The 72,089-nt window shown below is 46.4% G+C and overlaps 1 long non-coding RNA gene across 2 annotated transcripts; it reads right to left on the bottom strand.

Moving 5' to 3' along the window:
- Positions 1-42,097: 42,097 nt before the first annotated feature.
- LOC143819190 (uncharacterized) lies at positions 42,098-65,837 on the bottom strand. Of its 2 annotated transcripts, none has more exons than XR_013224853.1 (3): positions 65,559-65,837; positions 63,126-63,447; positions 42,098-42,327 (listed from the first exon to the last, which is right to left on the bottom strand). It is a non-coding gene; the product is annotated as an uncharacterized LOC143819190 (long non-coding RNA). The 2 variants fall into 2 exon arrangements; XR_013224854.1 differs by lacking the exon at positions 42,098-42,327 and adding an exon at positions 55,169-55,890.
- Positions 65,838-72,089: the final 6,252 nt, after the last annotated feature.

The following is a 72,089-nucleotide window of genomic DNA, read 5'->3' as shown; positions in this document are numbered from 1 at the left end:
CTAATGAACATCACAGAGTGTCCCTTGCAGGATTTAATCTTGGTGGGGATAGCGGTTCAAGCAGTTAGCGGATGAAGTTTCGTTCACACAAAATCAGCAAAGGAGGAGAAACACGACTTGGAAATTATGCGTTCTCTTAAGGAGTTTTTTTGGGGGGGGGAATCTCTTGGCTATTTTCTGAGAGTCCTCATGGCTTATTGTACGAGTTCTGCTGCAATGCACCTAAGAGCACTGCCCCCCAGCTAGCAATAGACCCTGGCATGAACCAGGACAGACAGATGCACGGATATTCATCCCCCCCCCCCAAAAAAAAACATTGACAGTTTCATATTTGGTTTGCTGAATTCATATTTGCATGAAACTCTCCATCGAAAGGGCCCAAATATAGAAGACATTTGACACGCGGGAGGTTTGCATGAGCGTACAGCACTTTGAGCAATGCAGAAAAGCAGGATAGAAATAAAATAAATACAGAGATGACTCACTTGGAGCATCTGGCCTCCTGAACTCTGGTTGTGTGTGGAGAATTTCCGTGTACTTTCCAAACGGGAGAAGAAGTTCTGTGGGGTTCCCCCAAGGAGCAGGAACCAGACAGAGGTTTATTGGATCCCAGGGAATCTCACTGTTTTGCAACAGGACTTCGCCAAATGAAGGGAGGCATTCGTTCAACCTGAAGCGCGTGGCAAGTCCGGTTCAAGGGTTCTTGTACTGTTTTGACATTTGCCCCACTTCTAAATTGATTTTGCTTTTCAGCACTCTTGCACTGTGATTCCTCTCTGCTATCTTCACCCAAAGGAATCTCCCTTTGATTAACACTGGAAGAAGTTCACATTTTCTATTTCGTATTTAGGATTTAGGAGTATAACACAGTTACTCAGAAACAGGTTGTATTTCCAGATCATTTCACATATTATGCAGAGTTAAAATCTTCCTGCCTCATGACTTACCGCTTTTGGGTCACTCCACACAGTTTTAGAAACATCTGTTGTGTATTTGCTGTTGGAATATGCGAGATCTGCAGTGTGCATGATTGAACAGAATATGGAGAATGTCCTGCAGGGGGCATTGTAGGAGATGTATATTTAGCATAGTTAGACTGGCAACTTTCTGATATTTTCAAATAATCCCCTCCACTGTCCTTGATTGGATCAATTGGAAACTTCTTGTTCCTTTCAGCATATTTCTTCTCTGCTTGCCTTCAGAACTGAATGAACAGAACCGATAGTTAAGACTCTCTTCTTTCCTCTTTCTGTACATAGTTGTTTCTCTTCTTAATAAAGCTAGTTTATTCTTTGAAGCAGCCTGGTTTTTCGCTCCTCTTTACATATCTAAACTCTGCCAACATTTGCCATGCTTGCCTTTTTTGGTGGAGACCAAATAGACATTTTTGCAAAATGGCAACCCCACATAAGACTCCCAGAACCAGAGAGAAAATCCTGCACCCCAAGTTGTTTCACCTACATATTAATTAGCCATTCAGGAATAACCAGTATTCTTTTGTCACAGCCCAGCCCAGCCCAGCCCCACACCCCAATATCTTGGAGTTCCATTTGATTGATGGGCAGGGGTGGGAAGAAGCGCAGAAAAATCTCGCTTCCTTTGTTGCAATTCCAGCGAGCCCGGAAACCTGTGGGGAATGAATACAACGCTACTGGGACTTCAATATTCCACTAAAATTAAAGGTATGCGGAATGACGAAATTCCACTATTTAATATAGCGTTTCTGCATTCTGAAAACATTTGGCAACATTGGTCCTTGTGCGGAAAGGCCCTAAAATTTACTCCCAATAAGGCAACAAATTTTTCTTTGTTTCAGCAGGAGAAACTGCTGGGGGGCAGTGCTCTTACTGGAGAGCCAGTTGGTGTAGTGGTTAGGAGTGCGGACTTCTAATCTGGCATGCCGGGTTCGATTCTGCGCTCCCCCACATGCAACCAGCTGGGTGACCTTGGGCTCGCCACGGCACTGATAAAAACTGTTCTGACCGGGCAGTGATATCAGGGCTCTCTCAGCCTCACCCACCCCACAGGGTGTCTGTTGTGGGGAGAGGAATGGGAAGGCGACTGTAAGCCGCTTTGAGCCTCCTTCGGGTAGGGAAAAGCGGCATATAAGAACCAACTCTTCTTCTTCTTCTTAGGTGTGGAAGAAAAAACAACTTGGGGGCAAGAGGATCTGCCAGTCTCCAAGCATCGGGTTGTTGTTTTTTTAATTTACAGGGATAATCAGAAAACAAAGCATACAATCTGGAAATGGTGTGACTTAACATATATATGTGCATGCACACACACACACGCACCCCAAAAGAAAACATTTGACTAATTGGAAGTAAAGCAACTTGTATCAGCCGGATAATGTTTTCTGATCGGTAGGACTTGGAAACAGCACTTGAAAAACCACAGTGTTTCCTTTCACCATCAGGGAATGCTATTTGCCTGAGTTCTCCACTAGCCACTTCAATACGATCTCCCCTCCCCTTGCATTCAGTGAAGAACTAGCAATGCACAAGTTCACTTGCTAAAAAGGGCACCTCGTTGCTTAAGAAAAGCAGTAAAATCGATCGCGTTATACCGACAGGGTGGATGTGAGGGTGATCTGGCTGCGACATCTGTCACCGCATTGATCGCCAGGATGGATTCGGCTGATCCGACTGGCGGGTGTCCCCTCCCTCCCTCCCACTCCATGTGCGTCCCTCCTGAAGCTGCACGCTCGGTGGAAGAGGACGACCATTCCAGATAGAAGGAGTGTGTCGTTCTTTGGTCAAGGGTATACAATAATTGCGTTCCCCTGCTAGAACCTCCATACAAGCCCAAGGTCCACTTGAAAACAACAACAACAACAACCACAACAAGGACAGAGTATAGAGTGTGCCTGAAAGACACTGATCAGAGCACATTGTTTTTATCCCCTCGTATGAAACAGAAGTGTGTTCACTTGGCCCTGAGTCTTTCCAATCATCATCCTTGGGTACAGATTCAGGTGGGTAGCCAGGCCGGCCTGAAGGAGCAGAAGCAAGTTTGAGCCTCATAGCACCTTTAAGAGCTGCGAAGTTTAATTCGTGGGCACATACATTTTGTCAGATAATTCATCAGATATCTGGCGATGTGTGCGTGCGCACAAAAGCTTATACCCCAAATTAAACTTTGTAGGTCTTTAAGGTGCCACGGGACTCACACTTTGTCCGATCCTTGGTTATATTTGTAATATAGGAATGTGTCCTACTGTCCTGTTATGCGAAGTCTCTTTTTAGGCTTTGGTGTGTCCTGGAAAATAGTAGACAGCCCTGGACATGCTGGAGCAGGGGTCGGCAAACGGTGGCCCTCCAGATGTCCATGGACTACAATTCCCATGAGCATTTGCTGGCAGGGGCTCATGGGAATTGTAGTCCATGGACATCTGGAGGGCCACAGTTTGCCGACCCCTGTGCTGGAGGGTTCTGAAAACCTGGATACTCCTTTTCCAAGGTCATTGTTGAACTCTATGACAAAGTCTATATAAAGGGATTGGAAGCTGGGGCTGGTTCATAGAATCATAGAGTCAGAAGGGACCTCCAGGGTCATCTAGTCCAACCCCCTGCATAATGCAGGAACTCATGACTACCTGCCTACCTGCCCACCCATAGTGACCCGAATTCCGTGCCCAAGTGATTCCCTCTCCCACCAAAAATCTCCAGAATCCAGCTGCAGAGAGGCCATTTTCAGTTTTAGCTGGAAAGCAACATTTTCCCCCCCGTATGGTAGGGTTATCAACTCTTGGTTGGAAAATACCTGGAGGTTTTGGAGCTGCAGTCAGGAGTGGGTAGGATTTGATTTGGGGTAGTGAAGGATCTCAATGCAGTATAATGTTATAGTGGCCATCCACCAAAGCTGCTGTTTTCTCTAGGGGAACTGATCTATTTAGTCTGGAGATGAGCTGTAAATCCAGGGGGATCCCCAGGTCCCACCTGGGGATTGGCATCCCCAGCTTATGGTGTTGAATTGATGTGGTTGCTTTAGGCCTGCCGGGGTGCTTGCTGCTTCAGGCGGTAATGTCTGTTTGGCTGCATAGCCAAATAAGAATAAGATGCATTCAGGGCTGTTTTTGGCGTCTTAGAGATTTTATTCTAGCATAAACGTGCAGAGAATGGAGTCTACTTTGTCGGATGCACAAGGCATCCCAAGACTCCTGTAATGGAACCAACAGATGGAAACAGGAAATTAAATATTACTCTGATCTCTGTCGTCTTGCGAGTTCTGCCAAGTTCCTCTGTTCTTTATTGCACGTGCTCACTAATTTTGGAGAAATCTGCTTTTTTGTAAGACCACCTAAAGACAATGGGAAGAGGGGACAGCTCCTGTGCTGCATGTAGAAGGATGCAAGTAATACAGAATGATCCACTGACAAGGATCTCAAGTAGCAGGTGTTGTGAAAGATTCTTCTGGAGCCTCTGGGGGAGCTGGGGCCAGTCGACGTAAATAGAACCGTGTGAGATGGGCAGATAATTTAGTGTGACTTAATCTGTTGAAGGGAAGCACAGCTTTGGGCTAGAAAGTCTTGTGTGTGCCCTGCCAAGGTGTTCCAGCGAACGGCAGCCAGACATTCTCCCTGGAAGGTGCTTGACTAGAAACACAGCGCAGCCTCTAATGTGTGCCCTTAAAATAGTCCCTCCAGCTCAGAGGACCAGGTGCCACAGCGGAAGATCCATTTCTTCAAGTCAGTGGCCAGCAAACAGCTGTCAAAGGAAAGGGTCCAGGAGGCAAGCAGCAGGCTTCTGGCCTTATGGGTGACATTGTAGACCACTTGTCTCCCTGCCAGGGGCTCCACAGCAGGTTACGCTGTTGATTACAATGCTGATTAAAACCATAAAACAGTATAACAACACTCAGGAACTTCACAATGCAACAATAAATAAAGACAGACCATAAACTAAACTGCCTATAAATTCTTTAAAAAAGCAAACAAACACAAAATCCCCATCTAAAGAGTCTCGTCCTGCAGAGCCTCTGAAAAAAAACACTAATAAAAGTGCAGGCCTTCCTAACAGACGCAGAATAGGGGTTATTTCTGAAAACTCATTAGTGGGGAAGTAACAGTTTGTACTTGCCTGCAAGATGGCACAGCAGAGCTGGGGAACGTCCAGAGGAGTACAACCGAGATGATTAGGAGTCGGAGCACCTTTCCTAGGACGTAAGACTGGAAAGTCTGAATTGGCAGAGTTTACATATGCAAAGAAGTGTAAAGCACCAAGCTGCTTAAAATAATATAAGGAAAGAAAGGAAAGAAACAGACTGGTTGCTGTGGGTTTCCCAGGTGGTGTAGCCATGGTCTGTTAGTTTTAGCCCCTGACATTTCAACGAATTGTGACTGGAATCTTTAGAGGGAGGACATGGCAAGATGGGAATCTCCATGCCAAAGTGTGGAGTGTATGAATGGTTGTTGGGCACTTTATTTACCCCCCTCCTCTGTGTGTGTGTGCGCGTGTGTAAAGCATCACATTCCTGTCTTGTCTGAGATCATCCCAGGGGATGAACTAGGAAGTATTTTCTGGTGTCTGGGTGTAGTTTATCAGCAAGTCCATTGAGAAGTGTTTTTCCTGATCCTGGCTGGAGTTCATTAGAACATCCATTTTTCACTATCTTGCCTATTTTATCTGCTGAACTGTTGCAAGATGTTTTTAGAGTCCCTTTTTAATTATTATTCTGGTGTTTTTTTTAAATAGCTGGTAGCCCAGGTTTTATTGATGTTCAGACTCTCTGCTTTTTTTGATGAAACTGTATTGGTGCTTGTGAATTTCAGTAGTTTTCAGTAGTTTTCAGTAGTTCAGTAGTTTTCAGTAGCCAGCGGCAGGGGCTCCTGGGAATTGTAGTCCATGGACATCTGGAGGGCCGCAGTTTGACTACCCCTGCTCTAGACAGACAAACGCTCTATCTCTATCAACCCCACAAAGCTGTTGTGTGGATGATGCCCCTTGGTCAAGCTGCTTGCCCTGCCGCGACCCCTGTGAAAGGATCATTTGACCCCCAAAGGGGTCCTGACCCCAAGGTTGAGAACCACTGGTCTATCTGCTCACAGAAGTCGTTATCTCATTGAAAGTAGCTTGTAGATAGGTAATGTTGCAACAGAGCTGTGAAGTCTTCCAGAAAAATCTAGTTAATGAGTGAGAGGGTATCTTTCACTGGAACCTTGGTGACTAGGGAGACCATTTCAATGCAGATAAGTTTGTCATTGGGGTTCAGTTTTAGGGTTCTGGTTTTGTTGATGAAATATGCTGAATCTTTACTATAGGATGTAGTATGACTTATGTGGGTCTGTAGGCACACTTTGTAGAGCAAGAGAGGAGAGGGAGAGTCCTAGTAACCCTGTCTAACTGTTCTGTTTTCTTCTTTCAGTTTGTTCAGGAGGCAAGCAGAGAGGAAGTGTGCTCAAAGGAGCAGGAAGTCTCCTTGGTGAGGAGATGTAGCTGCCTGGCAAATAGCTAGACAGAGGCTGCTCCAAAGTCTGGGGGCCACCACAGAAAAAGTCCTCCTGCTCATCAGCACCCCTTGCACCTCTGAGAGAGGCAGATTTGCAAGAAGGCTCGAAGGCCCTCTCCTTGAGATCTTAGATGCTGACAGTATGTTTTCTGTGCAACTTCTAGAGAGTTTCAGCATTGTTAAAAAGGTAAAGGTATCCCCTGTGCAAGCACCGGGTCATGTCTGACCCTTGGGGTGATGCCCTCTAGCGTTTTCATGGCAGACTCAATACGGGGTGGTTTGCCAGTGCCTTCAGCATTGTTACCCTACTGTAAAATGTGTGGGTTCAATAAACAATAACTTTTTAAATCATGATAGTACATGATACAAAAAGCACCAAGACTTCACTATGGAAACCCCCCCTAAGATCCCAACATATCTACATGCAGACAACAATGGGGCTGGCCATGGCGGGGAGCCTTTGTCCCAGTCCCCTTGATTAATTTAAACTGATTGGCTGTCATGGTGGCCACAAGAGTTAGAGTCCAGGGCCTATTCTGCACACAATAGATAATACACTTTCAATGCACTTTAGAAGTAGATTTTCCTGTTCTGCACAGGAAAATCCAGCTGCCAAAGCACATTGAAAGTGCATTAGCCTATGTGTGCGGAATGGGCCCAGGTCTATCCGATCCTAGCACAGACCATGAGTTCAGCCCTCTGTAGGATTGCCCACATGTCCACATACACAACACAAGAGCAGCATTTTGTTTGTTTGTATCTTAGAACAGCTTAGCTGAATTAGGTCCCCCCACACACGCAATGGTTGACTTTAAATCTGAGTGTATTTAAATGATTGAACAGATATTAATGAGCAGGGAGCTAGGCCAGCAATGTTTTAAATGAGGAAAGTTGTTTGCCTCCGGGGTTTTTCCATCAGTGCAGATGTGGCAGACAGCAATACAGAATTCTGGTGCTTGTCAAAATATTATTTGCTCCATAAGTGCAAAAGCTACATGGCAGCGTTACAGAAAGTAAATAAGACACAACTGGCATTTGAGAGGCCAATCAGCAGTGGAACAGGCTTCCTCGGGAGGTGGTGGGTTCTCCTTCTTTGGAAGGAGGCTAGATAGTCATCTAACATCAAAAAGGCAACAAAAATCTTCAAGCAGCCATTAAAATCTACAATGCCAAAATAATTCCTCAGATAGTTTATGGAATCCCAATATGGACGGATGCATTTAATAATAAATTAGAGAACATCCAATCTTTCTTTTTCAGAAATCTGCTAGGAGTCCCAAACTGTGTGGCCAATCATACACTTGTTGCAGAACTTGGCCAACAGAGTCTAGAAGCCCGGGCTTGGTTTCAGTCCTTTAAATACTGGTTAAAAATTCATCTCCATGCTCAAACCTTGTTAATTAACCTTTTGAGAGACCCTTATTCTTTCAGCTGGCTGGGCAAAATGTCAAAAAAACTTCCAATTATGGGTCTGGACATCTCATCCCTTAGCATGCAAGACGAAAGGATGATACTAAAGCTAATATCACAGAGACTAGAACAGGGGTAGTCAAACTGCGGCCCTCCAGATGTCCATGGACTACAATTCCCAGAAGCCCCTGCCAGCATTTGCTGGCAGGGGCTTCTGGGAATTGTAGTCCATGGACATCTGGAGGGCCGCAGTTTGACTACCCCTGGACTAGAAGATCAGGATACCCAGATTCTGGGCTCCTCTAACAACAGTGTATGTTCTCCCCGCTTCTGGGATATTCCCTTATCTTACAAATCCATGCCCATGTATCTCCAAATTTTGGAGACACACCAGTTAAGAAGAGCATTTCTAGTAGCTCGCTTAAACATCTTTCCCTCTAATGTCACCCGAGGTAGATTTTTGAAGATCCCTCCTCAGGAGAGATACTGTTTACATGGATGTAGTGTCCCTGACACGTTGTACCATATAGTTCTGGTGTGTCCTAAGTTTGAAGTATTCCGTCGCCTGTTAGCTAATTATCTGAAGAAATTGAAATTCAGCTGTGTTAATGAGAAACACTGGATTAAAATGATACTAAATGTGAGGGACACAGCAACTATTATAAAAGTAGCAAAGTTTTTACTGACAATTTTAAATGAACATCTGAAACTGTTTGAAATTTTCATTTTATGCTTTGCAATTTTATGCCAATAAAGATACTCTGAATCTGAATCAGTCATCTAACAGAAATGCTGATTTTATGAACTTAGGCAGATTGTGAGTGGGTGGGTAGGAAGGAATGTGCCGGTGTTTGTCGCTTGTGGCCCTTCCCTTGCATACCCGGGAACCATTTCCGCACAAAGGGCTAAAAAGTGCATGGTCTCCTTGTTGCAAACACAGGATTATAAATTTCACGTTTGCAGCCCTTCATAAGGGAGATCCCTCCTGCCTTTCTCTGCTGCCTTGTTGCTCCTTTCCCCCTCCATACGAGGCTGAAGGGAGAGCAACGAAAACTTTACTTCCCGCTCCTCTGCCTGTCAATCATTGGATGCAATCAATCCCCTCTCAGCAGTGGTTTGGGGGACTCAAATTTCCCCCGAATACTGATATTAATTTTTAAGTAGATTTGCGCTTTGCTATGCATTAACAGCACAAAATTGAAGCACTGATTTGGTGTATGATAGGGATTCACTTTCTCTTGTCATTTTGGTGCTCGTTGTTTGGGTCAATGCACATCCATGCCCTGAACACCCCCCCCCCATGTGACCTCTATAAGCAACACACCTTTCTACCATTTTCCCTTGATCTTTGTGAGTGGCCATTCCGTGAGTCTGTTGAGAATGGAGAATCTGATTGTTAGGGCCATGCTGGCTTGGGTGGCAGCCGTCATCCAACTCATCCCTGCCATACTCACTTGCATCAGGGAGGACATGGCTTATTTTTATAGGAGGATGATCCATCAAATGTGCCATGGAACCCCGTGCCAACCTATCTTCAGGTGTGCCTACCATTGTCAGCACATTAGGATCTCCCTAAGGTCAAAGAGAGCTGCCTGGTACATGTAGTTTGCTATCACAAAGGTGTGCTTCCCAAAACAGGTATGGGCGGACAGGAGAAACGACTGGTAGGATAACTTCATCCTGGCCATAATGAGTGATGACAAATAGGTCCTGAACTTCAGGATGACCAGAGTAACCTTTGTGGAGCTTGTCTCCACACTCAGAGGGAAGCTGCAGCAGCAGACTACCAACATGTGCCTGCCCATCATGGCGGAGAAGAGGATGGCCATGGCTCTATGGCACCTGGACAACAACACCTGCTCCAGACTGGCCTCCTAGCAGTTTGGGCTGGGCACATCTGGCGGTCTGCATTGCCATGGAGGCAGAGCTCTAGAGTAAGGTGGTCTGCCTGGGAGAAGACATTGGGATGGTAGGTAGGCTGGGGTCATGGCGTGCTTGCAAATTTCCTTCTTTTTTTTTTACAAAAAGCCACACAGCAATGCAGATGCGCTGCTCCATTGGTCATCTGTGGGAAAGATGGTGGGATTCAGGGTGGATTCAGGGTGAGAGGCTGCTTTTGGCTCAAGGGTATATTCTGTGTCTTTGTCTCTCGCAGAATGTGGATGAGTTTGGCTGCTTGGAATTCCCCAACTGCATTGGCATTGTGGACGGTCGCCACATCCCAATACACGTCCCAAACAGGAGCATATGGGAGTATGGCTCTAAAACCCGCCAACAACCAGAGGCTGTCCAGGGGCAGATTCTTCTTGCAGAAACAGTCATGGAATTGCTGATCACCACTGTGGGATGGTAGATGAATTTCCTCCAGGCCAGGCTGCATTCTGGAGATTTTTGGTGCGAGCATGAAATTGGGGTCACTGTGGTGGGCAGGTAGTCATGAGTTCCTGCATTGTGCAGGGGGGGGGGTGGACTAGATGACTCTGAAGATACCTTCCAACTCTATGATTCTAGGTTTGGTTAGTACATAAGTACAATATTTAAGCCTCATCTGTTGAATTTCTGTCTGCCTTGTAGCAGAAGCTTTACATCTTGGGGGGAGGGGAGAGAAAGATCAAGGAAGAAATTCAACAACCTTATCCTGTGAATAAACTGTAGTTTGAAAGGGAAGAAATGTTTCTTGCAACACTATTCACAAATAACTAAGAGGAGGGAGGCTTAATTGCTCTTCTGCAGTGAATGTATTTCAGAAATGTGGGCTTGCTACCAAGGAATCTCAGGGAGCTGCATGAGTCCTTCTGTGGCTGAGGCACAGCACAACTGTTCAAGAGCTGGCCTTGAAGAACTGCTTTGGCCAGCGGCTGTTCTTTCTCTAGATACTCTTGGGGTTGTGTGGGAACATTAAGATGTTAATGAGCAGCAGGAAGCTGAAGAACTGACTCAGTAGTTGAGATCAGCCCCACCACTTCCCAACCTCCTTAACCTCCCCCCCTCCAGAGACTGCAGAGCCACAGCAGAAGTCACTACCAGAAGGACCGCCCCCTCCCCCAGGCAGCCTAGACTGTGGACTGAACTGCCTTGATTTCCTTCAGCCCGCAAACGCTGGCAGGGACTCATGGGAATTGTAGTCCATGGGCATCTGGAAGGCCGCAGTTTGACTACCCCTGCACTAAGACTTCTAGAGATCCCCAAAAGGACCCTTATATGTTTCCACAATCCACTGTTGCCTTGAGACTCCACTGTTTGAGTTACTTTCCCCCTGCCCTTTTAAGCATCCTGTCTCTAGGCCAGTGTCTCTGGTGCTCCACTTCCCTACTCTACCTACCTCCTCCTAGATTCAGGCGGGTAGCCACGCCAGTCTGACAAAGTGAGTTTGCACATGAAAGCTTGCACCTCGAATAACACTTTGTTGGTCCTAAAGGTGCCACGGGAAACTTTGTTCTACCTCACCCTAAATACTGTCAAGTTTCCTCTGGCTTCTAGTTCTTCTTCCCCTCTCCTCTGTTGCCTGATTGCTACTTCTTCTCCATATCACTGAATAGTCTCTCGTCTTCCTTGACTCCTGGCACACAAAGCGTCTCACTGTTCCTCTGGCTTCCCTTTCTCCTGCAGATGCTAGACTGCAGACGTCCCAAGTTCTCTGAGCAGCTGGGGACCTCAGCTCAGCCTGTCGCTATTAGAGGCTTCACAGGCACAGGCAATCATTAATGGCAGGGAAGAGCAAAGGGAATGTTCTGCTGGGCGACCTGCATTGCAAGCTGTCACCCTGGACTGTCTGGCTTTGTGCTCCTGTTGATTCACATTTACCTTAAAAGTTTCGAGATAGATCTGTCTTTGTCTCTGTTTATTTGTATAAATGGAACTCAGGGACTAGAATGTTCAGGGGGGAGAGGCATACATAAGCATCGCTCTGTTTTAAGAATATGGCTCTTCAAATGCAGCATTGCTGGGGAGGCTTTCAGACTTGGCTGGGTCCTTTCAGAGAAACAGTGCTGCAGAGCAACAGAGCATTTTGAAAGAATGCAGTTATTAGTTGCTTTTGTGGATGAGGCACAGATCCAGACTCACCGCACTTTGAGGTTTAAAAGAGAGAAATCTTTCCTGCATGGTTATTTACAGAAATTAGATCAGATTCATCTCCTTCGGTCTCCTTACTGAAGCAGAGTACAAAAGCTTAAAAGATAGCTACAAAGAAAACACGTTGCAGGCCTCTTGTGGCTAGGCTGCCAGAAGACTGCATCTCACACATCAGTAGATGGAGACAAAGCTAAGCCTAATGGCTGCTTTCTTTCTTCTGCAAAGCACACATGATGATCTTCTTCCTGAAGAAAGAGGAAGTGGGGAGGAGCCCACCTTAAAAAAAGCAATCCCCAGGACATGTTCTTGGGCTTCTTCCATTGCAACCTCACCAGTGACCACTTGCTGCACTTGTGAGCACACAGGTACAGGTCAGCTGCTTAAACAACTTAACAACAGCCCTTCAAGGCTGACTTCATGAAATTACTTGCTGATTGCAATTCCAACAGAATCTAAGTTTTTAAAACAGAACTGGGGGGGGGGGAAGACTCCTGTCCCTGGTGAAGTTCAGCAGCATGTTCTTCCACCAGACCTATAGTTGAAATGAGGATAAAACAAGAACAACTATGAGCCTCCCTCTGCCTTCTTCCTCTCCTATTGCACCTTCTCCAAGTACAACTGGATGATTCCCCATATGGAAAGATCTCCCAACATAGGCCTGGAAAAGCTGATATCAAATGCCAGAGGAGCTATGGGAAGGGACTAGCAATAGATGCTTTCAATGGATTTTACTTATCTCATTATTAAAATTTTACTGTAAGCCGCCTCAAACTTACTCGCAGGGAGGGGTGGCCTATAAATTGAAATATAATAATGATGATGATGATGATACATTGTTGTTGTTGTTAGATGTGAAGTCGTGTCCAACCCATCGCGACCCCATGGACAATGATCCTCCAGGCCTTCCTGTCCTCTACCATTCCCCAGAGTCCATTTAAGCTCACACTGACTGCTTCAGTGACTCCATCCAGCCACCTCATTCTCTGTCATCCCCTTCTTCTTCTGCCCTCGATGGCTCTCAGCATTAAGCTCTTCTTCAGGGAGTCCTTCCTTCTCATGAGGTGGCCAAAGTATTTGAGTTTCATCTTCAGGATCTTGCCTTCTAAAGTGCTGTCAGGGCTGATCTCCTCTAGGACTGACCGGTTTGTTCGCCTTGCAGTCCAAGGGACTCGCAAGAGTCTTCTCCAGCACCAGAGTTCAAAAGCCTCAATTCTTTGACGCTTGGCCTTCCTTACAGTCCAACTTTCACAGCCATACATTGCAACTGGGAAGACCATAGCCTTGACTAGACACACTTTTGTTGGCAGGGCGATGTCTCTGCTTTTTAGGATGCTGTCTAGATTTGCCATAGCTTTCCTCCCCAAGAGCAAGCGTCTTTTAATTTCTTTGCTGCAGTCCCCGTTTGCAGTGATCTTGGAGCCCATGAAAATCAAATCTATCACTACCTCCATTTCTTCCCCATCTATTTGCTAGGAATTGAGAGGGCCGGATGCCATGATCTTTGTTTTCTTGATGTTTAATTTCAAGCCAACTTTTGCACTCTCCTCCTTCACCCGCATCAACAGGCTCTTTAGTTCCTCTTCACTTTCTGCCATTAGAGTGGTATCATCTGCATATCTGAGGTTTTTGATATTTCTCCCTGCAATGTTGATCCCAATTTGTGACTCATCTAACCCTGCCTTTCTCATGATGTGCTCCGCATACAAGTTAAATAGGCAAGGCGACAGTATACAGCCTTGCCGAACTCCTTTCTCAATTTTGAACCAATCAGTGATTCCATGTACAGTTCTCAATGTTGCTTCTTGACCTGCATATAAGTTTCTCAAGAGAGAAATAAGATGCTCTGGTATTCCCATCTCTTTAAGAACTTGCCACAATTCATTGTGTTCCACACAATCAAAGGCTTTAGCATAGTCAATGAAGCAGAAGTAGATGTTTTTCTGAAACTCCCTAGCTTTCTCCATGATCCAGCATATATTGGCAATTTGATCTCTAGTTCTGCCCCTTCGAAATCCTGCCTGTACTTCTGGAAGTTCTCGGTCCACATATTCCTGGAGCTTAGCTGGTAGGATTTTGAGCATAACTTTGCTAGCATGAGAAATGAGTGCAATGGTGCGGTAGTTTGAACATTCTTTGGCATTGCCAAAATATAGGGGTGGTCAAACTGTGGCTCTCCAAAGGTCCATGGACTGAAATTTCCATGAGCTAACCTCAAATTCCTCCTCTCAATATTCTTCCAAGAAATCTCAACATGGGGGTTGGGAGAACAGTGTCTCCTCGCTCAAAACTTGAAATGTTTTGGATAGTTCCTCCCATTTTATTCCATCTGGGCCTGTGCTACAGAGAAAGGTCACCTAATTAACTGTAGCAAGCTGGTGCCTGAGCATTGATCAAAGAACCTATTATTTCAGGTGTGTCAAAGTCTCTGGCCCTGTCTTAGTGCTAAGTGTGCCAATGTCTCACTTTGGCCAGTTTTGCTAAGGAACCTGGTAATGGTGAGACAGCAGGCAGGAAGGTTTATCCCCCGAGATGCTCTTGGTGTGACTCACCCACATGGAAAGAAGGTATCTTCTCTTTTCTTCCTGCTTGAGGGCTTTCTTAATAAAAGGACACACTCTACATGCTGAAAATAAAATAAAAAAATGGAGGAGAGGAGAAATTGCTGGAAAAGCTGCATTGATTCAGTTCTGGGCTAATTTCATGTATTTTTAATATGTTTCAGCCTTGTTTACAGGACCTTTAAGACTATAATCAAAGATAAAGCAATAAAATTAACTAAAAGCTCATAGAAATTAAACCTTCCCAAATAATGCAGCCACTAACCGCAAACAGAGCAACATCTGGAACCAGCCACAGTCCTAAACAGAAGCATGTAAAGTGGCTACAAGTGGTCAGTTTCCACCCAAGCCAAAAGGACTCTGAAATAATAGCGTCTCTTGACCAGGCAGGCATCAAAAAGCAAGCTGGAAGACAGCTAATTAGACCTCCTTTGGCAAAAGAGTCCCAAAGTGTCACTACGCCAACAAGGTGGAGGGGAAAAAATGTCCTGTCCCTTTTACCAAGGCTTAATGGCGTGTTGGCGGTCTCCAGGCTGTGAAATGCTTCCACTGCCCTCTTCCAGACATTAAGCTTTGGTTAAAGAGACAGGACATGTTTTCCTCCAGTTTGTGTCTCGCTTGTCATTTCCTTGTTCCTGTTGCTCTGTGGAAGGGGGTCGGCGTGGGAACAGCCAGCCACCCATCTCCCTTAACAGCTCAAAGCCAAACTGCTTAGTATATTGATGACCCAATCAAATCTCCCAGGGTGTATTTTGATTTTTAAAAGAAAAGAAAAGCTGGGAGATGCTTAAGAATTGGGGAAGGAAGGGATCAACTCTGGCCTGTGTCAGTTTTCTTCGTAAAAATCCTCTTTGCCCGTGCAAATATTATTTATTTTATTTGCTCCTTATAGGGAAAGCGCCTTGCTCTCTTTTCCCGCATTTCCGGCAGCGAGTGAGGCGTGCAAGAAGTGCGAAAGGCATCCAGAAACATTCGAGACAGCTCGAGAGGTGTGGAGTGCCGGTGAGTCGAGTTTATTTCTTGCACATTGCCATCCAGCAGGCTTCACACAATAATGCCCAATGTGCAGAGGAGCCCTGATGCTTTTATTATTTATGTTCACAGACGACAAACTGGACTGTGCGGTCAGTCCCAGTTTAAACCGACTGGATCCAGCAGATGGGATCTAGCCGCACACTGGTCAATTACACTGTAAACTGCGATCCTGCCTTGCTTCTCAAGCTCAGCAGGTCTAAAGACACAACAATTTACTTATTTTTATTTATTATTACATTTATTAACCTCCGCTCTCGTGCCTGATGGCTTGCAGTGGTTTACAACAAATAAAATATAGTACAATTAAAAAGACTAACACAATAGTCCAATAAAATAAAATTTCTCGCAACAAAAACCCACTCTCCAAAATTTCTGCCCCCGCAGTCCATCTCGACCTAATGCCCCAAGAGAGGTGCTTGGAGGAGGGGCCCAGTAAGATCTTCCCACCCTGGCCTCAACCACACACCAGGTAGAAGAGCTCTGTCTTGCAGGCCCTGCGGAACCCAGAGAGCTCCAACAGGGCCCTCAGCTCTTCTGGGTGCTCATTCCACCAGGTAGGGTTCAGGACCAAAAAGGCCCTGGCCCTGGTCAAGGCCAGGCATATCTCACGTGGGCCAGGGATCACTGACCTATCAGAATTCACAGATCAGAGAGCTTCCCTTTCTATGGAGGCCCAGGCCACGGGAGTAGCACACAAGATGTTTTTCCACCTCTGCCAAGCAAAGCTACTAGTGCCCTACCTGTCGTCAGATTGCTTGGCCACAGCCACCTCCAGACTGGACTTCTGTAACTCCCTCTACTCTGGCCTGCCCTTGTCCTTGACCTGGAAATTGCAGCTGGTTCAAAACGCAGCTGCTAGAGTCCTCACAGGAACATCTTGGAGGGCCCACATCCATCTGGTGCTGAGGCAGCTGCATTGGTTGCTGGTTGTGGCTTGGATCAGGTTCAAAGTTTTGGAGCCATTCCACACAAGGACCAATGTTGCCAATTGGTTCCAGAAAGCGGAAACGCTGGGCCATTCCGCACCGGGATCCATGTAGCAAATTGTTTGCTGAACGAAAAATCGCCATTTTAAATAGTGGAATTCGGCGTAACGCATACCTGCCTTTGTAGTGGAATCCAGTTGCGTTTCTATCATTTCCCACAGGGTTCCGGTCTCGGCAAAAATTGCTAGCCAGGAAGCGCTATTGTTAAGCTGTGTCCCGCCCCTGGCCATCAAGCAGCCAATGGGCGGCCGCTATCATGCTCCCAAACAGCCCCTTTCCCTTTAAGGAAGGTTTAAAAAAAAAACACACACACCCGTTGCAACAAATATGCATTGATTCGTTGCAATGGAGAGACCCATCCAGCTAGCAGGTGGTGTTTGAGCTGCCGTTTCATCATTGCCACGCTCCCCCGAGTGAAAAAAAAAATCCCCCCCCCTCACGGGCGCGATTTTCGGCCGAAAACAGTGTGAAAAATAAAGTGAAAATAAACCAGCAAACGGGCCTCTGCGATGCTTGTGCTTGGTGACTTTAAACAGAGGGACTGCAGCCGGGGAAGCCTCGCTGGGTAAACGAAGGCTCGCTGGTGCGTTGATCTCCGCTCGCTTGGAGAAAAAAAATGGCGATCGCTTAGCCGGAAGATCAGAGCAGAGAGCCAGGGGGAGGGACTTTGCAGAAACCGCAACAATGGTAATGCACAGAACTTTCCCGCTAGTGTTGCAGATTGGTTGCAGGAGTGTAGCGCTTTCCGGAGGGTGAATCCAATTTTGGAATTTCCCTGAAAGCGCTACAACGAAGCACTTTTTGCAGATCGGTTTCAGGAGTGTTGCAGATTGTCAACGACATTGTGCATAATGGCAAAACTGTAGCGATTTCAGTTAGTAACCATTGTGCTATTTTGGACGAATGCGGAACGGCCTGCTATGTTTAAAAGTGCAATCTCGGCATTATGCATACCTGCCTTTGTAGTGGAATCCAGTAGCGTTTCATTCGTTCCCCACAGGTTTCCAGTCTCGCAAAAATCGCTAGAAAGGAAGCGATTTTTTCTGTGCTTTGTCCTGCCCCTGGCCGTCAATCAAACGAACAGCCAATGGGCGGTTGTTATCATGCTCCCGAAAAGCCCCTTTTCCTTTAAGAACAGGGTTTTTTTTAAAAAAAGAAAAACACACGTTGCAACGAATATGCCTTGATTCCGCCTAACGTAGAAACCCATCTAGCTGGCATGTGAGCTGGTGAGTCATTGTTATCACGCTCCCCCGAGTGAAAAGAAAAATCCACCCCTACCCCGAACGGGTGCAATTTTCAGCCGAAAATAAAGGGAAAATAAAGGGAACCAGCCCCCTGCTCCCCCCCCCCCCCGGCCACCCTTTATGGTCCAGAGATGCCTTCTGGTATGAATGTGTAATCCAGTCGACAAAGTGCAGCTAGTTAAACTGCATCTCTACACTCGATGCTGGATTTACAGTGTACTAATGCAGGGGTAGTCAACCTGTGGTCCTCCAGATGTCCATGGACTACAATTCCCATGAGCCCCTGCCAGCAAACACTGTCCATGGACATCTGGAGGACCACAGATTGACTACCCCTGTACTAATGTAATCGTCTTAACGTGCTTGCAGATTTCCCTAGCCTACAGAAACCTTGGAAATCTCATCTGATAGCAGGAGGAAGATTGCTGTAAACTTCAAATCTTATTACTCATCCTCTAACTCTCTGTAACATCTATCTGTGGGTGAGCCATTTGTTAGTTCCGCTTGTCTTTGAAAGCTTGCCATGCTACTCTTTCCTCTCTCTCTCTCTCTCTCTCTCTCTCTCTCTTTCTCTCTCTCTGTTGCTCCTTCCCGTCTTTCTAAGCAGAGAGGTGGGCAAGGCTCCATGCAAGCAATGTAGGTCCCTAGCGGTGCATCTTGTACTTCTCGTAAAGTTCTCTCCAACAAAAGCTTGCTACTTTTTGGCTCCCCAAGAGGGGCTCTGCGCTTTCTAACAAGCTTCTCACCAGGCATACATCCAAAATCTGCACTGCCCAAAGAGCCGGCGATGGAGCCGCTGAATCGGTTGCATTTCAGCCTTTGGCGCAACAGTGAAAGGCACGGAGGGACGGGGGAGCTGAGCCTGAAGCCTCTTACTCCACTTATGCCAGCCCATGCTTAAAAAAAACAGACCTGATCTTCTACTGTGGGCCTTTCTGCAAGGAGATATTGCTCCAGCTTGGCTCATTAAATGATAAATTGGCTTTCCCTTTCAACTACACTCAGCCTTGGCTGCCTCTCATCGCTGTGCCAGTTTCAAACCAGATGTGTGTGTTGGTGTGTTTTCTCAGACCACCTTTGCACTGAGGTTTTAGCGACGTCTGGGCAGTTAGCTTCATTACCTAAAGTCGTGCCCATTAAGCGCCATCCTTTCTGCTGGCTGCCCTCCCTTGTTCTCTCGTCTCCTGGGCATGCCCTGCTCTCCCTCCATTTTTAAACAACAGCTGGGCATGTTTATGTGTGCCTCTTCTGCCCCCCCCCCCATTACATCATTCCCCACATTTGGAGGATGCTGCCTGCGTGGATGCTTTCACCATTCAAGCCCACACGTGTCTTTGCAAAGGGGGTTGTGTCGATCTGGTTTTTACATGCATCCCTTTTAAATTTGGCAGCTGGGAGACAGAGCAAGGTACCATCCTGTGGGCCGGAGTTCTGTGTGTGTGAGTGTGTGCAGGGGAGGTGCCATCATCATTAGAAATCATAAAAGAAGAAGAAGAAGAAGAAGAAGAAGAAGAAGAAGAAGAAGAAGAAGAAGAAGAAGAAGAAGAAGAAGAAGAAGAAAGAATTGTTCTTATATTCTGCTTTTCTCTACTCAAAGTGTCTCAAAGCGACTGACAATCACCTTCCCTTGGTGTAGTGGACAAGAGCAAGCTTGATGTGGTTAAGAGCAGTGGCTTCTAATCTGGCAAATGGGGTTTAATTCCTCACTCCTCAACATGCAGCCGGGTGGGTGACCTTTGGCTAGTCACAGCCCTGGTAGTGCAGTTCTCATACAGCAGTCCTGTCAAAGCTCTCTCAGCCTCACCTATTTCACAGGGTATCTGTTGTGGGGAGAGGAAGGGAAGGCAACTGTAAGCTGCTTTGAGACTCCCTTGGGCAGTGAAAAACGGTATAAAAACAGCCCCATTTCAAGGTAGGTGGGGCTGAGAGTTTTGAAATAACTGTGATTGGCCCAAGGTCCCTGAGCTGGCTGCATGTGGAGAAGGAGTGGGGAATCAAACAAAGAGATGGGAGGAGGGGAATGCAGAGAAGTCCTGGTAGGGGGGGATGTTTGTGCGGGGTGGGAAATTGGTGGTGTGTTATGAGAAGTGTGGGTTTCTGGAGCGCAATCATTTTAAAACAGGGAGGGAAGCCTTGCAACGGGGAACCAGGAAGTCTTTGAACTGATGCCCTGGCCAATCAGGGAAGACTGCTTTGCTAGCTCAGCGTTGCAGGCAAGGAGCAGAAAGTTAATTTGCAAAAAGCAAAAATCTACACTTATACTGGTGACTTTCAAAGGCAATTTTTCAAATATGGTGACTTATATCCGGTCCTGGATATCGCGGGGGAAAGGTAGGGTCACCACGGATCAATCATGCATGTTTCAGAGGGAAAATTTAAAGCACTCAAAATCAAAATGGAAATCATATTCAGTGCAGAGGGAAAGAGTTTATTCGGGCTGGGAGAGGATATAAAGCCCCATGCAAACTCGACCCAAGTTTTAAATGGTGTGAAGAAAAGAAACAGACAATTCCATGGAATCTGCAAAAGGAAAAGATTATTCATTGGTGGTCTCTGGCCATGATTCCTTTCGCAAAATGCTTCATCCCAGCATATACATCTTTCCAGGGAGTTGATAAACTATTGTTTCTCTTTGAAACATTCTTTTCTGAGACTTTATTCTACCTATTTTAGGGTTTGTTGATTGGAGACTGCAGCAAAAGGAGGCTGTTTCAGTATGCTGTCATAAACAGCTTGTCAGAGTTTGAGTCCAGTGGCACCTTTAGGAACTTGGTTGCTCTGATGGGTGCCATCGGACTCCGACTTTGTCCTGCTCCTTAAAACCAACACAGCACCCCACCAGATTTAAACTTGGTTGGTCTGAAAGGTGCCACTGAGTCAGACTTTGTTCTGCTACTTCAAAACAATATAAGTACCCACTTGAATCTATCCACAGTTTATGAGCAGGTAAAATAACTGCTGGACTACAGACTGTGAGGTTTTCCATGCAGGCCTGGCCTTCTGTGGTTCCCCTGTAGCTGCTGTGGCCGTCAATACACCCCACTGGCAATGGGGCTTCCCTATGGTGGTTTCCCCCACAGTTTTCCTCTCCCAGGCCCACATCAGCACCCACTCCCATGCACCACAAGGGATTTTCCAGGGTTTCTTTTAATCAGCAGTTTATTAATGTGATATTGTTATAAAGGTAAAGGTATCCCCTGTGCAAGCACTGGGTCATGTCTGACCCTTGGGGTGACGCCCTCTAGCATTTTCATGGCAGACTCAATACGGGGTGCCTTCCCCAGTCATTTGCCAGTGCCTTCCCCAGTCATTACCATTTACCCCCCAGCAAGCTGGGTACTCATTTTACCGACCTCGGAAGGATGGAAGGCTGAGTCAACCTTGAGCCGGCTGCTGGGATTGAACTCCCAGCCTCATGGACAGACAGCTTCAGACAGCATGTTGCTGCCTTACCACTCTGCGCCACAAGAGGCTCTTGCGATATTGTTATAACAAGCAGCATATCAGGCTGTGTGTGTGTGTGTTTTGCATTCAAGGGTCTCTTTTAAAAAAAATGTAAATCCCTAGCACCTTGCCTTGCAGTAATACAAAAGGAAAGGCATATATCTGCAACAAAAGAGGCTAGAGTCTTTGTAAGGAAAGTAATCGCTGTAAATAACTGAGAAGATGATACACAGGTTGATATAATGTTGCAATAATATGATGATATTCAATTGCTGACTCAGAAAACAAACAAAAAGCCCTCCAGTGTTGAAGGGGCGATGGCTGCCATGGGGCCAGGTGGTGAAAATGATGACCATGTGGGGAAATCCAAACCCACAGGTGAGGCTGTGATCTTTGTCACAACTGTGCAGTAAAACAGGTTTGGGAAAGACTGGGGGAGGAGAACCACACAAAAACAAAAACAACTACAACAACATCAAAACCCCAGGTGGTGCACAAATATATTACAATTAGATTGGCCAGCCCAGCTTCTTCAAATAGGAAGAGACTTCTGAGGATGGGGGGAGGAGACCTCTTCAAAAACAGTCTTGTGCATCCTGTGAAAATCCAGCCATGAGATCATAGCCACAATGTGATGTTCTAGGAGTTCTTCAGGTCTCTATGATAAAGACCAAAGAGACTTGGTGCATTCCTAGAGCACTGAGATGCAGCACTGATGTTAATCCTGGGTTTTACACAGGAGGGGGTTGCACGGGGGGAGGGAATGGGGGAGAAAGCAATGGGAGGTCTACTGCAATGCAGGAGTATTCCCACCAAAACCAAGTAAATGGCAGCTCTAACCACAATGCTCTGAGGGTGGGAACAGCCCTTTCCCAACCCCAGCAAACTAGGGGGAAATAGCTCATGTGCAAAAGTGATGTCTCATTTGACTGAATTTTCTGATGGAATAAAAAGTCAATCTCACCCCATTTCAAAAAATGTCAAGAAGAAAACTTATTTGCTAGTTTCGTTAGTACAGGGAATTCTTTTTCCCATATGTAAATAGTTGACCAAGCAACTCCTGCTACTGAAATCCTACCGACCTCATCTGTCGTTTGTATGAATGTTAAGCCTTATTAAGCAAAATCAGTCATTCTAACAATGATTTGTAAACAAATAAAATTAAAATAAAATCTTGGCTCTGTTCCCCAAATGAAAGATTAGCATTAGGTAGAAAGACCACTGCGTGTTGAGACAAAACAGGGAGGGGAGGGGAGGGTAATGATCATATCAACAACACTTAAAAAAAATAAGAATCATTCTTCTTTAGCGATGAATTCCCTCTGAATAGAAAAGTGTTTTGCCATTTGATGCATGCGGTCCCTTCACAAAGTGGTCATTTGTGCATGCACATATGTCTGCGAGCAAGGAACAGAAATCTGTTGAATTCCACTAGACCAGACGTCTGCATTCTGGAAGGCTGGTTGCAGCTAATAAATTGGGCTCAAACGCCCTCCCCTTTCAATTTTATGAATTCTGCTGTAAAAGCAAATCTTCCTTTCTAGACTTAGCATAATTGCAAGACATGGCTCGCCATGCCAAAAAAACTAACTGTAACTTGCAAATGTGGACACGCTTAACTAGAAGCAGATGTTTTGGGGGAAGGAAAAAGTAAGGCAATCAGTTTACCTTTAGCTCGAGAATTAACAACTTTTTTCACCACTAAAGGATCACTGCACAGCCAGCCGTCCATGGCATACAAGCAACACAACAGCCTGATTTTCAGCACAAAGCACAGAAGTAGACATCACAAAAGTGATGTCTACTTCTGGGGAAGCAGCATGGATTGAGGAGGCTGTGCTAAGAAGCCCTTAAAGAACAAATGTTCATGATGCAGAAGAACATGACTCAGAAGGGAGGAGGGCAGTAGCTAGGGCAAGGGCCTTGGGGATGCCACCATGGTGGGGGGACTCTCTGCTGGGTAAGGATTTATGGAAGGATTTGGATTTCGTACACAAGCCTGCAGTTCAGTAGGTGGCTCATGTGGCAAACTGAATATGAATGAAATCAGAGTCCAGTGGCACCTTTAAGACCAACAAAGATTTATTCAAGGCGTGAGCTTTCGGGTGCAAGCACGCTTCCTCAGACTTCCTCAGAGTGCTTGCACTCGAAAGCTCACAGCTTGAATAAATCTCTGTTGATCTTAAAGATGCCACTGGATTCTGATTTTGTTTTGTTGTGCTGCTTCAGACCAACAGGGCTACCCAACTTGAATCTAGGAATATGAATGAATTCAAGATGAAAGGAAACAATCCCTCTAAGGACAAGATTGGGTTTTGGGTCCTGAGATCTGGGTTCCAATCCTGACTTGGATGTGGAGCTTCTTGGGTTAGGTTTGAGCCGTCATTCTCAGAGCCAAGCGGCCCTGGAGCCTGAAAGGCCGATGTTTGGCGCTCCCTGTGCTGCCACGATGACAAGGCTAATTCTAGGGTTTCTGGTCATCTTACTGGAGTCTACGGAGCTGGTTTGCTTTGGATGATGTTTGGCTTGGATCTGCATACTATACAGAGAGCCAAAAGAACAGTCCACCCAGAAAAGTCTGAAATTTTCCCTTGGTCTTAGGAGCCTTCTCTGGGAGTTCATGGTGGCTTTTAGAGACTTGGGGATTCCCTTTTTTCTTCCTCTGCATAGATACCAGGTGAAGACGCGATTGTAACATTTTGCTTTTGGTTCAATCATCGTCCATTTGCTTCGATTGAGACTGGATTGTTACTTCTGTAGCCACGTTGTAAACTGTAACTCTCCTCATTTTCTGTTTATATTTAATGTTTGAATGGCCTAGAGATCCCCATTCTGCTCAGCAGTCTAGTGGGAGAGCTATCATTCCCGGCCCGAAGGAAGCGCGCCTAGCCTCGACCAGGGCCAGGGCTTTTTCAGTCCTGGCCCCTACCTGGTGGAATGAGCTCCCGGGTGATCTGCGGGCCCTGCAGGATTTGTCAGCTTTCCGCAGGGCCTGTAAAACGGAGCTCTTCCACCAGGTCTATGTATGAGGCTGGGGTCAGCAAATCAGGGACATCGCTCCCCCCCTAGGAGTTGGAGTGTACGCTATTCCCCTATCCTTTCCTCTTCACCTCTTAATAATTGGGGGAGGGATGGGATTTTTAGCTGCCATGTTAGTTAGTAGATTGATATTTTAATGGGAATTTTAATGGGATTAGTTGTTGTGACCCGCCTTGAGCCTATCGGGAGAGGCGGGAAATAAATCTAATAATAATAATAATAATAATTTAAGAAGGCTCCTGAGACTTTGCTGGGTGGACTGGTAGGAATGGGTTGGTAGAGTTTAAATATGCAAAGAAGTGCATGACCAACTGCTTAATAATGTTCTTAAGAGAAAACTTTGTAAGTAAGAGAGGAGAGAGATAGTCCTAACTGTCTAACTGACTAACATTCAGGAGGGAAAGGCATCAGGAAATGCACTCAAGAGCAGGAAGTCTCCAATTAAGTCAATCAGAAGGAGATTATTTGAAAACATCAAGAAGTTCCTAATCTAAACACGTTAACTACATATCTCCTCTGATGCCCCTTGCAGGATATTAAGCTGTTAGATCATACGCATTACAGGTTTTGCATATCCCAACAGAATACAAGTTATCATTGCTTCTTATTTTATTCTCTGTAAACTGTATTACTAGTGTCCTCGACCAATCAGGGGAAACGGGGTGAAATATTTTAAATGATTGATGAAACCACATTCAGACCCACGAGGAGGCTTTTGATCCTGTGAGCAGATGGATGGCCAATAAAACTAAATTCCCAGCAGCATTCCTGCCTCTTAAAAAAAAAATAATCCCAAACCAAGCGAGCTCTCGGTCAGAGCACATTGCAAGTCCCACGTGATCCAATGTAATGCAATTACATCATCTCCCCTCCAAATGGAAGGTACAGCCTTGGGAGGTCTGAAACAATTTCTTTCAACAACAACGTAAAGACTACAAAATAATACAACCCTCGGAGCAGGGGGCCTGGAGAAATGCGCCACTCAACCCAATGGTATTGCAATGTCCGGTATCCACTGCACTCACCCAACTTGCTCAGAGAAAGTACCACGTGAAGGAATGTGCGCTTGTGTAATGTATTCGCCCCTTGCTAGCCAGCGTGTCTTGCATCTTCACACGAAGCTACCTTATACGGAGTCCCGGGATTATACTGTATTGTTGGAGAATGCCTGGCCTCGACCTGGTGGAATGAGCTCCCAGAAGAGCTGAGGGCCCTGGTGGAATTGTCACAGTTCTGCAAGGTGGAGCTCTTCTGCCAAGCATTTGGTTGAGACCAGGGCAGAGTCTGCACTTACTTTTTTAATTCCATTGTCAATCCTGTTGAATTCAGATCAATTTGAACTTGGGTCTTCCTCCCCCCCCCCACCATTGAAACAGGAAAGTGTTCTGTACGTGCTTAGGGAGGCTCAGAAGGGGGGGGGGAGCCAAGCCTTTTTCTTTCTTTTCTTGAAGGGGGGGAGAGGAGCCAAGCAGGGACCCTCTTTCTTTTCTTGGACGGGGGTGGGGGAGAGGATCAAAGAAGGCAGAGGAGGGAGAAAAAATCCAAGACTGACAGAAGTTGAGAGAAATTAGGGGCTTCTCCTTTAAGGCAAGCTTGTCCCATGACCACCTTTGGCCAGTCAGGGTGTCTCTACCACAGAGGTTCAAAACAGCCTGCTTTCTCAATCCGAATCTTGAAATATTGAGCATTAAAAGCACTCTAAAATATCGCACAATAAAGGTAGGGTCACTCCGGATCAATCCTTCTTGCTGCAGAAGGAAAATTTAAATTGCCCAAAATCAAAACGGAAATCGCATTCTGTGTAGATGGCAGGGACTGAATCGACCTGGGATTGGAATAGAAGCTCTATGCAGTTTATACTCAGGCTAGGAAGTCTAGGATAGGCCAGACATCGCCAGAAGATGCCCCCCTGGGGGGTGGCTGTTTCTACAGGGTATGGATGGGCAGGAGAGGGGAGGATAGATTGTGTTTTGCTTACAATATGGTATGGTATGGTCTGGTATGTGGGTTTTAAGATTTTATTGTAAACCGCCACGAGCTGGCAGGATCTGGGAGTGGCAGTTAATAATTATGAATGTAAATAAATCAATCAAATATAAGTTAAAAAAACAGTTCCTTCCTGTATGGCCTTGGGCCCCCATCTCAGTGATACCGTCCCTCCTCCCACTTTCCGCCCTGAAAGCTTTGCTCATCTGAGCAGGGCCTTTTGCAGGGGCTGCCCTGCAAAGGAGCAAAATCGCGAATGGCCTGCGGAAGTTCCTTCTCTGTCGAAGCTCCTCCTTTATGCGACAGCCTGTCCGAGTCGGTCAGGAAGGCTCCCGGTCTCCTGGAGTCCCACGAACTGTGCAAAACTGAATTATTCAAGAGGACTTTATTTTTGTGCAGATGGCAGGGCAGCACTGTGTGCCAGATGATTCACAAAATTACTTAGATACATTATTAAGGAGTGTGGTCTCTCCTACTATGTCATAGCTTGCTGTAAGGAGGATCATCGCCCCATGTAATTTTTGCATCGTTTTATGGGTCGTTAAACTATTTCAGTTTTGTTTCAGTTGATTGGCTCCTCCGAGTTTTTATCCCGGACAGGGCCCGCCCTAACTCCTCCCACAGTGCCCTTACTGCTTTATTCAGTCCGCGCCACGGGGCTGTTTAAAGATAGGAGCGAGGGCCAGAGCTAGTCAACATCATATCAGTCACCTCTCCTCCATTTTATCTTCTTAACAGCCCTATGAGATAATCTAGACCTCATCTGTGCCTGGCCCAAAGTCATCCAGCAACCTTCTACTGCAGAGGTCTCCCAGATTCTAGTTCAATACGGTCACCACCCCATTACACTGGTTATTAATTAAGAAAATTAAGAAGCCACTCTCAGCCACCCCATGGACTCCCTGACGAGTGGGCTGAAGGGCATTGTCTTCTCTTAATCTGCTTCCTGGGGGGAAAGCAGAGGAGCCTCATGAGCTGTGCCCACTTTGGGAATCATGTTGAACATGGAAGTGCTCAAATGCGGCAGAGGATGAGTAGAGGCGACCAGCGAAACAACCAGAACTTTATAGGCGGCCAGACTGTGGCTCTCCAGATATCCATGGACTACAATTACCATGAACCCCTGCCTGCACCATGTTGGCAGGGGCTCATGGTAATTGTAGTCCATGGTCATCTGGAGAGCCACAGTTTGGCCACCTTGTGTCGGACCATAGCTCATGACGCACAATGCCGTTTACCTGCTTTATCACTGCCGTTGAGGGTTTCTTTCTGCCGCTTTGCAATCCCTCTGTCTGTTTCTTTTCCAAATAATCTGAACCTTTTAAACCTCCCTTCACATTATTTCCCCCCCCCCATTTTCATCACCTATCTCAAGAACGTTTTCTTATTTGTATATATATTTATACCCTTCCAGATGAAGGGTTCAAAGCAAAATAGACGCTATTTGTTGATTTACATGACGTTAGGATATTTCTAGCAATTTTCCTATTTCTCCCTTCCTGCATCCTATCATTCTGTTTGCTTTCTTTCTGCTGCATGCAGACAGGAGGTTTTCATTAAGCTGTCTCCGGTGACATGAAAGCCTTTCTCCCGGTGCCGTTACAGCTAATTTGGAAGGCAGCAATGTGTGTGCGAATGTGTGCGAGCGAGGGGCTGGGGGTGGGGCTGGGGCTCTCCTTCGTTTGCCAGCCTCGCAATACGAGGGAGCCCCGCCCATCCAACGGTGATCCCCAATGCACAAAGTTGGGCTAAGATTACACGCAGCCAAATGCAGAGGCAGAGAGCCAGTCTGGTGTAGTGGTTAGGAGTACGGACTTATAATCCGGCATGCCGGGTTCGATTCTGCGCTCCCCCACATGCAGCCAGCTGGGTGACCTTGGGCTCGCCACAGCACTGAGAAAACTGTTCTGACCGAGCAGTGATATCAGGGCTCTCTCAGCCACACCTCCCTCTGTTGTGGGGAGAGGAAAGGGAAGGCGACTGTAAGCCGCTTTGAGCCTCCTTCGGGTAGAGAAAAGCAGCATATAAGATCCAACTCTTCTTCTTCTTCTTCTTCTTCTTCTTCTTCTTCTCCTCCTCCTCCTTCTTCTTCTTCTTCTTCAGAAAGGGGAAAGATGGGTGCGCCTGCTCAGGGGGATGAAAGGAAGTGACAAGGGCGACTTTTTGTAATTGAATAAAGAGACGGCTGCGATTCCACATAGCATTCAAGCGCTTGGCTCTTGATGTGGTAACGTCACATGTGGCCAGGGGGAGGTGGCTGTTGCACCCAAATTCTGCTCCACAACAGTATGTGCCTCAATGGGGAGGTGCCGGGGAGGTGCAAGACCACTGCCCGCTCTGCACCCATCTGATCTCACCTGGTACATTTGATGCAAATCCACAGCCTTTCTGAGGAGCCTTTCTGAGGAGTCAGGAGTCAGCCTTTCTGAGGACTCCGATAGCACCAGGTGACCTTGCCCCCTTCACTGTGTGCATTCAAGAGAACCAGAGTGGTCTAGTAGTTATGCGTTGTTGTTGTCAGACATTCAGTCATGTCTGACGCTTGGCGATCCCGTGGCACAGCCGCCACGATCCCCAATCCTGTGCTGTCCCCCTCAGTCATGCAAAGTTCTGGCTGGTGTCCATCCTGATGGTGTCCAACCACCTTGAAGAAGAGGAAGAAGAAGAGTTGGTTCTTATATGCTGCTTTTCTCTGTCCAAACGAGGCTCAAAGCGGCTTACAGTTGCCTTCCCTTTCCTCTCCCCACAACACCCACTGTGAGGTGGGTGAGGCTGAGAGAGCCCTGATATTACTGCTTGGTCAGAACAGCTTTATCAGCTCCCTGGTGAGCCCAAGGTCACCCAGCTGGCTGCATGTGGGGGAGTGCAGAATCAAACCTGGCAAGCCAGATTAGAAGTCCACACTCCTAACCACTATCACCAAACTGGCTCTCTTTGTCGGCCTGGTTTCTGTTTTCCACTGACCAATCCTGGTAGTTATGATTACTGACTAGCTTCTGGGGGTCCAGATGCCCACAGCGCCATGGAGGTCCCTTGACTGTGGCCCATTCACACTCTTTCAACTTAGTCCCCCTCACAGATTGCTGAGAGTGTACAAATGACAACTGTCACGCTGAGCTCATTGAAGGGGTAACAATGTGATGGAGAGACTGAACTATCTGTTTATTTCTCTGTCTGACTGTCTGTTGGCCGGAGCAAAGGAGCAGAGTGACGGCTGTTTAAAGGATCAATAGTTTTATTGAGGATAGAGAAACAGTTCTGTAAGGAGAGAGTGGAGGGAGTCCTAGCAGCTCTGCTTTATCTGAAGGCAAGCAGGGAGGAAGTGTGCTCAGAGGAGCAGGAAGTCTCCGACGGAGCCAATCAGGGCATAGGAGGAGATGATTTGGAAAAAAACAGGAAATTCCTGATCAAAATATATTAGCTACACATTTTTTCCAATGGCCCCTGTAGGACACCCACCACAGATCTTGCATATTCCATTATCTATCTGCCCATCTGCCCATCTGTCTTGTCTGTCTGTCTGCATAGGCTCTGGGTGCAAAACAAATGTGCTAGAAGCACAGTCTATGATCATATTAACATATGATCAATATGTCAGTATTGTAGAATATGTACATACTATTTCTACAGTCTGGTGAGCAGGGCTTGAGGAGCTCAAGGCAGGTTACAATTATCGTTTTCGCATCAGCAATAGTAGTAATGTGTAGCTGGATAGATATTAAAACTTGGAGGAATCGGAGGAAAAAAAGAGGGCAGAAGGGGGCGGGCAGGAGACCTGAAGTTTGGATATAATGTTGTTTAATGTTCAGCTGACCTCAACCATATGCCTGGCGGAAGAGCTCCATCTTGCAGGTCCTGCAGAAAGCTGGTAGATCCCGCAGAGAGCTCATCCCACCAGGTAGGGGCCAGGACCGAAAAGGCCCTGGCCCGGGTCGAGGCCATGTGAACATCCCATGGGCCCGGGACAAACCAGTAAATTCACACCCGCAGAGCAGAGTGCTCTGCGGGGGGCATAAGCTTTTCTACTTACTCAGGGCACCTCTGTCATATCAGAATTAACTTTCAGCTTGTTCCCCTTTCTCTAGTCTGTTACAAGAGCTACGGCATCCTCTGGATTAGGATGGTATGGCTCGGTGTCATCAGCCTACTGGTGGCCTAATTTTTCCCGTGTCTCCCCCATCCTTATTTTCACTGCTTGGTCTCAAGAACTTCTCATCTCTATACCGCTTGGTGACAAAATGTACGTAAGAGTCCCACAGTAGCTAACTTTTGTTAATATTATGAGCAGAAGGGGGAGAGGGGAGAGTTAATATTTCCCCATGATCTAACTAAGTAGTAACAGGACGCTTTATTTCTTCCTACCCCCTTTACACACATGGTAATGGGACATTAATCTGTTTTAGTGGTTCTACATGTGGAACAGAAGTTGCAACTCCCAGTTCAGGTCGGGGGTGGTTAATCATTATTGTTCTAGTGGAAGATCTAATAGTCCATGGCAAGGGCTACTTTGGTATATGATAAACAATGTATTCTCGTAAATTCCTGAGCTGGAACATATCAGAGATGACATTCCTTCAGATACCCTGGTACCAAAACATGTGGGGCTTTAAAATTCACCCACCATCCCACAGTGGTGATCAGCAGTTCCCTGGGTATGCAAGGAATGGTCAGGTTGCTAAGAAGCTCTCTTACTGCATGCTGTTTGGTATAAAGATAACCTTGCAGTATTGTGGCCTCCACCGTCATTCTGGGGTTAATGGCCAGTTTTCAAACCTGTAGCATGATTTTCTGAGTTATGCCTCCCACAAACAGACCCCTAGTGAGTAGCATGATGTGGTGGTAGTTTGTCTCACCTGGGTCAGGATTCCGCTCACACAAACACACCTTTCTATTTTGGCCATGGAACTCCCACCATCATCCTGAAGCTGGTGGGGCCTCTCAGCTCTATTCTCTGATGAGTTATGCCTGCCAGTGTGGCACAGTGGTCAAAGTGTCAGGCTAGGATCGGGGAACCCCGGGTTCAAACCTCCATTCTGCCACGGAAGTTTACTGGGTGACCTTGGGCCAGTCACACCCTTGCAGCCCAACCTGTGAGAATAAAATGTAGGAGAGGAGAATGATACTTTGGGTCCCTGTTGGGGAGAAAGGTGGGATGTAACTAAATAGACAAACACATGTGGACAGGTAGGCCATGTTAAATCCATGGCTTTGAAGGAAGCCAGGATACTGGAAGTTCAAAACTGAACTGAACCCCCCCCCCCCCCAAAATCCAACTTATCTCCAGGCATAGACAATAGGATCTTCTAGCCAGTGCATGCTATTGGTCAATTTCAGTTTAAACTGACTGGATCCTGCAGTCAGGATCTAGCCACGCATTGGCTAATTGCAGTTTAGATTTATGTTCCTGCCTCGGACCTCAAGCTTGGTCCTCAGTTGATCTACAGACACAACAGGCCAATTCTTATATTTCTACTAGAGGCCAAGCTCGTTGCATTCGGGAATACAATGGGCACTACACTGGGGGGGTGGGGGGGGGTGGAAGAACTCTGCAGATGGCTTCTCCCTCCCTCCAGGACCTAGAAAGGCTGCAGGCAGCTATTAGGGAACTCACCAGCAAGGCCAGCTCTCAAACAGCAGGGATCTGCAGCCTCTGAGCCTCAGAGGGAAGTGGGAGGAGGAGGGGGTGGTCAGAGGTGGGGGACAGAAGGCGATTGGCTGGCCACTGGACAGACAGGCAAGCTGGTGGGGGGAGGAGGCACTCAGGGGTGGGACAGCCGCCCTGAGTAGCACTGAGTGGCACTTAAGCCATGAAATACGCTTCTCCTCCAAGCCCTTACCAGAAATACATTATGTGGAACAGATAGTTTATTAGTGACAGAAAACTGAGTTGTCCATTTTGTTATGATACCTAAAGCCATTCTGCACCCGGAAAATATAGTGAGATACTTACCTTCTGCAGACACCATATTTTTGCCATTTTAAACGACGTCGTCAGGATCCCTGCAGCAAACCGGCAGCTACATCCTCCATTTAAAAGCGCTAGTTGGGGAATCCTCAAAACTGGATTCTCCCAACTATGTAGCACGAGTGGGAGGAGAGCAACCAACAACCACTAGTAAAATGAATGTGCATAACCAAAGTGGCCAGAAGTAGCGTGATCTCTGTCTCCAGCGCCCACCCTCATGCCCACTTCCGTTTCCCTTCTCTATGGAATGGGGCTTTTTTTTTTGTAGTCAACTGCCTGGGGCAACGAATACACATTGCTTCATCCAGGCAGAGAGAAAAAAATTCCACACACCAGTTGGCACACAAAGCATGCCTCTCAACCCCCCCAAAAGGGAAAAAATTACTTTTGTTGATCTTCAAGTCTCATAATTCCAAAATGGGGTGGCATTAAAATATGCACTATGCATCCATGATTAGATGCACAGGCATAGCAACAGAGAATATTTACTTAAAAAAAAGATTGCTTGCATCACTTTCCCTTTAAAACTGGGAGGAAGGTGATTGGCTGACTGCCATGATTGACAGGCGGGGGGAAAGTCGCGGGTATAGTGTGTTCTTCTCCACCATTTTAATCAGCTGTGTGGAGTGCCAGGAAACGGGAGAAGAAAGTGAGAGAGCAAGGAAGTGAGAAATGGCCAGGGGGGTGGCTTTTTTATAGCATTAAGCAATTGGGCTGGCTTAACGCTATGTTTTTAGATGTGCGGAACGGCCCCTGGTTTTGATCAGGGTCACACACAGAGTGGGTGGGTGGGGGGAGGACAGATGGAATCTTTGTCCGACTGCCCACGTTGGCTTTTGGCAGACCTGCATCCTAAATGGAAAACAGAATTACGCCTCTCAAAATGAATTGAAGTCAGTAGGATTAGAAGAGTACAGCTCTGATTTGGGTAGCACTGTTTTATCAAGCTGAAGAGGGAGAAATGGGCTTTAAAGGAAATGAAATGAAACATGAAATTCCCTTCTCCTGGGGAAAGGGGGAGGACACCACAGGCACTTTGACTTCCCCTGTGTGCACTGGGCCCCCTCTTCTAGTCTGGGGGTCAAGGCCGCAGCTGGGCTCTTCTTCTCGCATTGGTGAAATGAACGAGATACCTTTATGGCTCAGATACTAGGATTCTCCTGCACAATTAAACATTTGAGTGTTTATCAAAAATGATCTTACAGTTGTCAGGAGCTAGCCGGTTGAGTTTTGGATGGAATTTCGCCATGCTGTTTGATCTCCTGCCAATGAATGCAAACTATGATGTTCTATTCCCCTGCACTGTGGCTTGTTGCTGCTTCTGGTGCCAGCAAAAACCCCACACACATGAACAGCAGTGTGCTCGGGAATGCGGCCGAAGTCCTGGCTCTCCAAAAGAAAATGATAGGCCTCCTTTTCTTCCCTCAATCCGTGGGGGTCACTCCGCAACAGGGCAACTGGAAATTAATCCCCACTAAAGTAATTGACATTCACACATTTGGACTTTGAAACATCGGCTCTGCTGGGTCTAGAAACCGTAGCAGCTCACAACGCGCAATTCTGAACAGGGCACAGGAAAGGGGCTTTTCTGCAAGATTTGGCTTTTGTCAAAGAGCAAGAGACTGTACAAATGAAACGGGCCTTGCCAATTTGTGGCCTTGGGCGGGTTTCTCTATTTTTCAACAGCTGCACAAAGGGTAAAAGCCAGCCTGTATTGCTTCTCTTCTAACAACCTCCTAGTGGTGTATTATCTGAGCTTCTGTCTGCTGCAGGCTGGGAAATGCTGCCATTCAGTCACCATGGCCCATTCCACACACCTTAGATAATGCACTTTCAGTACACTTTCAGAGGTAGATTTAAATCCAGCTGCAAAAAAACAAAAAAAACATTGAAAGTGTGCAGAATGGGCCCAGGTCTCCATGCTTCTGAGAGAACCTTCATATTCCAATAGAACTGAAAATTGGACCACCAGGCTGAGCCAGCTTCGAAGCGCCTGCCAATTGGGCCCTCTGATTGTCAGTCTGGTGGCAAGGGACCAATTACGAGCCACGCACAGTGCGGCTTGCAGTTGGGCCCTTGCCGCCAGACTGACTAATCGGGAGGCGCAAAGCCCCCGCCCCCCTTCCTCCTTGCCTGCAGCCACCTGCCCTCCGCCATAACTCGCCTCACCTCCCCAATGCCAGGTCGGCGCCTCCTCGCCGAGCCACCGCGGCCTCGCCTCCAAGCTGCCGTGGCCTCGCCTCTGAGCTGCGCTGCCGACGCTGCCTCCCGACAACACACTACGCAGCCCCAGGTAGCTAGTGCCATGGGGGGGGGGCGACGAGCCGCCCCGTGCCTCACTGTGCCCTGCCATGCCGTGCCACGGCCACATCGACTCGCTGCTCCCCGACTCCCGCGGCCCACCCGAGCCACGCTGCGCTGCAGCCCCATGGACCTCCCCGACTCCCGCGGTCCACCCGAGCCACGCTGCGCTGCAGCCCCATGGACCTCTCAGACTCCTGCGGCCCGGATGAGCCACGCCGCGCTGCTCCGCCCGTGCCGGCCCCACCAACTCCCGGGCCCCGCTCGCACCCCGACTCACGGCTGCGCTGGCCCCACCGGCTCCGAAGCCCTGCTAGCGCACGCTGCATTAAGACTGCAGCGGGCTTATTTACTAGTTCATTTATAGATCACTGCTCTCCCCAAAGTGGCTTACAACAGTGTCCTTTGCACCTCTATTTTATCTTCACAACAAACACCATAGTTAGGCTGAGGGATTAGCCCAACGTCACCGAGCAAACTACCCTGGCATAGTGGTCTCTGAGATCCAACCTGAGTCTCTGAGATCCTTGCTTGACACTCCAGCCACTACACCATGCTTTGAAAGAGTGAGCAGTAAGCCAGAAAGTAACTAGTTCAAACCTCAGCAGTGAACTCACTGTGTGGTACCAGCAAGCCACTATTCTGTAAATTTGTGTGTTCTCCCCCATCTTCAGTACAGAGTCAATAATACTTACCTACCTAACAGGGTTGTTGTATGCTTCCTGAGAAACTTCCCATGAATATACTTGGGGGGTTCAAATAGGCTATTGCTATTTCTCTCTAAAATCACTTCTGGAGGAGTGAAAAACCTTAGAGTCCAGTGGCAGTTTTAAGGAATGGGCAGACATTAAGAGAAATAAATGGGAAGGGGATGCACACACTCACCCACCTACCCACCCAGATGGAAGGCAACAATAAGCCTCAATGCTTTTATGGGTACGCTTCAAAGCAACCAAACCACATCTCTGGGAGACTAATTGGCAGGAAATGCGTCTTCAAATGGTGCTGAGCATTCATGGCCAAGAGCAAGAGCCCAGGATACCTGGAGATGTAAAGCAAACCAATGTGCTGATTAAATCAGGCTGGCTTTGGCACACGCAGACTCTTGGGCATGCAGGAGTGGTCTTCTTATCCTATTTAATAGCGCCCCCTCTAAAGCCAAACCACATCCCTTAGCTGCCCTCTGTTAGGTGGCAAACCTTACAATTATTGGCCATGAAAACATATTTTCTTATAATTGATCCACTTGAGGTAGATTTTCCTTTCCTGTATAACTTCTCCCCATGTCCTGTCTTGTCCTGCCATAATGTTTTGTCTAGAATGATGGCCGTTGAATCTACTGACATCTAATATCTATAATTAGTAGAGCTATCTAATGCTTACACGGAGTTCAGGGCAGCTTACATAAGACTGCCAACTTCCAGGAGCGGGGCGGGGCAGGATAGAGTTGGGACAGAGGCGCTGGCGTAATGCTATTTTTTTTATGTGCGGAATGGCCCCTTGTATTAGCAGCAATGATTCCCCCGTCCATTGGACATATGGAACACTGGTTTGCAGCTTGTAAAATGCAATGGAACAACTTGTAAAAATTAAGGAAACTTTTGGTGAGGCATTTTTTTAATTGCTATTTTAGTCTGACAAAAGTATGATGCTTTTCTTTCAGATGATGTTTTCTTTCAGATGATGTCTTCTGAGCACGTATTCATTGGGATGAATCATCGTCTAAGACAGTGGTCCCCAACCCCCAGTCTGGAGATCGGTACTGGTCCGTGAATCAGTCGGTACTGGGCTGCAGCTTCTCCTCGTCCTCCTCCCCGGCTGCTGCCTTGGGGGCTGCCCTGCCACTCTGCCACCGGCTCACCTTTGGTGCTCTCCAGCAGCCACCAATGGCTGGGGCTCCCCCCTCGGCGTGGCACTGTGCAGCTGCTGCTGGCAGTGCACCCCAGTGGGCGGCGGGACATCAGGGGCACCGGCGGGAAATCAAGTGGAACAGGGGTTCAGGCGGCAGAGGCAACGTCCCTCGGCAAAAGACTACCCCCCCCCCCCGGCATCAGTAAAATTGTCAACCGTTGACCAGTCCCCGGTGATAAAAAGGTTGGGGACCACTGGTCTAAGAGACATGAAGCATTTACATGCTGAAGATTTGGTTGGTGATTGAAGCAAGAACTGGCTTTTGCCTTGAATGACCAAGCCTAAACCGGAGACGTGATCTGGAGACACCTAAAGTCAATTCGTTCCAAGAGGCCTGAGAAGCCATTTCATGGTGGCAGAAGCAGCAAGGAGTGCTCGTGAGTGAAGAAGAGGTAATCTGAGAAGATACTAAGAGGAAATGGGTCCCGCTTGATGTGGTAAACATCTGGGAAGATTTCACTCCATAGCAGCTTCTATGTAGGTGTATATGTAGAGCAGGCTTTCTTAACCAGGGTTTTGTGAAACCTTGGGCTTTCTTGAGAGCCCTGGAAGGTTTTCCTGGATGGGTGGGAGTTAATTAATTTTTAATATATTTTTTACATTTCTTAAGCATTTATCAGGTGATATGACCATATATGGTCATGCCAACCCACCCAACCCGTTCCCAAAATGGCCAATGATGGGCCTAAAGGGGGGTGGGAAGGGGAGGGGCCACAGGTGGGTGAGTACACAGCTATGCTTCCCAACCATATTCTGCACAATTGTGCCACTTTGGGGGTTTCTCAAAGCCTGAAGAATGTTTCAGGAATTTCTCAACAGTAGAAATGTTGAGAAAGTCTGATGTAGAGAAATGTGCTCCACTTTGGGCTCCACTTTGGAGGGGGAAGACACATTCGTTCAAGGAAATTTCTGTGTCAGTACAAGGGCAGGAAACAAGAGGGAAGTTAATTGCTCTCAAGCATTCCCCATCTCATGGATGGCTCTCACAAGCTCCCAGTAGTGAAAGCCTGGTTATGCTAATATTTCTTGCCAGCAGAGAATAATCAAAGAGCCATATGATGCCCTAGGAATGTGACACATAGAAGGTAACAGAGACTGGGGGTGCCAAATGCTAGATTGTATTGCTTCCTGGAACAAGAGAGGAGTTAGTTAGTCCTTCTCTAGAAGTCAGTTGGTCTTGGGAGAGTGATGCACTGGTGGCCCAGGATAGCCATTGAGTGTCTTGATCTCTCAGAGGACACAAATAAAGTGGCTCTTGTGAGTAAATGGGGCTGTGAACAACTACACTTTCTAAAAGTGCTGTGTAAACAGATAAAGAACCATGAAAGCTTAATTCTTCACAAAGCTGCTCCAAGCCATCTGCTTAGTTAGCATTGGTTGTGCAAGGACGTCTGAACTAGATGCTGAGCAGAATTCAATCTGATTTCAGCCCTAGCTGATTAGAGTCAACTACTGACAGTTTTTGAATTCAGCCCTGATTGAGAGCATTTTAGCACAGGTGAGAGAACTGGGGTAAGTAGGCAAGGATGAATGGGTAGTTAGACGAAGACTCACATTCAGGCCAAAGAAAGGGGATAGATGTTCTAGAGTAGCGATCCCCAACCTGTAGGCTGCGGACCACATGTGGTCCTTCGACTAATTGGAGGTGGGCCCCGAAGGACGCCTTCTCCCCCCCGGCCCTTTAATTCATCCCCCCCAGCCCTTTACAACACACTTCATTGTTGTGGCGTGCCTGTATCTTATTTTGAAGGGATGTTTAAACATTACCATAGCGATCAGAGAGCACTAGGGCAGTGGTTGAGAGTAGAGGAGTAAACTACCCACCCCCACTGGGCCTCAGTATTGAGTGGTCCCTGGTGAGGCATTGAGTGGTCCCTGGTGAGTGGTCCCCGGCGTTGAGTGGTCCCCAGTGATAAAAAGGTTGGGGACCACTGTTCTAGAGGGAGGATAATTTCCCTACCCAGTCAAACAGTTAGCTCCAAAGAATGCAGAGATCAATATAGTACTCTGATTTTAACCTGACTGCACTGGGGTGGAAGGGAGCAACAGAGTGGCAGATGCCTGTCTGTTGCCTGTTCCCGATCCACTGGAGAAGGATGATGGGCCATTTCTTGCATTGGGGGAGCAGGAGGTGATGGAAGTAGGCAAGCTATAGAAGGTAAACTACACTTCAGTCCCCTCTGATGTAACAGACATATACAGAGTACCCAAGTGAAGTGTTTCATTGCTGAAATTGTTGGAGGAATAAGGCAGTACAGCAGTGACTGAACAAATGAGGCCTCAGAAGACTCCATATAAATCCCACATAGAGACATTCTTGGAACAAAGACATCTGAAAGTCAAGGGAAAGGGTTCTGATGGGTCTTCAGGATCTTTTTCTTAATAATGGAGAAACATGCTACTGTTTGAGCCATGCTTCTCTGAAGTGATGAGAACCAGCGTGGTACAGTGGTAAAGAACGGCAGCCTCTAATCTGCTGAGTCAGGTTTGATTCCCCACTCCTCCACGAGCAGCCAGCTGGGTGACCTTGGGCTAGTCACTGTCAGAGCGATTCTTACAGGGCAGTTTCTCCCTCAGAGCTCTCTCAGTCCCACCTACTTCACAGTCTTACGGTTGTGCTAGAATTATTGTATATATTGTGTGTTTTGTAATGTCTTGCAATGTCCTAAGGCCATAAGCAATAAAATTCATGACTGACCTACCTCACAGGGTCACTGTTGTGAGGAGATGAAGGGAAGGTGTTGTAAGCCGCTTTGTCACTCCTTTGCTTGGTGAAAAGTGGGGGATAGAAAACCAACTTGTCTTCTTTCTCTTTTTTCTTCTTCAGATTAACAGCTGACCAAATCATTTTCTGGGCATCATTATTTAAAGCTAGGTAGCACTGAGGTTACTAGGACTTACTTCCAAGTAAGATTTTGCATAGAATCGCAGCACAATTGAGAAATTCTTAAACCTTACAAACAAAGCTTCAACACTTCCATTAGTTCAGCTCACGCAGTTGTAAGAGAAATACAAAACTACAAATCTAGAGATGAAAGGATTATCCTTCTTTCATAAGGATGGTATTGAAACATCAGTTCAAAACAGCTAATAGGGATTACAGGCTCAGGATAAAAACAGTAAAATGGAATTTATACATCTTCAAGGTACATATCCTTCTTTACTATTTTTGAAGCCAAACAATCTTATCATGAGTTATATTGCTGTTCCAACATCTTGTTAAAATAGGGGCTTCACACTGAGGTTTGCCGTCCACACTCACATGCCATCTCATATGTGCTGAAGAGTATTTTTCTGACGTTTGAGTATTTATACTGGTTCTGTGTTGGTTATTAAATTCTGATTGATGGGGAAGGGTCTGGTCTGTTTATTCATATGGAGTGGCATGAGGTGTGAATCTTTTGACATGGAGTGAGGGATAGGCCATGGACCAGCGGTAGAGCATCTCCTTGGCGTGCTGAAGGTGCTCGGGTTAATCCCTGGCATCTCAGACTGAAGGATCTGGCAATAGGTGAAGTGAATGAGATGCTGGAGAGTCTATACCTCTCACAGACCATTTTGGCATTGGAGGCTTTACGCTGGGCTGCAGGGTGGAGTTTGAGCCGGGGCAGGTTGCCCTACTACTTCCTACTCCCGCACAGGGGAGCACTTGTCTGCCCCAGATTTGTGCTCCCACATGGGAGCTGGGGATGCGAAGTTCCCAGTGTGGAAATGGTCACACTGTCAGTTTTACATCAGCCCAGGAGAGGTTTACAGAATGATGCCTTTTTTGGATAAATCAACCTGGTGAACGTGAATTCTATATATTCATTGTATACACGCAGGATATTTATTGGCACTTCATTATAATACAGACCTATGTTTCATCTCCATGGCTGTAAAAACATATTTTTATGCCGACATTGTATTTATACATGTGCTTGTTGATAAGTGATCTCTCAGGAAGATCCAGCTGGATCAAAATGTGTCATTTTGTTATGTTAAAGCCCCTGGCATATTTTTTGAAACTGCACGTGTGAGTGAAAGGGTTTTTGTATATCTTCGACTGTGATTTTAATGCATTGTTTTTAATTGACCCAGTTTAGCACTGCGTAGACCAGCTGTGCAAGAGGGCGCATATAGATATGAAATAATATTGGTGGGGAGAGACTCATGCCCTGTGGCACCCCACGAGGGAGTCCAACGCAGTCCGACTGCTTTTCCCCAATAGCTTTTGTGAACAGTATAATATAAGGTTTTTGGATTATACTGATTTCTTTACACACCAGGAGCATGTGCACGGCTTCTTTTGTGCATGGATTTTTGATGGATAGCAAGGTTGCCATTAATATTGAAGCATGCAGATTTCAAATGCTCTTTTACTATTTTAAATAAATAACCGTTTCCACATTCTGAGCATTTAAGAGGTTTCTCTCACTATCTGGATTCTTGGATGGTTTGTAAGGCTTACACTACAACTAAAACTCCTTCTGCCTTCTGAACATTTATATGGCTTCTATCCTTTATGGAGTCAAGATCATAAAGGTGAGGTGATCGCTTAAACAGAAACACTCTCCACCGACTGATACAATTTGGCTTGGATGCATGCATGCGAAAGCTTATACCGAAGGTCTGCAAGGTGAACTTTTCTCCTTTCTGTGGATTCTCCAATGAGAAGTAAATTTTGAGCTTTAACTTCTATACTTGGTTTTCTCCCCTGTGTGCATTCTTTGATGTGCCTAATGAAGGATGCTTTGTGTGAACAATGCTGCAATGTGATGTACCTGGAGGGAGGGAGGGAGGGAGGGAGGAGTATCTCTGAATTTGTTAACCCCTCAATGGCACCAACACAGACCCTAGGAGGTTTCATTCCGGCACAGACCTTTCAGTGTGGAACAGTTTCCACAATGGATGAGTCCTTGTTTTGTCCCCTCACACCCACCCCTTTTTGAAGAACAAGGTTGGTTCTTATATGCCACTTTTCTCTACCCAAAGGAGGCTCAAAGCGGCTTACAGTCACCTTCCCTTTCCTCTCCCCACAACAGACACCCTGTGAGGTAGAAGAGTTGGTTCTTATATGCCACTTTTCTCTACCTGAAGGAGTCTCAAAGCAGCTTACAGTCGCCTTCCCTTTCCTCTCCCCACAACAGATGCCCTGTGAGGTGGGTGAGGCTGAGAGAGCCCTGATATCACTACTCAGTCAGAACAGTTTTATCAGTGTTCTGGTGAGCCCAAAGTCACCCAGCTGGATGCATGTATAGGAGCGCAGAATCAAAGCCAGCGTGCCAGATTAGAAGTCCACACTCCTAACGAACACCCCAAACTTTGTTCTTCTTGCTTCCATTGAACCTCTGCCATTAAAAAAAAAAAATCAGTAGTGGTCATATTACTATAATTGTAATACTGTTACTGTTTAAACTTTATGCTGATATATTTGTTACTGTTAATTTTTAAAACTTGGCGAAAAGCTGCCTAATATGGGTATGTTGGTTGGAGGGAATGGCAATGAGCCCAAAATGAGGAATTTAGGGAAACCTTTAAAAAAAATAAAAACAACCACCTGAACATCGATCACTGAGCAACCTTTAGTGTGGAGCCTTCAAAGGGAAGTAATATTTCCACTGTGAGCAAATCTCGCCCCCCCCCCTCCTCACAGCCGAAACATTTAACACAGAGGGCCTGGGTCAGTACATGTAAGACTGAACTGGACTGGTACAACCTGTGTGTCTCCATTTGGGTAACTTACATTTTAATTCTACTGAGGAGAAGGAGGAAGCAGCTTAGATCCTCAGGCAAGTCCTCTGGTTTAAACCTCTTCATAAGACTTGGCAGGAAAGCTATACGGAGAACGTCAAGCTGTGCTCTCCTTGCATGGACCCAATTTGTAATAAACGGAGTTCTTGAAGCAGTCCTCTGTTTCGCTGCATTTGAAAAACCACAAGGCACTAAAAAAAATCCAGAAGAAAAACACAAACTCTAATCCTTGCGAACCATAATTTACTTTCTCTGCCAAGGCTCCACCAAGGCACAAGCTACAAACCAAAGGCCTGACAGATTTATCCTCATAAGTCATTTTTGCTCTGGGGCTTAAGAAGAATTAATGTTTCATAGCTAACCAAGCAGCCCAGAATAATTGTTTCACTTTCAGAACTCATTTGGCTGTTGTTTACACTAAAACTGCACAAGTGTAATAATAACCTATGAACTCTTTTTCACTCTACTGACTTTTCTTGGCAACTGCATCTGTTCCGAAGGTAATCTTGAAAGGTGCGGATACACAGTTCTATGAGGATATCAGGTATTTCGATAAGCCTAATCTTGCTTATTAAAATGTGAGCATTTGGTGTGGGGAAGGTACAAACAGAAGCGGGGAGATATCTGAAATATCTGTAAAGTAGGATGAAGAAATATGTCTATTGGCATGTTCTCACAGATTTCTATTATGCATGTGTGTGCATGTGGGCATGCATGCGCCGATGTACACTCAGTCTGGGCTTGGCCAGAGTTTCTTTGAGCCAAGGGAAGGAAATTTGGGGAACATTTTGCTTGCAACATAACAGCTAACTGAACTTCTGTCTCCTTCCTATCAGAAGGTCTTTAAGTCCAGGAGTAGCCAGAAGCGTGAACTGGAGGACAAGGACTAAAGGTGTCTTGGTCCTTGGCCAAAGCCTATGACAACCAGCTCAGCAAATCTGTACCCAGATGAGACATTTTTGTTTCATTTATGGGCTTGTTAATTTAATTTATAATGCTGAATTTAGTTTGTTTTAGAAATTTCTGTAATTTCAGGGTCCCCTGGGGAGGAAAGTGGCACTAAGTTGCCTTAATACAAATAAATGCATACCATTCTGAATTCAGAGAATGAGACGTTGGCTTTACCTGACCTCAAATTAAAAAACAAACAAACATCTACACCTTATTCAATTTCCATTTTGATATTTAGCACTTTAAATTTTCCCTCTGCAACATCTATGATTGATCCGCAGTGACACTACCTTTCTCCCATGATATCCAAGGATGGATATAACTTGCTACATCTGAGAAAAATGCTCTGAAAGCCCCAGTATTTCAAGTGTAGATGTCAGCATTTTTCCGAATTAGCTTTCGTCTCTGTGCTTCCAACACTGACATAGTGTGGTAGTCTGCCGTTGATTGGTCAGGGCATCAATTCAAAGACTGTAGGAAAACTAATTCCCAGTTGCCATTCCCTTGCAAGATTTATTTTTGCCCTCATTTTTTTAAATGACTGTACTCCAAAAGCCCACCCATCTATGTGCCAAGATTTGCCTTTTTTATTGTCTCCCCCCCATTCTCCCCCTCCCTCATACACTCAGGAAAATAAATTTAAAAAAAAACAGCCTCATATTCCATTCCCCCCCCCCACTTGCTTTGGCTGTAGGAGACAAAAGGAAGGAAATAGACCCCTCTCCAGCCTTGTGCCCCTTCAATGAGGGCTGGAGCTTCACTCAACCACTGCTCCCCTCCCCCCACTCTTAGCTTCCCCAATCAAGCAGACAATTAAGTGCAGAAGGCAACATCTGTTTCAAGTTGTAAAAAAGGAAGTAAGAAGATCTGGGTTCAGATCAATCTGTTTTCAGCAGGCTCAACAACGGGGAAAAATGTGAGTGCAGATTCAGCCCGGGTATGATCTCTCTAATGTTAAGTCTTTATAATCCCTATTGATTTCAAGTAGGAGAGTCAAGTATAGGTTAAACACATCAATTGGGCTCGATGGGTCTTGTACCCTTGCGATGTGCTATTGCAAAGGTGTTTCCTTGAGTGATATCCAAGAGGCAAAGTATTAATTCTCATTACGTTACGCTAATTCCTCATCATTATTACTTGAATACTTGGCTTGGTGAAGAAACAGACATGTTGACCAGTGCAAAACTGTTCATAATGTCAAATTCCATGATCCCTAGATTTGTATATTTCTTCTCTAAGACCACTTCCGCACTAGGAAACCTGCCTTATTTCAGCCTCGTTTCAGATTTCGATTGGATGCTGCAAGTTGAAATCCTCTTTTCTCATTTTCCAGGCTGGCGAAGGGCAGGACAGGCGTGTGAGAAGCCAAACCTCTCCAGTCCATTGCCGAGGCTCACGTATACAATGTGCCTACCCTTCGCCACCTGGAGCCTTGGGCCGGTGAACAGCAGGCACATGCGCACGCAAGCCTTGGCAGCAGGTTGGAGAGACTCAGCTTCTTGTGGGCTTGCTTTCTTGAGGCAGCATTGTGTTCCAGGAGGCATGAGTGCTGGGCACCCTTGGCCTGCCTCTCAGGGCTGCCTCCTGGGTGCTTCTGGGCCCCTGCTGCCAGCCAGCCAACAGCACAGTCAAGGCGTCCAGGACCTGTGCCCAAAGAAGCAGATTTTAGTGCAGAAAGGGATGAAAAAGTCAACCCTTTAAAAATGCAAATCAGAACTATATCGCTAGTGTGGAAACAGTCTAAGAGCACTCCTGGATTTTCCCCTCATTTTTCCACCAAGGACAGCCAGGAAAAGCTTAACTAGTCATAACCAAAGATAATAATCCTTTTAAAAATATTTTTATTATAACTAACCCAGATTGGAAAAATTAATGACAATCTTAGGAAATACTCAGATCCATTATTCTGGTGCTCGTTTGTCTCATTTAAAGGTAACGGTAAAGGTATCCCCTGTGCAAGCACCGGGTCATGTCTGACCCTTGGGGTGATGCCCCCCCCTTAGACTCAATATGGGGTGGTTTGCCAGTGCCTTCCCCAGTCATTACCGTTTACCTCCCCCCCCCCCCAGCAAGCTGAGTACTCATTTTACCGACCTCGGAAGGATGGAAGGCTGAGTCAGCCTTGAGCAGGCTGCTGGGATCGAACTCCCAGCATCATGGACAGAGCTTCAAACTGCATGTCTGCTGCCTTACCACTCTGTCCACAAGAGTCTCATGTAGACTTCAGAAAATCAAAAGCAGGAGAGGGAGGGAATGACATAGCAGATATGTAAATGAGGGGGTGCTGTCTCTGCTGTCTCATCTAAACCCAAATCTTGCTTTCGAAGGGAGCGGGGATGATCTGACTGTCTTTCCAAGTAATGGTTAAATCAATGACTAGGTTGGGGATAAGGCTTTGATTTGGTGTTTGACCAGTATAAGCTGGCAGACAGCCCTGCAGTGTTGGGCAGGGGTGGCAACAAATGCCATCTCTCCTCTCCCTGGCGGAGTGAGGAATCAAACCTGGTTCTCCAGATTAGAGTCCTTCACTCTTAATCATGATGCCACACAGGCACTCTAAGGAAGAAAGACAGGCAGCCATGTGGCCATGAGCAGAGTAAGCTGGACTGGGTCCAGTCCTGTAGGCATGGAGGGCCTGCAATGGGCAGCGCCACACCCCAAATTTGCCCTGTCCCTTCACCAAACAGTCCCCTCAGTGAGTCTTGGGCTGCGATTCCTTCCATGTGGCTGACAGGAAAGGCAAGCAGTTCTCCTGGCACCCAAGGGCAGAACTGGAAAGGTGTAAGCACAGACTATGCGGAAGAAGCCGGCATGTGGTAACGGGCTGCTACCGGCTGCCAGCATCTGAGTGCTGCGGCTGCTGCTGCTTGAAGCTTCCCCCATCTTCTTTTTCCCCTTGCCTACTAGCTTGCAAGCTCCATGCTGCCGCTTGCCTCATTAATTCCCCCTCCCCTGTCTGGAGTGGTACATTCACCAGAATGCTCTTGAGTCAGGGAGGAGGCGAGCTGGCGATTATGACCTGAGGGGGGTTTAGGGATGTGCTGGCAGGGGTCCTCTCCGGTGCTCTCCCTAAAGTGAGAACCAAAACGCCTAGGGATAAAATCAATTTTAGAAAAATACAAACTGTTTATTATAGGAGCTCAAAATATTTAAAAACCAAAAAAAGAATGTCTGGTTGGCATTCATAAAAAAAATCTAAGTGTGTACACCAATAATGCCAAATAATTTTTTGACCTTGATCAAACAGATCTTCATCAGAGGTCAATTGTTTCAAATGCACACAGATACAATTAACATTTTTTTTTTTACAATTTCCAACAGGGTGTGTGTGAAAAAAACTATTTAGTCTGTTCTGCCTAGTCCTGGTCCAGCAAGGTGTCCATAACAGCAGAATCCTCAGCCAGCAAATATTTCTTGTTCCTCCCCAGATATCAGAGAATCTTACTATGTGCTTCTCTGAGGACATGTCCATAATGGGCTGCTCTCCATCATACATAATGGGCTGCTCTCCACCATACCAAATTGCCCCCTTAGCCAAAATAATTGGTCTTTCTAAACATTTCTGACTATGGGCCTGGGCAGCTCTAGTTTTAGGTCTGTAGGGAACAGGAATGTGAGCCTGCCACTTGCCACCTCTTAGCACACTGAACTATTTGTTTTTTAGCATTTTTATCCCAGACAAGCTTTTTTTTTTTGCCATCAGAACTCCCTTGCTTTGGGTGTGAATTGATAATCTTATACACTTTCTGCCCAGGTGCTGGATGGACAATGAGGGGTTCCTGTCAGAGTTAGGGGATTTCCCCACTTCGGCTGCTAGGAACTCTGGCAGAGCTCTGACCAACCTGTGGGAAAGAGAGATGGCCCAACAATCACCCCTAAGTGCCCTCTCCCCCCAGACAGATCCAAGTGGTCTCCCTGGTTCACTGGAGAGTTGATGCCAATGAAAACGGGGGGGGGGGGGGAGGGGTGCCATTAGCAGAAAACTCAGATTGAGACTGAGAGGACCCAGCACACCTTAGAGTCTGTTCTGTGGCAGTGATGGCAGAAAAGCCACATTCCTTCACCACCACGGAGAAGTTCCTCAGGGCCTTCTTCAGTTCTGCAGGGCCTGCAAGATGGAGCTCTCCTGATAGGCGTTTCCTTGAGGCTGGGATGTGGAAGATATGGCCCGTCCTCTTCCTGAGCGCATATGGCCGCAATTGCCTGCTTGGTCGTGGGGGGAGGGTTGGGGCTCAGGGTGGAGTGATTGGGGAGGGGGGGGGGATTCTAAGGTTAGGTTCTGTTGTTTCTATTGCATTTTATATTTGTCCTAAGCTGCCGGGGTCTAGCCGATCTAGAAGCGGTGGCATACACTTTTAACTAATGAATAATAAGGGCCATTTCGCACGGCTTCAAAATAGCACAATGGTTGCTAATTGGAAACGCTACTAATTTGCCATAACCCACGACGTCGTAGACAATCTGCAACAATCCTGAAACCGACCCGCAAAAAGCGCTTCGTTATAGCGCTTTCAGGGGAATCCAGAAAAGTGGATTCACCCTCCGGATAGCGATACACTCCTGCAACCAATCTGCAACAGTAGCGCTAAAGACCTGTGCGTTACCATTGTTGCTGGTTCTTCAAAGTCCCTCCTCCTGAGCCTGTCCTCCAAACTTCCGGCGAAGCGATCGCCATTTTTTTTTCTCCGAGCGAGCGGGGATAAACGCACCAGCGAGCCTCTTTCTGTTTAGAGGCTTCCCTGGCTTCAGTCCTTCACCTTTAGTCACTAAGCACAAACCACATAAAAGCCCGTTTGCTGAAATAAAGTCCCTTTATTTTTTACACATAAATTCAGCCGAAAATCGGGCCCGTGAGAGGGGGGGGGGGATTTTTTTTTTATCACTCGAGGCAGCGTGCCAACGATCATACAATCAAATGACAGCTCACATTAGGCAGCTGGATGGGTCTCTCCGTTGCAACGAATCTACCTAGATTCGTTGCTATGGGTCTGTTTTTTTTTTTTAAAAAACCTTTCTTAAAGGGAAAGGGGCTGTTTGGGAGCATGCTAACGGCTGCCCATTGGCTGCTTGACGGCCAGGGGCGGGACGAGCTTGGCAATAGCGCTTCCTTTCTAGCGATTTCTGCCGAGACCGGAAGCCTGTGGGAAACGCTAAAAAACGCAACTGATTCCACTACAAAGGCAGGTATGCATAACGACGAATTCCACTATTTTAAATGGCGATTTTTCATTCCGCAAACAATTTGCAACAAAGATCCCCGTGCGAAAAGGCCCTAATAATAAATTTGGTGTCTGCGTGGAATTTGTTGTTGACTTCATCACAGCCCCGCCTCTCCCTTCCAATAGAGCAGGGGTACTCAAACTGCGGCCCTCCAGATGTCCATGGACTACAACTCCCATGAGCCCCTGCCAGCGAACGCTGGCAGGGGCTCATGGGAATTGTAGTCCATGGACATCTGGAGGGCCGCAGTTTCACTACCCCTGCAATAAAGTCACAGGCCAAATTTTGGGAAACCCCAGGTCATGTCATCAGTTGGTTGAACCAAATGGTTTGCTTTCTACCCTGCTCTGCGTCTCTCTCTCTCTTTCCTCTGCTTCTGTTGAGAAATGCCAGGGATTTCAGTTGCTGTGGACACTCCCAGCGCTGCAGTCTGCCACGGAAGGACGTCCCAGAAGTTCACTCAGCAGGGCTCCCTCCCGTTAATCTCTGGTCTTTCCGGAGCGGCAAGTCTGAGGCAGGTGAAGTGGTGCGGCTCTGCGATGCCCCGCTCCCCACCCCCTGCCTTTGTCTGCTAGCCAGGAGTGCAGGTGGGAAGAGCAGGTGTGTGCTCCGCTTGCCTGGGGCAGAAGGTTTCCGTGAGCTGCCTCTGAAGCAGCCAGCCAGCCTCACCCCTCTCCAGCTACAAGCCTGGTGCCCAGAAGGCATGACTAAGCTCCAAATGGCTCTGCTGGAAACGCTGGAGCCTCTGACAAGAAAAGATCCTTTCACTTCTCCTTTTTTTTTTTAAAGCCCCACTTCTGTCCATCCCCGCGTCTGCTCAGCAAGTGCTGGGGCAGCAGCTATTCCTTGTGCTGTGGTTATAATCTAGGAATGCAGTTGCCTTCCGCTCCCCCCCACCTCATTCCTTTGGGAAGTAAGTGTCAGGACACGCCGTGTCAGCTGCGTCCCAGCAGGGCCGCTTTATTTAGAACGGGTGCATTGTCTTGCAGTGACCAGAGACGCCGGGCATTTCTGTCACGGCTACAAGGACAGACACCTAAGAAAGGCTGACGGAGAAGAAAAGAGGGCCAGAGGTGGCAGCCGGTGATCCTCCTGTCTTTTGCTTTCCTCTCTTCTGCAGGGGCCACGCCGGGTAACAACCAATGAAAACCGAAAACCGTAGTTCTACACCCAGCAATATAACCAGATCAAATTCCTCAGGGCCTGTAAAACGGTGCCCTGTGTTGAGGCCAGGATAAACGGAGAAACAACTATGGGCCTCCCTCCCTTCGCTTCTCCTGTCTCGTGACCCTTCCGGTTATGCCGGCTCCTCCCTGCACTTAGGAGATTCTCCCACCAGAGTCTTGGAACAGTTTCTGAGTAGAGCTGTAGATGTATGTTGTACGCCATCCCAAGCCTGCTTGTAGGGAGGGGAGGCCTATAAATTGAATAACAATAATTACAAAGCCTAATGCTTGTGCTTTAAAACTGCGTCTCCAGAGATGGGCACCACAGTCTTAAACAGTTGTATTTTTTAAGTTCATTGACATCAGTGGGCTTAGAAGGACGTCACTCTGCTGTGGACGGTGCTATTAAAGAGTCAAAGAGACCAAATATCCTTCTTTGAAGAACGACAACAAGAACTAGGGTTTACAACCTTGTCTAAATGCTAGAGGGAAAGAAGGGTTCCTAGAATCATAGAATCATAGAGTTGGAAGGGACCTCATGGGTCATCTAGTCCAACCCCCTGCACTATGCAGGATACTCACATCCCAATCACTCCTCCAAAATTTCCCATTCAGTTCTGCAGCATCACGAAGCCGAATGGGGCATTTCATGTCCCTGCAGGGACACCATGCACATTCTTCCCTTGTGCATAGGCCTGCGCCAGCCAGGCCTCTGATGGCCACTGTGGAAAACTGGGAATGCGGAAGAATCTGAATTCCCTTGCTGCAGGCCATCAGAGGCCCTAATACGGGCTAGGGCTGGGAGCGGGCCTGGATGGTGCCAGCATCATAGAATCAAAGAATCATAGAATCATAGAGTTGGAAGGGACCTCATAGGTCATCTAGTCCAACCCCCTGAACTATGCAGGACACTCACATCCCTGTCGCTCATCTACTGTCACCTGCCACCCCCTTAAGCCTTTACAGAATCAGCCTCTCCGTCAGGTGGCTATCCAGCCTCTGTTTAAAAATTTCCAAAGATGGAGAACCCACCACCTCCCAAGGAAGCCTGTTCCACTGAGAAACCACTCTAACTGTCAGGAACTTCTTCCGGATGCTTAGATGGAATTTCTTTTGAATTAATTTCATCCCATTCGTTCTGGTCTGTCCCTCTGGGTCAAGAGAGAACAACTCTGCTCCATCCTCTATATGGCACCCTTTTAAATACTTGAAGATGGTTATCAGATCCCCTCTCAGTCATCTCCTCTCCAGGCTAAACAGACCAAGCTCCCCCAACCTTTCTTCAAACATCTTGGTCTCCAAACCCCTCACCATCTTTGTTGCCGTCCTCTGGACACATTCCAGTTTGTCGACATCCCTCTTCAACTGGGGTGCCCAAAACTGAACACAGTACTCCAAGTGAGGCCGAACCAGAGCAGAGTACACTTTCAGAAGACAATTCCTTAGTGCAAGGGGTGCAACCTGGAAAGAACACAAAAATGCTGCTGACACCTGGATTGGTGTGCAAGAAGGGATGGACAGAAAACACCACTGAATAGGGATAGATTTGCCACACTGGTCAATTGGGGGGAAAGTGCTCCTTCCTGTTCCTCCCAGGTGCAGCTTGTCAGGCACAGGTGAGAAAAAAGGGGCACTGGCCGAAATTCTCATTTCAGATAAATAATAAAGTGCGGCTTCTTTACACCCAGGCCTGAGTGACTCACATTCAGATTCAATGGATTCCCACTAGCTCAGTTTTAGGGTCTTTCAGTCCCCTGCCTACTTCTTGGCATGACCATACAAGCAGTGCAAACGGCGTAGCTTCAGGCAGCAACAAAAGAGTATCTTAAGGAGGGGCTTTGGCTCAGTGAGAAAGCATCTGTTTTGCACGCAAAGGGTCCCAAGTCTGATCCCCAGCATTTCCAGGTAAAAAGGATCAGGCAGGAGGTTCTGTGAAAGACCTTCATGTGAGACCCTGGATAGTTGCTGCAAGCCCAAGTAAATAATACTGACCCCGAGGGCCCAAGAGTCTCATTCAGTATAAAGCAAGTTCATGTATGACTATTTTAAGGAGAAAAAAAGCTGTTTTGTTTTGTACTCTGCTTTTCACTACCTGAAGGAGTGTCAAAGTGTATTACAATCGCCTTCCCTTTCCTCTCCCCACAACAGACACCCCGTGAGGTAGGCGAGGCCGGGAGAGCTGTGAGGGAACTGTGACTGGCCTAAGATCATCCAGCTGGCTGTACGTGGAAGAGTGGGGAATCAAACTCAATTTCCAGATTATAAATCGCCGCTATTAACCACTATATTATGCTGGCCATGGCTCAGTGGCAGAGTACTTGGGATGTAAAAGGTCCCAGGTTCAATCCCTAGCATCACCAGACCAGACCTGTACTGAAGACCCCGGAGAACCACTGCAAAACTCAGGAGACCATACTGACCTTGATGGACCAATGCTCTGATTCAGTATAAGGTAGCTTCATGTGTTCATATGAAGACTGTAATTTGGCTTTCTTCCCCAATGTCCAGGCTAGTGTAAAGGTATTTACATACCTTTACCGTTCACCACTATTTCAGTGGTGAACGGATATGACATTGAACTGCAAATCAGGAAGTAAATCCTCTTAGATGGCCCAAACTACAAAGCAAATGATTTCCTCTGGACTTTCACCCTCCTCCTCTCTGCCAACCTGAAATGCAGGAATGATAACAAGGATGGGCACACGATGAAGTTTGGCTGGCTTGTGGTTCATGAATGGAAGTTTGCAGAAGATCTACTGGCACAAACTTTCAAGCAGTTTGTGGAAGTTTGTGAATGGAAATATTTCCAGGCAGGCTGTTTCCGCTCAAAGCATCTGGGGGGGGGGGGGGGATGATTCTCCAGCCCTGGAAACATTTGTGTCAGTTTTGAATTAGCCTTGTCATTTTCTAATGGGTTTGCCCCCTTTCCTTTGTGTTCCCATATTCTTGTACACAGCTTGCAAAATTCACCCCCAACCTGTCCTTGCTTTGTTGTGACCCTGTGCTTTGAGAACAGTCCTTTTAAGCTTGCAGTGCCACTGTGGACCTTGGTTCTGCTGGGCATTCTGTACACTGAACTGATTATGCTAGGCTTGCAATCCCCCCCCCTTTGCTTGGAGTGTGATTGTGGTATTTCTACAATTTCCACAGTGGCACTGAATTCTGCTTTGCACTCTTTGATTGCACTGGTTCTGCTGGGCTTGCAAAAATGTCTGCCCTTCAGTTTCTACTGCAGAGATTCTCTGGGACTTTGATTCTGTTCTGCTGCTCTCCTATTGTCCTTGTTTATTTGAGTGTGTGTGTGTTTTTTTTTGCTGTTTTTCCCATCCTTCCATTGGAAATAATGGAGGATTGGGGCACCTTCTTTGGGAGGATGTACCTTGGACCTCATAAATCCAAACCTCACCATATTTGGAGGACAAGTAGAAGAGCATCAGCTGGATATTCCCCATGAGCTTGGTGTCTCTAGCACGTCCAAGGGCATTCTACCACACCACAAACTTCATGAATCAAATCAGTTTGTTTAGCTCCTAAAAGTTCATGGCAGTTTGTGGTTCACTGGCAGTCTTCAAGCAAAGGTTGGAGACACACTTTTCTTGGATGCTTTAGGATGCTTAGGGCTGATCCTGCATTGAGCAGGGGGTTGGACTAGATGGCCTGTATGGCCCCTTCCAACTCTATGATTCTATACCACATTTTCCTAGTTTGTGCCCATCCCTTTTGCCTCTTCTGCAAGTTTTATAAGGTTTACCACTGGCAAGAAGCATGGCTTTGCCAATAGCTTAAGGTGTGATCAATGGGAAAGGCTAGCCCATTGCTATAGCACCCTTAACTCTGCAGCAAAATCTTCAGTGGGGAATATGGTTGCCACCTCTAGCTTGGAAGATTTCTGGAAATTTGCAGTTGGTGCCTGGGGAAGACAGAGGTTTTTTGGGGGAAAGCTCAGCAGGAATGTGATACCATAGAGTTTACCCTTTGAAGCTTCTCCAGCATAATTGATCTACATAGTCTAAAGGTAAAGGTAAAGGTATCCCCTGTGCAAGCACCGAGTCATGTCTGACCCTTGGGGTGACGCCCTCTAGCGTTTTCTTGGCAGACTCAATGCGGGGTGGTTTGCCAGTGCCTTCCCCAGTCATTACCGTTTACCCCCCAGCAAGCTGGGTACTCATTTTACCGACCTCGGAAGGATGGAAGGTTGAGTCAACCTTGAGCCGGCTGCTGGGATCGAACTCCCAGCCTCATGGGCAAAGCTGTCAGACGGCTGCCTTACCACTCTGCGCCACAAGAGGCTCCTCTACATAGTCTAGATCAGCTTTAATTCTAAGAGAACTTTGGATTCCAACTCGAGGTTGATAATCCTAGTAGGATGAAGGAACCAACTGTACAACATGTGAATAAGAGGGTTGTAATATTTCCTCTGTTTAGGATAGATAGATTTCTCCCTATGTTTGTGAGAGATCCTCACTCTAGTCACCCTTCAAGGTTGCTTTCACCAGATCACTTGCTGATTGCAATTCTAACAAAAATAATGATTCCCCACTTGAGGCTCAATTAATTTTCTGTTCTCATTGCTTCCCAAGGGCTAGAAAAGGTGGAGGTTGTCAAACACTTGTTTGGCCATGCCACATATCTAATCCCATAAATTGCAAACACCTACCGTATATACTCGTGTATAAGCTGAGTTTTTCCAGCACAGTATTCACACTGAACAAGTGCTTCTCACCTTATACACAGGTATATACGGTAATTGAAATAGCAGCCTGCTCCCAGCCAGCCAATCCTTACATTGCTTTTGCAAGCCTTCTGCAAGCTGAAGCTTGCTTGCTATGGCTGCTTGTAGGACAGCAACGGTTTGAGTGAGGGACTCTGGTTTTTTTTTTTTCCTTTTGCCTTCACTTCTTCCAAACTATTATTTTGGTTTCTGTGGGTGGGGTGGGTTTTGGGGGTGCTTTGGGATTTACTGTTTCTCCTAATGTTTATTTCTTCTTTTTTTCTGAGGGGCAGCATTGTTTGCCTTTTCTTCTCGGGGTTGTTTTTCTTTTAAAAGTTGATTTTTACAGTTCTTTCAGTGTTTTTACAGTTCTTTATTCAGTGTTTTGTTCTGGGGGGGCACTGTAGCTGTAGTTAGAGTAGTCCATCCTCCCAGTTTGGTAGCTGTTGTACTTGTTGTAATAGGTTGCCAACTTTGGATACTGTTGTTCTGCTCTGGTTTGCTGGCCCTCGTTTGCACTGACAGAGCTAGTTTACTGTTTTTTCTTTGAAATAAGTATTAAAAAACATTTAATCTACCGGTGCCTCAATTAATGTAAATTTACCAGTAACTGCTTCATTTTCCACCCTCGGCTTATATGAAAGTCAATAAGTTTGCCTAGATTTTGTGGTAAAATTAGGTGGGGGTCGGCTTATATGGGGGTCGGCTTATATGCGAGTATATACGGTAATCTCCCTTGCAAATCTAATACATTTTCTGCAGAACTGTACCCAATTGTCTACTCCAATTAGGGTGGTCACCCCTCTGTCGACCAACCTAAAGATCTCCTGGAACGACAAGTGATCTCTAGTCTACAGCAATCCGTTCTCCAGAAGAAAATGGTTGCTTTTTGTACCAAGTTGCGGTTCGTTCCCTCCCCAGATTCTATCTTCCTCAGGTTCCACCCCCAAATATTCAAGAATTTCCCAAGCTATATTTAACAACCCTAATTCCAGATGGGCCCACTTATGTCCTGCCACGAATCCGTAAATCACTATCAAAAAAAGCTCACCAGTCTCTTTTTACAAGAAAACCTGCTATAGACTGTTCTGGGATGTCATACCACGTGTACAAGTAGGAAGTGAGAAACAATATGATTTAAAATTAGTTTATGGAAAGCTAATTTGGTCAGAAAAGTCTTGGCAAGAAAGCATCAATGCCAACGCACCTACTGTTTGGGGTTCATCTCATGTTGGAATGCAAAGATGTAAGCAAAGATTCAAATGGACTGTTACAGAAAGGGCCAAGTTTCACAGCCGAATCCCTGACACTCCTATCAAGATTTCTTTTCTTGTGCTCACGAGAGAATAAATAATGCCGTTCTCTATTTCTAATGTCTTAGCAGTCAAAACTGGCTGCGGAGAGACCCTCTGACAATAAACACTTTGCTTTTAGCAAGTGTTAAATGGAGACATGCAGCTGAGCGATTTATCTGTATACTGTCTTTTAACACACAGCAGCAGCAGCAGCAGCCATGCGCTAAGAGTTGTAGTTATGAGACAAGTTATGTCATGCCACACAGTGTTCTGAGAGAGGCCCATAAAACAAGGGGAAGGGCAGAGGCATCCTCTGTGCCATTAAAGAGCTCAAATTACACCCCAGTTCAGATGCTCCTCATTCTTCTTCCTGGTTGCAAAGAGATGGTTGAGCCCCAAGATCCAAATACTCTGGAATGAAACCAGCAGGAAGAGAATATTTTACAGAGTAATTATTTCACTTAACACCTTTCAGAACTGGCAAATCTTCCCTTACAAATTATGTAATGTTTTTTGCACAAGATGTTTTCCTTTACCAAAACTGCACGAAGGACAAATGCTTTAGGTTACTGATTTATCCAGTCATTCAGCTTCTATTTGTACAGATGACTGATTTTCTTCCCAGTGGGCACCCAAAACAACCTCTCCTCCTCCATTTATCATCACAACAATTATCTTAGCCCAACTTACCTCACGACTAGGAATGGACATGAAGCAGCTGTTGAACTGAAGTTCATGAATTCTGGCTGGTTCATGGAGCAGTGTTCACAAACTTAAAAAAGGTAAAGGTAAAGGTATCCCCTGTGCAAGCACCGAGTCATGTCTGACCCTTGGGGTGACGCCCTCTAGCGTTTTCATGGCAGACTCAATACGGGGTGGTTTGCCAGTGCCTTCCCCAGTCATTACCGTTTACCCCCCAGCAAGCTGGATACTCATTTTACTGACCTCGGAAGGATGGAAGGCTGAGTCAACCTTGAGCCGGCTGCTGGGATTGAACTCCCAGCCTCATGGGCAAAGCTTTCAGGTGGCTGCCTTACCACTCTGCGCCACAAGAGGCTCTGTTCACAAACTTAAGAACCCCCATAAACATTTATGAACTTTGATGGAGTTCGTGGTGATTTGTAAAGAGCAGAAAAGCCCGGATTTAACCCACATCTTACTGATCTTCATAAACAACAGCTGAGTTTCCCACACCTCAGCTGTTTGGTTTCACCTGTTTGTAGGTACATATGTTTGTTTGTACGTACATGCATACATACATACTTTCAATATTAATCTCGCCACTACCAGCATTGGGAGATTGGAAACTGCTAAGTTGCAGGGGCGGCATACTGCCATGGCTTAACTCTTTCAAGGGGCTTTCTTGGGCAGCCAGTCCTACCCAGGAAAACCTCTTTCAACAGCTGAGTTGCAGGAGCAGGCTGTCTCACGACTCAGCTGTTTCCGTTCTAATGAGTTGAGCCACATACTCCTGTGACTGAGTTGTTTAGATCAGAAACAGCTGAGCCACAGAGGTAGCCTGCTCCCGCAACTCAGCTATTTAGAGCTGAAAACAACTGAGCTGAAGGAGCAGACTGTCTCCACAGTTCAGCTGTTTCAGGCACAAACTTCAGGAACCTGTTTTGGTTTGTATGCAAGCCATCTGGGTTTGTGGTTCAGTTTATGGTTTGCCTATGAACTATGAATCAGCATTTTTGTGGCTCATGCCCACCTCTACTCACAACCCTGTGAAGTAGATTGGACGAAGAGCTACTAACTGACCCAAGTTCGCCCAGGAGTTTCACAGAAGAGCTGGGGATTTGAATCTAGATATTTCCTTATCCTGACACTCCAATATTTGTTCTGAAATCATTTTTGAAAGACAAAAGATTTATCTGAATTTATTTAAACGCATTCTATCCTGCTTTATCTCCTCACTCAGGGTGACATTTTGTGACATGAAAAATGGCCAGAGTGTATGAATATTAGGTGGCTGAGAAACAGGGTGTTGCTAATTTGAAAATAGGTTTTGGAAAAGTAGAGCCGGCGGGGCAGTTTGTATGTGGAACTGCACACAAAAGCGAATTTTCCATTTGAAGAGCTGTTTCAGGCTTAAGAGTTGAGAGGAGTAGAAATCCAGGATCAAATTTCTCAATGTTGACAAAAACCAATAGAAATGTCTACCACTGCTGGACATTTTCATCTGAACAATGACCTCACATGTAGATTAAAAATGGTATTTTGTCAGGTGAGGCCTGCTGAGTCTTTCCAGCTGCTCATTTGGGTTCATGAATACATTAACAGTCAGCCACCTATGCAACTGGCTCTGATTTTATCCTGTGGTAATGAATTTCATCAGCACTTCCTTTTGTGGAACACATACGTACACGTACCCACTTTCAATACAATTTACTGGTTGACCTGAGAGAGAAAGTAAAATACCTCTGTACTCACTCTCTTCACGCTGTTCATAATTTCATAAATCTCTACCAGGCAACCCAAATGCATCGCTAATAATTTTTTCGAAGTCGGCAGTTTAACCGATGAAACACCTCCTGGGTACATGTCTGTATACAAGAACAGAATTGGGCTTCTGGAATGGTTTGCCTGCTCTTCTACATACATTTGACCACTGAACAAGAAAATATTAATACCCTAAGTATCCATCCTTCAGTTCTTTTTATTCTCCTGCTATTACCGCTGTTCCATTTAAATGGCCATTTTTCTACATTTTCAAAGTCTGTCATCATATTTTAGTGAAGACAGATGTGACATTCAAAGGGCACCACTAGTTCATGCTGCTGTTGACTTGCTGTCTAGTAATGCAGCAATGGATAGTACTCCCCAGCTTTGTTAATTTAAGGACTGACACAGGGTCTTTTTTGTAGTTCTCTGCCTTACAGGGAACTCATGTTTCAAACAGCTCTGGAAGGTTCTGATCAGCTGCCAGTTTTATGTTTTCAGACTTGGGTTTTGCATCTTCATGCCAGGAGCCTCGGAGGAATCTTAAACTTCAATGCACCATGTAATCTAATTAACAGTGTGATCTTTTGCAGAGTTAGGCCAGTCTGAATCCATTAAAGTAAGTCTCTATCCCTGAGCCTAAACTTCAATTTTACCTCAGTTCTGATGTATTCCGTGAACTATCAGTGGGTAATGCCCAATAACAGTTCTGTCAGTGGGTAATGCCCAATAACATTTTACACACAGGAAGTAAATGGACACAAGTTGACTCAGAAGGCTCATTTTATCCAATGGTGCTTACTTCCATGAATGCATTCCTAGGATTGAACTGATAGCTATTTAGCAAACGGCCAACCTGTATGTTTTGCCCACGGCTGAGGGAAATGTTGTCACATATCTGCTTCCAGGTGGGAATCCAAAGAAATCAGGGAATGGTAAACTCTTGTCATTTGGTAGGGTAACTATCTTCCCCACAGTGGCTACATGTATAACATAATAAGTGACTACTTGATGGTGAGATTACCTCTATTAACACATAGGCAGCAACAACAAAGGGCCACCCACAGATAGTGTCGGGGTTTCTACTTAAGTCAGGACACTCCTCAGTTTGTAGTTTTAATTTATGCTTTATAGCAGTGGTCCCCAGCCTTTTCTTTAATCACCGGGGACCGGTCAACGCTTGACAATTTTACTGAGGCCCTGGGGGGGGGTTAGTCTTTTGTTGAGGGATGTCGCTGCTGTCACCTGAGCCCCTGCTCTGCTTGCTTTCCCGCCGGCAGCTCTGACTTCCTGCCACCCACTGGGGGGGCACTGCTAGCAGCAGCTGTGCAGTGCCACGTTGAGGGGGAGCCCCAGCCACGGCGGCCGCTGAAGAGCACTAAAGGTGAGCCGGCGGCAGAGTGGCAGGGCAGCCCCTGAGGCAGCAGCCAGGGAGGAGGACAAGGAGGAGCTGTGGCCCGGTACTGACTGATCTACGAACCAGTACCGGTCTACGGACCGGGGGTTGAGGACAGCTGCTTTATAGGATCTTTAGACTGCAAATGGTATTACATCTGAAAGAGGTTTATGGCCACTGGGAACATACCTTCAATTCGAACATAAGATTGGCCGTAGCACTCTTCGTGCTGAGAATGATGCCATCCATAGTGAGGCACCTGAAATGGGAGCAGGACCACACCTATCTGCTGCAGACAACTAGCTGCTGGGGGTTAGAAAGAGGGCGGATCAGTGATGGAAAGCCAGCTGTAGCATATAGCAGTATCTGATCCATTGGAAAGGCCGTAGTACTGTGTGTGCAAGGAAAGAAAGTGCTCGGTTGCAGAGACTGGCATGGATCCTTTGTGTACCCCTTTGTAACACATTATTCTTCCTGCTTCTTTCTTTCTGCTGCTGGAAGTGAATGTATCCCACAAATAAGGGCCTGAGACAGGGGGGGAACTATCTTGCCGACTGTTTCCTCTCAGGAGGTTTTGTGCTAGGCTGCAGGCTGGAGTTTGAGCCGGGGCAGGTTACCCTGCCTCTTCCTTCTCCTGCACAGGGGAGCATTTGTCCACTCTGGATTTGGGCTCTGCACCGGAGCTGGGGCAGCAAAGTTCCCAGAGTGGAAACAGCCTTGGATAATCAGCAATGAGCTCCCTCACTCACAGAAAGAGAGGGCAATGGCAGCAACAGAGTGAGGATGAACCAGTGGCTGTAGCATACACCGAGATTTGTATCGCTGCTACGCTATAGCTATATATACATTAAAAAGAGAAATCAGAGCACGATGGAAGCCTTTAAAAAAAAGAATGGTGTACATCTGTGCACGGCCAAATGATTTGGATCTGAACGATTATGACTCATATTGTGATAGCTCTATTAGCCAATTTGTAATAATTGCTGGCTGGAAAGAAAGAATCCCCGTGCCAATAAGGTGAATTAATGCCACTGATAGCATGTGGGGCTGTCAAATCAAGCTGTAGTTCTGCCTTCATTCGAACAAAATGAATTAAGCAATTACCTTTTAAATAATGTTGCAGACTAACCAAGCTCAACATTTGGAAGGAAATATAAGATAACTTGAATAAATAGCAACTACCGCCTATTAGAATGAAAGGGCATCTTTGATGCTTTCACTCCGTCTTGTTACTAGGGTGGCCAACTCCGGCTTAGACATTTTTTTAAAGATTTGGCCAGTCACACTCTGTCAGCTAAGGGACTGCTCTGAAGATTATTTTATTTATTTAGGACACTTCTATCCCACCTCTCCAGAGAATATGATTCAGATGACTGAGGTTATGACATAAAATGCCATAAAAGTTGTTAACAATTACAACCCCAGTATGGTAAGTCAACCGCTCCCTTGGAGCCCAGCTAGCAGCTGTGGATTTGGGACCTCTTTTATTTCTTCTCAACATATGGTCAAGGTAAAATCCATTAGAGTAGCCATTCTTAATTTTGTTCTGGCTATGGCCCTTTTAGGAGCCTTCTCAGGTTCCAGGGCCCCTTGTAGTAGGCTGGCAGCTTGCAGGATGAGCTAGGCTTTAAAAAGCCTAAGCTAAGAGCGAACTAACTATACTCAACCTACCTTTCTAATATATACATGAAAAAGATTTCTAGACTATTTCACCAAGAGAAGCACGTGTGTTCATTTTTTTTTCTTGAATGCATTAATTCAAGCAAACAGAAAGGAATGGATTACGTTATTTCTTTTTCTTTCCCTTTACGAAGGTCAAGCTTTCTAGCAAGTAATGACATCATACGTGGAAAAAGAGTCTTCCATCACTTCAGTTACCAGGTCTCCCCTTCTCACATTTTTCAATCGGTGGCCCCCTTCAAATGTGACAAGACCCCCAGGGGGCTATACAGCCCCCACTGAGAATGGCTCTCATGACTTTAGTATAGAAGAGTCTAGAAGAAAGAGAGCTTCTTCCTTGCGTCCTGAGAATGTATGATCTCCAGTTTGGGAATCCATCTCCCTTTGGAGTTAAACAAAACAAAATCAGAGTCCAGTGGCACCTTTAAGACCAACAAAGATTTATTCAAGGCATGAGCTTTTGTACAAGCACTCTTCCCCTTTGGATTGTTTGGATATGCCTGCACCAAGAGGAAGAAAATACTATCTAGCCACTTGTCTGCCCCAGTCCCCGTCCCTTTTGGGTGTGACATTCCAGCACCGCGTGAGATGTCACACTTTTTGTTCTTGCTTTGGCTAAATGCGTTTGCAGAACAAAGCTCTGGAGTGCTCTGCACTTGCTTGGGAAAGAGATGAATCGTCTTCTATACTTTTCCTTTTGCCAGTCATTTATCATCACTGCAGCCTATGGAGCATGTGTAGAGTGCTGCCGCACTTAATAAAATATCTGGGTGGATTCTAAGATGGAGGGCGTTTCTCTATGTCAGGCTTTCTCAGTTTGTGAAACCCTGGCGTTAAGAAACAGCTCTGAAAGGGTTTCCCAAAAAGGGGGAGGGGTCTTAATTAATTTTTATATATTTTTTAAAACATTTTTAAATGTATATTGGGTAACATGACTATATATGGTCATGTCAACCTGCCCCCTCCTTCAATGGCCAGTGATGGGGGTGGGAAGGGGAGGAGCCCCAGGTAGGCACATACACAGCTGTGCTTCCCAGCCATATTCTGCATGATCGTGCCCCTTCTGGGGTTTCTCAAAGCCTGAAGAATGTTTCAGCGGTTTATCAATGGTCAAAAGGTTTAGAAAGGCTGCTCTATGGACAGAAAAAATGCATGACAGATAAATCAGCTAAATTATCTGATGAAAGCTATTGGTCCTAGAAGTGTTTGTGCAGCCATCGAGTCTTAATTTTTATTGTTGTTATTCCTTCATTGGTGTTTACTTCTGCTCAAAAGTAGTAGTGGCAAAAATAGCTGCAGTAGCTAGTATCTGTTTCCACAACCCAAAGTAGCAGATGTCTTTTCTTACAAAATAAGCAAGCCTTAAGCAGAGCCATGTGTGTGAGATAGAGATAAAAAATTCCCAAAGCCAAGCTTGCTCTGTAGGCCCAAGACAGTCACCTGTTTCAGATGCTCATGGGGTACACTGCCTGTAATATCAGCAAGATATCTGTAGAAGCATTCTTAGAATTATTAATGTCTGGTTTTAACTCTTGACCTGAAATCATTTTTTAGTTGAACGAGGGGTTAAATTGAGAGCACATGGATTCCTAGAGTGGCCTTTTGTTCTATGATTGATTTTCTATTCCTCCCTACTTTATCTTCCTTTTTTCTTCAAATGGGCGTGGGAGGGGGGCTTTTTTCAAAGAAGCTATGGGAGCTCCTTGGCAGCCTTAGTATCATAGAAGGGGCCAGCCAGGCCATGTAGCCCAACCCCCTGCTCAGTGCGGGATCAGCCTAAAGCAGCCAGGATAAGTATCTGTCCAGCTACTGCTTGAAGACTGCCAGTGAGGGGTGGGGAGGACCCACCACCTCCTTAGGCAGCCAATCCCCCCCCCCCCATATCTAGCCAATATCATTCTACATGTAGTTTAAACCCATTACTGCAGGTCCTATCCTCTGCTACCAACAGGAACTGCTCCCGTCCCTCCTCCAAGTGACAACCTTTCAGATACTTTAAGAGAGCACTCATGTCCCCTCTCCACCTCCTCTTCTCCAGGCTGAACATTCCCAAGTCCCTCAGGCTTTCCTCCTAAGGCAGTGGTTTTCAACCTTTCTAATGCTGTGACCCTTTAATACAGTTCCTCACCTTGTGATGCTTAGTAGCCCTGCCTCTTGAAATCCGTGGGTCCACTGGAACACCTCCTGAGATTCTTACATGTGTGTTAAATACACATAGCATCTCCATGCAGTTGGCAGTTCTGCCTTATGCACCATGCTGTTTGGCTATGACACGTATATTTCGGAACCTCTATTCAGCCCAAGGCTTCCATCCTGCATCTTGCTTCATTTGCACCCCACTTCATAAATGTGGGAGCAGTCCGCTGTCCAGCATCTTCCTGTGGGGCTTCTCAGCTCCTTGAAAAACAGTCTCGTTTCCCATGAAGAGAGGACTTCATCAATGAGAAAGGCTGCAGCACAAACAGAACAGAGTCTTAGGATCCAGAACCTTAAGACATTTTCATTAAACTTGTATAGACCTCAGCTAAGGTCACGGTTGGAGCTCTTGAAGTAATATCAGGTGCATAGATAGATTCCTGTTCTGCACGTAATGATTCAGACTTAATGATTCATGCCTCATGAAGTTCAGGCCAGGACTCTGATTTTTCACCTCAGATTCCCCCATGTGCTGGTGATTCAGGTCTGAAGCTCCATCTGTAGTTAGCAAAACCTCCGATGTGCAATAAACAAGTGGAAGCAAAAATAGCATTGTTCAAGTCTGAAACCTATCACTTTGGGTTTTTTTTAGAAAAGGAATTACATAAGGTTACCTCAGGTTTGCTTGGTGGGAGTCATATAAAAGATAATTTGTTATATAGAAACAACCAAAACATTTATATTTGTTTTTGAGGTGACATGAGGTAGGTATTATCTCATATTTGTTATGAATGCAGCTACAGCTAGGTTTGTCCAAAGGAAAACAGATGAATCTACCCTGCAGTTTTGAAGATGGATCTGAAAATCTGAGAGAAACTCCAGGATTCGAACCACATCTCACTGCTTAGCCCATGCGCTGACCATACCAGTACAGTGGTATGACTGGGTTATGGATTTCTTTTAATACATCAAAGTTTCACTGTCCGTTTAGGGCGAAGGGGCCCACTGTTCTAAACTAGTAGTCTGTGGGTCTTCTTCATGTCATGACAAATCATTGTGTTTTCATTGCCCTTTCTGCCTAAAGGGCAGTTTGGTGTTGTGATTAGGAGCACGGACTTCTAATCTGGCCAGATGGGTTTGATTCCCTGCTCCTCCTCCACATGCAACCAGCTGGGAGATCTTGGGCTTGCCATGGCACTGATAAAGCTGTTCTGACTGAGCAGTGATATCAGGGCTCTCTCAGCCTCACCCACCTCACAGGGTGTCTGTTGTGGGGAGAGGAAAGGGAAGGCAAATGTAAGTCTTCCGGGTAGATAAAAGTAGCCAATAAGAACCAACTCTTATTCTTCTTCTAAATAGCAGCATTTGGTCAAAAGATTTCATGGGTTATGCCAAGAAGGTATGGGTCACACAAGCAAATCCAGGCCTGACATTGGCCTAGCACTGAGACTGTGTAAGGGGCTTGTGGTACTAGAAGCAGCCCACCAAGCAGCTGACATCTCTCTCTCCTACTATAGTCCTACATGATGATATCTGAAAGCTTGAAAACTTCCCAACAAGGATGCCAGATCTCCCTTGGCTACCGACAGGGAATGGGGGGTTAGGGTTGTCATATGTAGGTTGTGAAATACCTGGAGGTCTAGGGTCAGAGTCTGGGGAGGACAAGACCCTTTCTGAAGGCCCAAGAGCCCACCCTGCAAAGCATTCTCCCCCCCAGGGGAACTGACCTCTGTAGTCTAGCAATGAGCTTTCATTCCAGGGTATTCCGATGTCCTACCAGGAGGCTGCCATCCCTACTCAATATCATCGGAGGGCCATTGTAGTCTAATGGTCCTTACATCATCCCCCAGCTGCTACACTCCTGCAGTGGGAAAGGCATGTCTCTCATATGTCCAAATTTGTGTGTTGACAGTCATCTAGAATCAAACTCCTTGCTCAACTCCTTGCTCAATGCAGGATCAGCCTAAAGCATCAACGCTAGGTATCTCCACTGCTGAACTATTTTGACACGATATCTAGCTGGTACCATTCCACGCATAGTTTAAACCCATTACTGCAGTTCCTATCCTCTGCTGCCAACAAGAAACATTCCCTACCCTCCTCCAAGTGACAACCTTTCAGATACTTAAAGAAAGCAATCATGTCCCTTCTCAACTTGCCTCTTTTCCAGGCTGAACATTCCCAAGTCCCTCAACCTATCTTCATAGGGCTTGGTCCCTTGGCCCCAGATCATCCTCATCATTCTCCTCTGCACCCTCTCGGTTATGTCCACATCCTTTTTGGAGTGGGACCTCCAGACCTGCACACAGCACTCCAGGTGCAGTCTGACCAATGAATTGATGCATCAAGACATTTAACCCGTAGACTATTGCATTGTTGCCTCAAGACATTTAAGCCTTAAGGCGAAAGGCGATCATTCACTTACCTTTGGGGGCCGGAGAGTGGCTTAGTGGCGTCAGTCAAAAACGGTATGCCAACAAGCGTTCTCTGTGACCTCTTATGGAATGGATTCAGGGGAATTCCCTGCGACCGCCAAAGGTTCAAGGCTGTTCAGAGGAGTGTGTTCTTAAAGTCAGCTGTCTGCCAAAGCGCTTGTAACTGACTCTGTGTCAAACAAAATGGCTTTGTTTTTCCGTTCCCAGAGATGATTAGCATATGCAGAGTGTCAGCTGGACTTCGCCCAATGAAAACACATTCTAGCGGGAGGTCGGTGGCCGGGACAGATAGGCCGGCAGTGACAGAACAGGAGGCCCCTGGAAAATGCCTGCGAAAATGTGATTTATTTCCCCTGGCAGGTGCGGCACGCATCTTCAGATGTTGGGAATACAGGGTACTTTATTATTATTCATGTTTTAATAATCTCCTAGGAAACAGGGAATGAAGGAAGGGAGTGCATAACCGTAATTGTCTAAAGACAAGTATGTTCAAATTACAAAGTGTGGTGTTAATAGGGTGCAAGCAGCTTCTAATTATAATGAAGCACAGTTGCAAGGCTGGGGCTGCCAGCCTGCATTTTTTTTTTTAAATCACATCGCTCCCTGTAACTTTCCAAGAAGAAGTTGCACTTTGAAGTTTTCAAGCCCCGTCCTTATTTTACTCCGGGGTGGGAAGATCAGGAACAAATCCGAACCATGAATAAGGAGTATTTGGAGGCCTGCTCTTCTCCCCCCCCCCCCTTTCCCTTCCCTTTTCTTCCCTTCCCCTCTGAAAACCGTTCTGCTTAAACTGGAGATAACATAAAAGGAGCTCCTTGAACTGTAACAACTCCTTCCAGATAAAACCGATGTTTGCTTTCCAACTGAATGTCATGTTATTTTAATAATGAATCCTTTCCTCCAAGGATCTTACTCCTTCCCTTTCTGAATCACTTTTTTTTTCTTTAAAGAAAGCCTAAGCAAACCAGCACAGGAAAGACTTTTCCTGTGGAAAAAAGGAGAAGGAAAACAAAGCTTCGCCTAACTAACATTTTTCCCCCTGCACTGCTAAACTAATTGAAACTCATTTCAAGGCTCATAAACCGGGAAACAAACCTATTAACTATTCATTGACTGATCAAAAGAACCCCATATTACATGACTAGAGGAACCATTTGAGCTGCTGCATGCATATTTGGGGGTGGGGGGGGTTCACCTTAAAGCTCATTCTATGGTGAGGGTGGGGGATGGTACGCCTGAACACACTGCCTCCCCAGAGCTGCCAGGCTCCCTGTGGGAACAGAAGCCCAGGCTATATAAGCTGCTCTTTTCAACAAAAGGCGACTCGAGAGGTTCCACTGGAGTGGGGGACCTTTTCCTAAACGTCAGGGAACCCTGGCGATGCTGCATTGAGAGGTTCCGTGAGGGACTGACTACCCCTTGCTGCCGTCTCGGGCCTTCTCTGACTGCTGTGTCCTTAAAAGGGAAGCCCTAACTTCTCTGGGCAGAAGCTCCAGAAGCCCTAACTTCTCAAGAAAAGAAAGAGGCTCCTGATGCATTTGGCTCCCTCCTCCTTCTGAGCTTCCCTAATCAGTGCAGAACACTTTTCTGTTTCAATGGGAAGGGGGTGGATTGGGGAAGACCCGAGTTCAAATTGATCTGAATTCAGGAAATCCACAATGGACTAAACAAAGTAAGTGCAGAATCAGCCCAGGTCAGGGCCAGGACTGCGAAAACTCTGGCCCTGGCTGAGGCCAGGCATGCCTCCTGGGGGGTAGCGATAACCAGAACATTCATACCCGCAGAGTGAAGAGACCTGGGGGGACATAAGGAGACAAGTAGTCGCTCAGATAAGTGTGACCCAGGCCACATATGGCCTTAATGGTCAGAACCAAAACCTTGAACCTGATCCAAAAGCTAACTGGTAACCAATGCAGCTGCCTCAGCAAAGGATGGACATAGGCCCTCCAAGATTACCTCATGCACCAATTGCAATTTCTGGAACAGAGAAAAGGGAAGGCCCACATGAAATGAGTTACAGAAGTCTAGTCTGGAAGTGACTGTTGCATGGATTACCATGGCCAAGTGTTCAGAGGACGGGTAGGGCGCTAGTAGCTTAGCTTGGTGTAGGTAGGAAAACACCATTTGGGCTACCTTCATGATCTGAGCCTACATAGATAAGGAGGCATCAAAGATAAGCTGTACCCCGTCCAGGCAGGGAGGCATGCTTCCTGACACTGTCCCCTTCTACCCAGACACAGGTCTTGGAGGGGTTGAGTTTCAGATAACTCTACCTGAGCCATCCAAACAATGCTTCCAAATATCTGGCAAATTTTTCTGGGGGAGAGTCTGGCCATCCATCCATTAGGAGATACTGGTGACACCCCAGCCCAAAGCCCCAGACCAGGTGTTCCAGAAGGCTCAGAGAGATGTTAAGAAGCGTAGGGGACAGTATTGCCCCTTGCGGCACTCCACAAGGGAGCACAATGTGGGGGTCAAATAACTCTTCCCCCACTGCTACCCTCTGTGTCTGGTTTTTAGAAAGGAGATCAGCCACTGTAAAGCTTTCCCCTTAATCCCTGTCCCAGTGAGTCCATGGGCTAACAACTTGCGTTCGACCACATCAAATGCAGCTGACAGATCTAAAAGCACAAGGATGGCTGAACCACCCTGATCCAGTTGGCGTGGGAGATGATCCATCAGAGCAACCAGCACAGTCTCCACTCCATGGCCAGGGTGGAAGCCTGACTGTTATGGGTCCAGGGCCAAAGTTTCCTCCAAGAATGCCAGGAGCTGGTCCATGGTGGTCCTCTCAACTACCTTCCCCAGAAATGCAAGATGCAAGACCAAGTGGTAGCTGGTGGGGTCCTGCAGGTCCAATGATGTTTTTTTTTTTCAGAAGAGGATAAACCACTGCCTCCTTCAGCCCTTCAGGGAACTCTCCTGATACCAGAGAAAGGTTGACAATCTCCCTCCTATCCCTCGGTCATCCAATTTGAGCAGCCTTGATAGACAGGGATTCAGGTGTCAATTGGTCCCAATTTTAGGTGCCTAACTCTTCCGTTTCCCATTAAATCCACTCCACTCTAGCGGCTATTAGCTGGGGATTTTCAATTCAACCATGGCAAAGAAGAGAAGAGACTCCTGCCCCCCCCCCCAATCCACTACAGTTCTGAGAAGCACTGGGCTACATACACAGGCTAGGAACAATTTTTTAAAAAATGGATTGTGAATCTGGCCTACAGGATTGTAGAGTTGCAATCCTACATACATGGAATACTATGAGATTTATTTCTTAATAAACACAGTAACTTGAAATTTAAATATATACCTGCTAATATGTTTTAATTTTAATACATTAAAAATTGGGGGCCCTCCAATAAAGGGCAAGTAGACAGAGTGAATGAGGGCAGCCTTCCATCTGGAACAAAGGATATGCCATTAAGTTGGCTTCAAATTCTATGCAGGGTGCACACACACATCACTTCTTGCCAGCCAAGACTCAATCGTGAGAAGTAAAATGGCAGCCAGAGGGAGGGGAACTTGGCTGGAGGAAGATGTCAGAAGGAGAATGCCATAAGCTTCCCTGCTAAGAGAGTACTCAAAGGGCCAGTCACCGGCTCCTGCAGTCACAGACGTATAAGAAGACTCCTAGCTGGAGTAAAGAAGGGAGGAGAGACAGAAGCAAGCAAGGCCAGAAGTCAAAGCAACCAACTCTTGTTGTGGAAGGAGGAATGCTTTTGTTTGCAGCAGCAACCTCACCAGTAACTTTGGAAGCCACTTGCTTTGATGGGCGGAGCCTCTAGAAATGTTCAGTATGTAAAACACTTTGTATCCTTTTTTTTGCAAAAATACCAGGCCTTTTACTGTCCTTTTCCCTTTTTTTTTTTTTTTTTTTTTGCAAAAGCAGACCTGACATCTCCTGGATCCATTCACACAGCAACTTTACCTTCCTTATATACATACATAGCTTCATCATGGTAATTCATGGAAGGGGAGTTAAGAAGCTGAGTGGTATGGGTGCCTGCTGGCTAGCAAAGCATCTACAATGGCCAAAATGGTATTATGGGAGATAAGAACAAGAGGTGGCTGACAAAAGGAACCATGGAGACCAAAACAAACAATGTTGCTATTGTCTTTTTTGCAAGAAAGGGACAGGATGAACAGCAGTAGATGGTGCCTCTTGAGGCAGGAAGAACAGTATGGGGCTGAGGGAAAATGCCCTGAGGGTGTTAGCTGCAGACAAGCAGGTAGGGGGGCCGCAAAGAAAGAGGTTGGGGGCTGCATGTGGCCCATGTGCCTCAGGTTGTGAACCCCTGTTAGACCAACATGGCTACACAACAGAATTTAGCTACATATTTACAATGCAGTTTCTAGCAAAGTTATACCCTTCTAAATCTGTAGAAGTCAATGGGTTTAAAAGAGTGTTTCTTTAGGATTACAGTGTTAGTGCCATTTATTTTATTACTAGAAATATAGCCCGCTGTATAAGGGATACAGCGGGCGCTAGGCACTCACAGTTTGTTGTGTCCCACGGCGACGGCTCTCCGCGGCGGCTCCCTCCCTGTGGTGTCGTGTCTAAGCAGCGGTGGCGGGGGAGGCAGGGAGCCCCCGGCAGCCACGCTCTGCGCGGCTGCTGGGGGCTCCCTCGGGTAGCGGCCTGACACGGCCCTGATCTCCTCCGGGAGCTCGTTCCACCAAGTGGGGGCCAAAACAGAGAATGCTCTGGCCCTGGTTGAAGTCAGGCAGGCTTCTTTAGGGCCAGGGATCATTAGCCTGTAGGTGGCGGTGGAGTGTAGAGCTCTTTGGGGGGTGTAGGCAGAGAGGCGGTCCCTCAGATACACTGGGCCCTGACCGCATATGGCCTTGAAGGTAATTACCAGGACCTTTATCACAAAATCCCCATTTAAACGACAAAAATATGAATAAGTAAAGTGACTGATTTATTCTTATCCAGGACCAGGACAAAAGTAAATATCCAAACAAGCATTTTTGTCACAATTGAAGTAATAACATGTCAGTTTTTAAAGTTAGATGTCCAAGTTTATTGTAGAAATAATTGAAACACCAAGAAATTATTGTTAGCATGGAAGAAGCCATCCCTGTGCAATGGAAAAACATGGTCAAAAATGAACGTTCTTGTGAAGCTTATTCAAGAAACTGATTCTGGCCTCGTGTGTTTTCTGAGAACCGAAGCCTACTCCCTTCTTTCACTAAAGAAAACAGCAAGCTTACCTTTCTATTATCTCCCTTTATCAGAAATCATTTCTTCAGACCTTCCCCCCCCCCCCCGTTTTGTCAGAAACATGCTCAGCATATACATAAATCTTCAGGTAGCTTGTCACATTTCTTGAGAAACAAAATTACTCCATCTCGTTTTTCTAAAAGCCTCAACATGTTATTAAATTATATATCTTTCCTGGTTAAATAAAAATAAAAATATTGTCCTTCTGAGAAATTCATAGGCTCTCATAGAATGAGCTTTAGGAACCTTTCAGCAGCAATAGAGGTTGTTCGAGCAAACCGAGAGTGTGCAATACCTAGCTGTCAAAAAAAACAACAACACCCCTGTCTTGTATGAATGATTCTCTAGCATGGTCTCAATTTATTTATAAGTTACCTTTAAAAAATCTATTGCTTGAGTGAGTGCACCTGGCCATCTAGTGCTCTCCTTCAGCTTGTCTTGCAGGAGATAGACACAACCCATAAATTACCAGAGGAGTAAATAAATGGGGCTCAAAAGGAAATGCACTTCTCAAGTCCCTAGTACTGCCTTTTTCAACGTTTTGACCCTGAAGGAACCCCTGAAATATTCTTCAGGCTTCAGGGGGCTCTGGAACTAGTGATGTCAGCTGGCCATGCTTCCCTGCCACTCCCAAGGAGGGTGGTTTGAGAAAAGGAGCAGGCATTCAGGCTCCGATCCCTTTCTCAAGTACGGGAATTACGTGAGAACGCCACCCCCGGGTCAATGGAACTGGCAATGCCAGGAATAGCTTGTGGATGAGACCATTAAGACAGGATACACAGAAAAGGCCACGGACCCTCTGGGGAAGTCTCACAGAGCCCCTGGGAGCCCTCGAAGGGAACTCCTGCCCTAGTAGCTGATATAACTTATGCAAAACATTGTCTCTTGCTCTGAAGCCTGGTTCTTACTTGATTTGGGTCCTTGGATTCTAAAGTGGAACAGAGTTTAAATATACATGGGCAGTTCCTATTGATAGCAGTTGTCCACTCTCCGGTTCGTTTATGGCAGGGATAGTCAAACTGCGGCCCTCCAGATGTCCATGAACTACAATTCCCATGAGCCCCCTGCCAGCATTCGCTGGCAGGGGGCTCCTGGGAATTGTAGTCCATGGACATCTGGAGGGCCGCAGTTTGACTACCCCTGGTTTATGGTATGCTTGACCTTAGAATCTTTTCTGTCTGCATGGAACACATGAAGGGGCCTTACCCTGAATCTGAGCCAGTCAATGTTTCTGCTCAGACTGACAATGGCTCTTCAGGATCTCAGGAAGAGGTCATTCACCACACTACTGCCAGAT

The sequence above is a fragment of the Paroedura picta genome, chromosome 1 (genome assembly GCF_049243985.1).
Source record: "Paroedura picta isolate Pp20150507F chromosome 1, Ppicta_v3.0, whole genome shotgun sequence".
Lineage (NCBI taxonomy): Eukaryota > Metazoa > Chordata > Lepidosauria > Squamata > Gekkonidae > Paroedura > Paroedura picta.
This window is presented reverse-complemented; position numbering and strand designations above follow the sequence as displayed.